General features: G+C 37.4%; 1 protein-coding gene and 1 pseudogene across 2 annotated transcripts; both read right to left on the minus strand.

Annotated features, from left to right (window-relative positions):
- Positions 1-5,058: 5,058 nt before the first annotated feature.
- Positions 5,059-38,835, minus strand: LOC149848632 (PH, RCC1 and FYVE domains-containing protein 1-like). Its single transcript, XM_090004915.1, has 9 exons — positions 38,788-38,835; positions 32,510-32,596; positions 18,262-18,351; positions 18,002-18,088; positions 17,764-17,883; positions 7,961-10,036; positions 7,735-7,881; positions 5,376-5,896; positions 5,059-5,185 (listed from the first exon to the last, which is right to left on the minus strand). The coding sequence occupies exons 1-9, from the start codon at positions 38,833-38,835 to the stop codon at positions 5,059-5,061; spliced, it is 3,303 nt and encodes a 1,100-aa protein (XP_089861041.1).
- A 12,655-nt stretch (positions 38,836-51,490) lies between these two features.
- Positions 51,491-53,470, minus strand: LOC149848633 (U-box domain-containing protein 27 pseudogene; annotated as a pseudogene). The gene has a single exon (XR_016432988.1). The product of XR_016432988.1 is annotated as a U-box domain-containing protein 27 pseudogene (transcript).
- Between the last annotated feature and the right edge of the window lie 18,619 nt (positions 53,471-72,089).

A 72,089-nucleotide genomic window follows, 5' to 3' on the forward strand; every position in this document is an offset into this window, starting at 1 on the left:
GTAGAACCGTCCAGACTGGGTCTCGAGTCTGGACCTTTTGGACCAAACCAAAAAGGTCCCAACAAGGGTTCTGGTCTGAACCCAAGGTCCAGACCAGACTACCAGTCCGGTGGCCAACCCGAGTGCCCTTGGCTTCAGGTGACCCGATGCGCCAACACAAAGACGAATAAAAAAAAATCAAAGGGCCATGGGCCCCTTTACCAGGTGGGACCTGGTCACACCGTGACCCAGGTTAGGCTGGCAAGGGTAGATATGCCAGCCCCAGACCCCCTTGAGACTGGGTCTGGGCATGGCTCCCCGAAGTCACCCGCAGGCCTTAGCACCAAAAAAAAAGGAAAAGAAACTAACCCTATCGGCGGGGCTTGAGAATTTGGGTCTGGTCGGTTGGACCATACCACTCGACCATCTAGTACCAAGGATCTGAGCTCATGGGCTCTGACCAACCTGCCAAAAGGGTCATGTGCTTGCTACAGGCCTGCCCCTTCGGCTAGTACCCGGTGGTCAACGATACTCTAGAAAAAAAATACAAAACAAAAGTTAGTTACTAGCCGAACCCATTTGGTGGGTGAGAGCATGTGTGCCTGCTGCGAAAAGGAGTAGACGACCAGCAGAATTTGTTAAGGCTACCACGACAAACCAATTAGATAAAGAAGCTTAACATTGTGGGCATGGCACAAACAAATTAGATAAAGAAGTTTAACATTGTGCACATGGCCAAACAAATTAGATAAATAAGCTTAACATTGTGGACATGGCCGTCAGCCCACGGTTTAAAGGGGCACCCTCGACGTCCATGGGCTAGAACGAGGGATGCTTCACAAAAACAAAAGGGAATGCAATAATAATAAAAAAAAAGAAAACAAAACAAAGGTAAGGAATGAGTTATCTAACTCCACCAAGGGATGTGCATACATGGATGCCAACAACCCCTTGGTTTAATGCATCCACCATACGCACAAGCATACATATAAATATTCATTTTCCAACGAGAACAAAGTATAAGACATGTTGTTGAGACTTCACCTCGCAAGTTCGGAAGAAGAATGGAGGTCACGGCTGCAAGGTCTCTCCAAACGATGGATAAGTCACACCACATGGCTAGAAGAAGCTGGAGAGTGAGAGAAAAGAGAGAATGGGAGAGAGAGAGGGAGCATCAACTCGTTAACTCCAAAGGGATGCTCTTTCTCTCTCTCACTAAAAGTTTTTATGTCTTAAAGCATAAAAACCAAGGGCTAGGATTTAGGCTGCAGAAGATGGGTCGCTGGGGTCAAACACGCCCCACCAAGTTCTAAAGAAGCAATGAATGGTCACCCCTTTCAGCCAATGCATGTCCTCTTTTCAAAAGGGTCTAACATTTTTTTTCAAAAATGCCCCTCAAGGGCCTACACACAAGCCATCAAAGTTCTAAGAAAATTACATGGGGAACCCTTATGTTGCCGCCCACTCTAGCCAAACGTTGAGCACCTTTCCAGCTACAAAAGAGGATTTACAAAAGTGCCATGGGCTGCCGCTCACTTGGCCAACCCATGGCCGACACCTCAAACCGAAATGGAGTAATACCTCCATGCCACCGCCCAGACCTGGTCAGCCCTTGACCAGCTGGTCCTCATGGCCACAACCGTCTCTAAGGGAATCCCAAGTGGTCGACCATGGGCTTGGTCGACCCTTGACCAACGAAAAAAAACATCTTATAATTCTCTTTTATTAAATGAATTTTTTAAATTGTTCTACATTATGTATATTATTTTTATTTTATATTTTTAATGTTACTAGTTTTTCAAAGCTTAACCAAGAGAAAAATCTCCTCTACAAACGAAATGGTTCTTGTTTGGGCCCTCGCTAAATTACTAAGCGATCCCCCGTAATTCACATGCACTGACGGGATTTTTTCGTCGTTCGGGCCTCAAATTTGGAGTCAACCCAAATATACGTATCATAAACTTGCCCTAAAAGTTTTGGAGGTTAATTCGTCATAGATTCTCTCAATTGCTATTTATTGTAAACTTACGCGATTTTCGATTCGTATATTCACAGAGGTATAAATATGAAAGATTGTAAATTAAACAAGAAATTTGCAATCACAACACAATTCGCGTAATATTATCTCAAAATTCTTATGGACCTTACAAGTGGGGCGTTGAGCACCATCATCATCCTCTGCTTCCTTCCCCCACAGCACCTCCGACGGCAATGGCCCCACAGAGCAGGTACATCCCCCTACCTCTCATGACCTCCTCTGTCTCCTTCTTCGGTGCCCGCTTCCCACCTGAGAAGAGCTCCATGCCACTACTGCTGCAGACATCGATATCACCTGTTGTTGCTGCCTTAGGGAATCACTCCTAATTTTGAGCATGATGATGTTGCCTCTCAACCGAGCCATAACCAGGGTTTCAGCATCCTTGTCGACAGGATGGATGCGATCTACATCACAATCCTCTGTGTGTGCGTGTGTGTGTGCGCGCGCGCACGCAAAAGTGAGACCGCTACTCTTGATCATCCCTCTCCTCCTCTTCTCAGCCCCGACATTGGCAGCGACATCTTCCTTTTGGTGCTCAACACGCTTTCGAATGCATTGCATATCTTAGGGGTACTAGAGAGATGGGTCTGATCGAGAAAAAGTGCTACAACGAGGACGACGACGATAAGGGGTTCTCACTGAAGAAGGGATCGTCACCAGCGACGACGAAGGGGTGAATCTCGTCGGGCCCGATGCAGGCATTGGCGAGCATGTAGCTTGAGTTCAATGAGCACGGAGGGGTGAACATGTCGATCGAGGCGTTGGCGACATTCACAGTGATGGAGCTGAAGATGATGCGAAGAACGTTCATCGGGACAAGGAGGGCATTCCCTCGAACCAAAAACGACTTATTTTTTTTTTCAGATTCAGCTGCCTCTTGACTCTGTCACTGCCTTTATTCGGGCTACGCCTCCTCTGCACCTTGTAACATCTACAACAAGGGCCTTTCTCCTCTCTATGAAGCGGCCTCACACCTGAGGCTCCGCCGATCAGTGGGGGTATGACAGAGGGGCAATCCATTGCTTCTCTTGCTCCTTCCTTCGGTGTGAAGGTCAGGGAGGTCATCGAGCCCAATCAACTGACTGAGTAAGGCTTTGGCCCCTTCTCTACAAACCCTTATGCCAACAGCAGGAGGGCCCACCATGCTTCCGCTACAAGCAGGAGGGCCACTAGGCTAAGATGATTGACGAGACTCATCCACCAAGATGGTCTTACGATGAGGGATCGGTCCACCCTGAGTCGCTGCTCAGTTGGATAAGATCTCCCGCAACTAGAGAATCAGGGTTTTTCCTTCTTCTTTTTCTTTGATGAGGGTTGACATGTTTTCGGCTATACTCATTTTTTTTCTTTACATCGAAGCAATCTCTATTCGATAGTTGTGTCGAGTACATCTTTCTCATGGAGGAACGATATCAACATATAGTTGCCTCACTCTACTACTTAACAGGGTTGTTCAAAGAAGGTACATTGTCGCCTGATAAAATGGACACGACTTCCTGCACTAGCACACCCATAACTTGGCTCTGATACCACCTCAATCTGAATCAAGGTGTGCACAGTAAACTTTAAGAAAGAAAAGAAGAATGGTTGATATTAATGGCATGCTCCTCGATATGAGTATTGAGTGCTCTAAGTGTTTTGCAAAAGCAAGGGTTGAGGTATTTAACATCTTCTAAGTAATCGTTGCCCAGGACCCACCAATATCCTGGTGGTGCATATCTCAATGACCCACTGCTCAAGCGGGTCATTAGATTTCATGTAAAACCTATTTGATTTATCTCTTTTTTTTTGGTATCCATTGTCACCGGTCAAAAATATCGCTGAGATTTTGAAAATCTTGTGATAAATTATTTTTCTCGATATTCTTACAAAATTTTAAAAATCTTTGTATTTTTTAATATCCTACAATATTATCATGATATTAAATGCAAAAAAGAAATTATGAAAAGGTAGTTTCATACTTTGCCCTTATTAAATCTCTTATTCAAATCTCTTCAACCCATAAAAAGACTTAGTAACCTTTTCTTTTGCATCAAACTTGGGTATTCCCCAGGCAAAAAAAGACAAACAAACAAAAAAGGTGCCTATGTGGCAACCCCAGCATTCATCCCCAACGCAAAAAAGTAAACGGTGGGAGTATCTTAAATAACCCAAGGAGGGGTCCTTCTCTCTGCACATCGATATGGAACCAACACCCTTTACCCTACTATTGAACTTATGATCTTGACTATGTCTGGACTACCTTAGTTATTAAATGGCAGATATACATGAAACTTTTAACATATAATATTTTGTATAATGTCTTTATTTCTCTTGTTACCAATAAATTTACTTTACTTCCCCCAAAAAAATATATAATATTTTCATTTTATTATTATATATGTGCTTATAATATATTATAATAAACCAAGAATTTTTCAAGATTTTTTCGAAAAATATAATTTTTTTAAAATATCTCAAGATATTCACTTGCCGAGAAATTCTATTTGTGACTATGTTAAAAAGCTACTTTTTGGCAAACCACGTTCTCCCAAAACTTAGTTTTTAAGCAAAACCTGGTTTGCCAAAATCATCCAACCAGGGACTATATCTGCAGAGCATTTCAATTCAAGAAATTGAGTGGAATTGGAATCCAGTTCCATAAATTCCTCCTTGTGGCTAGAAAAGCACAAACGGGCTCAGAGATTTTTTTTTTCTATCTGCAAATTTATAACTGCTCCCTGAGGAATTTACTATTAACACATTTTGACAAATATGGATGGCACAATGGACTAATTTTCTGCCCGCACATTAGAGAGTAAAGATATATACACATACAATAGCAAAGGGCAGAACCAAAAAATGAGATGGCAACAAGAAAAAGATGACCAGGGAAAAAAATTTCTGGGAGAAAAGAAAAAGATATCCTGACTCTTTGTACTCCTCTGTCTGCTTAGAACAGGACTCCCAATCTTATCCCAGCACCAAAACTCCAGGGCCATCATCGTGGCCACTGCATGCTTTTGTGAATGATGATGTTAGCAATGTGGTTCAATTTTTCGTTAGCTTCCCACATGCACCGAGGTCGCAACCACAGCTTTCTCCCCCTGCACACTGTACTTCTCAAACACCTTTTCCCGATTTTCTGACCACCAAGTTTCAGCTTGACGTTCAGCAAACCTTTTCCGACTGGGCATGCATAATGGCCATTCCAACAGTAAATACAGATGTATGAATAAAAACCGAAAAACAGAAACAAGTTAACCTAAAATCACCTTGTTCTGGATTAAAGATAGTCAAAGCAAGGATACCAGCCTTACTATCCTGAAGTTGATATTCAAAGTAAAGATTTAGAAGGAAATAATCACTAGAGGAATACCTGAATCTCACCCTCTTGATATCTTTAGCTCCATCATGAAGTGCCAATAGAGTTATATATACACCTGGTTCATACTGTTCAATCCATTCTGCTTCCACTTGGTCACCACTGGCCAATATGGGGCCCGAGTCATTTGGTCCATTCCGAACAGGCACTGCTTCAGTTCCGGAAATTTTCGCTGGACTGTTGGTTGATGGTAGAACTTTTTCACCATTTTGCATTATTTTCTCTGGCTCCCTCTGGCTTTCACTTGGATAATGCAACTTCTGATCTTGAAAGTGGGAATTTGCTAAGCTGGTAGCCAGGCAGTCAGCTCCTGACAAGAGTGTCAGGCCGGGGAAGCCAGTTAACAATGGAGATATTACACGTGAATCGTGGTTCACAAGGTCTACATGTTGGTTCTCTTCATTGACATCAGAATGGCGAATGGAATTTGGCTCAACACCATTAGGCAGGTATATTGGTCTTACATTATCGATATCATAAACCCCAGATGGAAGCCTCTCAGCCATATCCTTTAGCTAAAATTTCACCAAATAGAGAAAATCAGAGAAATATAAGAGGTTAGCAAAATCAGAAATACAACATTTAAGAGTTGAGAGGAAGCAGATCAGGTCATGCTGAAAATGAGCATTTTTGCTCATGCGGACATAGTGGCCGTCTGTTTGCATTTTGGATGAATGCCACGTGGTTTTGTTGACTTTTGAGCTTTTTAAAATGCAAATCGGATGGCCACGATGTCAGCATGAGCAAAAACGCTCATTTTCAGCATGACCTGATCTGCTTCCGTAAAGTAAACAATGAGAGTTCAGTGATTTGTAAAATTAAATTGATCTTACATACATGATAATGCATGCTAATATAGTATGAAACATAACTGGAAAGCATAAATCATGTCTAAAGTTATTTGATCAAGAAAATGACTCGATATGGTATAAAGATACTTCCAACATGTGTTGTGGTATACGGTTGCTAAGGCCACATGAAAGAGTTCTCACACAACCTTCAATGACACCCACAATCCCTAAACACCTACGCCATGCAGATATCAGATATTTGTTAATCTGTAATAAGATAGGTCCTACAGTCCTATCATAAACCCCAAGACCGCAGACAGCCCAGCAAAATTTTCATCCATGCAACAGTGATGAATACAACGAAACTAGTCAAGGTTTATACTCTAGAGTGCTCCAGTGGGAACCATAGCAACAGTACACAAAGGTCACAAATCTGTGAGCACATAAAAGAACAGCAAACCATATTCAATGCATATAAAATAAAAGTTTAACACAGTTGCAGCTGGTGATGAAAGTAGAAATTTCAGGAAACTGGAAGTGAGAAGCAAGAAATTTTTATATCCATGTGAAATAAGAAGCTAGATTAAACTGAAAAACTAGGAATAAGGAGAGAACCAATAATGGGACTTTTAAAAAGACAGGAAACTTTCAGTCCTCTGAGATGGTGGTTACAATAATTGGATTTGGTCAGATCCAACTACTATCTATAATTAATGGTTTTACTTGTTTCTGAACAGAAAAAAAATTCTTTTAATAAGGAAACAATACCAATCATTCCAAAAGTGTATGCCAATCAGACTCATTTATGTGTGTGAAATTGATTACATGCTCCACATCCCTGGTGGATGGAGCATTTATCCCAGTTTCAGATATCCAAGATAATGCACCCAAACTGATCACTCTCACACCAGCAAAAGAAAAAAATAAACCTACAGCATTCTCTTTACTATTCTGAGATGATCAAAGCCCAACTGAAAAGAGAGCCAAGCTCAAACTTGTAAGTGAATTTCTATTAGTCAAGAGGCAAGTCATACCTCAAATATGCCATGAAAATTATACATCTTTTATCTATCATAAGCAGCTTGTCACAATGAAACAGTTGGTTCCTCTAATAAATATTCATGCTCGCGGGAGTCTCAGCCGCACAGGCTTCCTTTGCTTTAAATCATCAGTCTGCTGATGGTAATGATATATAATCATGCACTGATCTCTCCAATAACATATTTGATACACATTTTTGTTTCTGGGTTTTGTGCTTCTTTTTAAAGTCTTACACGGAATGTGCCTCCATTGTGAAGAAGAGTGAGGTCTAGGACTGAAGAATATGCTACTTTGTAAGTATAGGTCATAGAAAGAAGAAAGGTTTGTTTCCTACAAATACCACAGTGCTTCCACAATGTGTTCTCTTATGCAGTTTTTTTAATGAGGGAATTTGTTGTCATTGATTGCAGACAAGCACATTGTATAACTAACATTTATCCAAAGCAAATCATTGAGAATGTTTCTACATCAAGCAAAATTGCTCTGCAACTAAAGCTTGGCAAAGACAACCAACAATTTACCTGTGCAGTTAGGGATTTAATGACTTCCTTAGCTGCTTTGCACTTAACAGATTCCTCAGCAGCCAGTGACATAGCTTCCTGGGTCATCTTTGCTGAATTCTGCAGCTCATATTCTTGGAATTCACATTGTTGTCTCAGACTATTAACCTAGAACATGAGTACAAATTCATAAGATGATGATTCCCGTGACAGAAAAGAAATTTCCATGTGGAATTAATTCATTTACCTGGACCTGTAACTTCTGCACTTCCTGGGTTAAAAGTTCATTTGTTTTCTCAAGTCCATCAGTGATGCTTTTTGAAAAAGAAAGCCCTCCCATTGTAGGAACAGGTGTTACAGAACGACAAGGACTGGACTTCCTTGAGAATGGCAAAACGGATCCGGAATTCATTCCAGATTGCAGAGCTGGGTTGTTGTCTGGTTTGGGAACATCATTTGCCACCATGCTTGGTAAAGAAATGTCTTTCAACTGTAACAGAGTAGCCATCTGGGAAGGTGGATTAAGGGACAATGAATTAGGTTGCTTGCCATGCTTGGCTGTCTTGGCATCCATATGTTCAACAAGGTCTGACTTTGAAGTTTTAGTCTCAAGCCTGTCTAACCTATCTTTATTTTCACCTGATAGACGAGGTATAATAGTGTTCTTGTTATTTGAATGACCACCAGCTAATGATATTTTGTCAAGTTTGAAATAACAAGAATCACAAACACGATATGCCTTTCCTGGATTAGGAGATAAAGCTGCCCTTAAGGCTTTTCTGGAGCTGCAGGAATGACAATGTGCAAGTCCACAATTATAGCAATGGTGTCTCTTTCTAGTAAAACCAAATGCCTGCCTGCATGCTGAGCACTGTGACTGGTCCACGCCAGATACCCATCTATGAAGACATATAGCTGCAGTAAAAGTTGAGCCACAAGAAATATGTTTAACGTGCCTATCTTTCAGATCTTCAACGAGTGTGGGAGTTTTCCGATCTTCAACATCTCCATGGCCCAATCTTCCATTGGCTCCTTTTCCCCAAGTATAAACTTCATTTCTTGACGTTAGCACAGCAATATGATAGGAGCCACAAGAGACATCTTCGATTGATTCACTAGAAAGTTTATCTTCTACTAAGCAAGGTATCTTTCCATCTGACTGAGGGTTGCCAAGTTGACCATAAACAGTGCTTCCCATGGTAAAAACATGCCCTGACGTAGTCAATCCAATTGTAAGGCTGTGTCCACATGCCACCTTGTGGAAATTATACTCGATAAGAGAAGGTACACAAGTAGGAACTGTGCATGTCTCTTTATCTCCATGACCAAGACGGTTCTTGTCTCCATCACCCCAGGTGAACAACTTCCCTGATGAAGTACTGACACTAGACTGCGTCACAATTACCTCTACCACAGCAGCTATATGCCACACTCCACATGCAACTGCAATTGTCTTCAGCCCCTTCAAAGATTCTACTTCCCTGGGGAATGGAACACTTGCTTGGTCGCCATGACCGAGGACACCAAATGTCCCATCACCAAATGTAAATAATTGCCCAGTTGAAGAAATCAAAGCAGTATGCCATGGACCACAAGAGACAGCTGCAACCTTAATTCCTTCTAAAGGTCCACAAACTCTTTTCGGTATCCAATGGCTAACAACACTGCCATGGCCAAGAAGTCCGGCATTATTTGTGCCATCCCCCCAAGTGAAAAGTTCACCAGCCATAGTAACTGCACATGTATGGAACTCACCACATACAACAAAATCAGTGTTGCAGGCTGTAAACGACTCAACAAGTCGAGGTTGATTAGCATCAATTCCAACGCCGTGCCCAAGACAACCACCAGATTCCTCACCCCAGGTAAAAACTTCTCCCTGTCTGGTAACCAGTGCAGCATGTCTACCCCCACAAGAAATACTATGAACATCTAAAACTATATTTGATTCAAGAGGCCTAGGAAGCAGCAAGTCAATTTTAGGAGTTCTACCATTTCCATTAATTAGAGAGTCATCACAGAGAACTTGTCCCCAGACATAAACATCCCTTAAAGCATCACAATCATCCTGAGCAGAACCCTGACTGGAAGAGCTAGGGGCACTTGAAATACTAACTCGAAAAGCATCTGAACTTGGCCCCTTAATTTGCATATTTGTATTATCTATCCCTACATCTGATATAACCGAGTTTGTGGAACTCTCGAAAGAGTAAGCTTCCAATTTTTTTGTATTCAGGTTGTTGGCACTCTTCTGAGAGCCAATCTCTAGTGTGTTACCGAGGGAGCTTTCACTTGGACTGCTGGATGTGAGATCACCACTAGCCTGAAAATTTTCCATAAAAGCTATAAATTCTTTGGACCGACATACCTTTTTTTTCATTAATACATGCCAAGCAGATACTTATCTAATGTAGGCTAATTTCAAAAATAGAATCAAGAGGTACCATCAAAGAATAGTAATCTATCAAAGCAACTGTTTGGCCATAAAGCCTTGATGAAGGCAAAAAAGAATGAATCACTTTTAATTTTCTCAATAGAAAATAATAACATATCCCCACCATCTATATCACATGGATACATCTATATCACATGGATACCATTGCAGATATGAGGATGCGGCAATTTTTGTGAAGTTTCAATATGACTAGTATATAAGGGGACACAATATGAGGGCCAAAATCGAGTATCCGTGTTACATAGCCCACCATGGCCACCATGGCCATCATCCAGAGAAAAAGAGAAAAGCTGGTTCTGTATGCCCATCCAAACACTGCAGCCAGCCTAAATAGGATTTCAAGAATGGCATGGCTATCCTGCAGGGCCTTCACTCACCTATACTTCTCAACAAGATATACTTTCATCACTAACTTGTATGATTGAAGCAGGATATATAGCTTATTTATAATTGTCCTTTACGGCAAAAGAAACTATATATCACCTTTTTTCAGCTACGAGAACTGGTTCATTGAGTCCATTTGACAGCATCACTCTACACCATTGTCACAGATATCTATGTTATTTTGAAAATATCACGATATTATGGCTATATAATGGAATAATGGTTTTAAAGGAAAAATATTGCGATTCAATATATTATAAATTAATATGATAATTCTTATTCTTTATTTTTATACCTTAAAACAACTTTCTACCTTTTCATATTCTTGCAAGATAGAACCTATTGTTTTTTTTATTTTTCATATATTTTAAATTTTTAGATTTTTTGAGATTTACCATAAAACCTATAATATCCCAAGATTTTGCCTTGCTAAGATAATTCTGAGACCAATGTATGTGACCAGGCTCTATATTTGCAAAAGGGATTAATTTGATTCACCAATCACTAGTCCTATTTCTCCCTTTCCATTAGATGACCTTGGAATCTAATTCCCACCGTCAGGAAGCTGATTCTTGTAGAGAACATGCTAATAACAAGAGGGAGATTTCTCCTCACAAGAAGGGAACATGACCTCATGATGTAAAAAGAATTAAATTTTTCAAACCAATAAATCAGCACCAGTGAAAAGGAAATTAACACAAACCCAAGATTAAGCTTGCAACTAAAAGTAATTTGTAATCTATCAAGGCTTATTATGCACATTATATTCCTGTCTCAATAGTTCTATCAAGGATTTATCAATGAATAGTATCTAAGAGGACCTTACATATTTTGGTGTCTTCCACCTCTTCTATCATTCTTAGATAATAATAGAGTTGCTAATCATATTATCATATGCAACCTCCAAGGATGGCTCCAACAATTGGTACATCCACATAGAGACCTCACATGCATCTTGATAAGAGTGAATAATTTGTTCTAGAGCTGTCAAACATATGACCTCAAACCTAAAAAATGTGATATAATGTTGAAGATTCTCTCTAAAAATCGTGTTATCAAAATGCAACCAATAGATAAAAGATCCATCTGCAACTTGATAGACATAACAAGGATCTACTATTCAAGAAATTCGAGAATGGTCATTCAGAAAATAATTGGAAAATAAAGAACACGTGTATGCAAACACAATGAGGCATTTTCTTTTTATACATTAATTTTTTTCCTCAATTTTTATAATGAAAAAACTCTTCTATTTTTTGACTTTTACTCAAAAAATATTGCTAGTCTTTTCTCCTTATCTTTTATAGTATATATTGTTAAAATGTATCTCATTTATATATATATATATATATATATATATATATATATATATATATATATATATATATATATATATAAATACCCGATAAGGCTAAATCTGTCTTTTCCTTCTTCTATTTTACACATATTCTTATTATTGAATATGTATGTAATTTTTCCTTTTTTCTATTCTTTATTTTGCTTTTTCTTTTTTCTTTTTTAGTTCTTTTGGCTTTTAGCCATGGAGGAGCCCACCTCATGTGAACGTTGGGCCCCTCCAACGGTCAATAAGATGACCGTTGGAAAGGCTCCAACGTTCACATGTGGGATATTGTGCCTTTGTGCACAGTCTCATTGTAGACATTTTCACATGGTATCAGAGCAAGGTCGATGAAAGAATAGCTCGTGTTTTCGCCATACTCGAGTGGTTGCCTCGAAAAGCATGCACTTTTCTCAATCCTTCCTTTTTGGCTTGGAGAGCTCTTGCGATCCAGTTCTAAGTGCAATACATCTCTTCAAGTGAGCTTAAAAGACCCTTTGTGGTAAGAGTCTCTATTCTTCAAGTTTTCTCTCTCTCTCATAAACTTATCCGAGGCGGAAAAAGATTCCCACTTTTTTTTTGGCTTTAAGCTCAATGGGTCAAACTATCATGTTTGGGCCAAAAATATGGAATCTCGTATTAAAGGGAAAGGCCTTTGGAGCTATGTCAAATGCACTATCCCCGAACCCGAACCTAAAATCACCACTATTGAAAAATGTGATATTAAGGTTCTTGACGGGGAAGAAAGAGAAAAAGATTTTGAAAAGTATAACAAGAAACATGAAGAATGGGAAATGAAGAATTATAAAATCCTTTTATGGATTTTCATTTTGATTAAAACCCGAATCATTGCAAATATTTTGAAGTTTAAGAAGGCATCTCAAGTATGGGAATACCTTGAAAGGATGTACACTTCAAGAGATTTGTCCCACAAATATTATCTTCAAAAAAGGGCTTTGACCATTTAACAAGGCGAATTGACTATTAGGAAATATTTCACCGAATTATCCTCTATTTGGGATGAGCTTGATATGCTTGAACTAAAACGAAGTGGGGAAGCCATTGAGCTCCGACAAAAGCAACTAGAAGAGATCAGTTTTTTAACTATTTTTAATAGGCTCAGACCCGAGTTTGAACAAATACGATTTTCACTTCTATCCTCCTTCACTTCTCCACCACTTGAAGATGTTCTTACTTAATTAAGTGGAGAAGAAACTCGTATGGGTATGAGCAAGACCAATCTGAGTGTTCTTGCAACACCTTCAAACCAAGAAGAAAATGAAGGAGCTTATGTCGTTTCTAGATCGGGGAACAACTTGAAAGCATGCAAACCTCCTCATTTTAAAAATCAAAATCAATGAGCAATAGAAAATGGTGGTCAAAATGGAAGATATCAAGGAAGACTAGCAAAATTATATGTCATTTTTGTAAAGAACCCGAACATATCAAACCGGTGTGTCCAAAATGAAAGAAGATGGTGGCTATGTCCACCACATTTCAACCGCATAAGAAAGAATGTCCATCCACCTCCGGCAATGGAGTTCTTTCTCTAAGTCAAATCGTGGAAGTTTTACAACCTCTTCTCAAGAGATCTATCTCTGGTGACGCCATGTCAACATTCTCTCCTCCCGGTAAGACTTTTTGGATTTTAGATTCAAGTGTCTCCAAATATTTTCTCTTTCCGAATATTCAAATAATGTATCTCCATCTTTTGTTTCAACCATGGATGGCTCCTCTTGAAATTAAAGGAATTGAAAACTTTGAAAAATAAGGTTTTTTTATTTTCAAAATTAGATTTATACCAAAATTAAATTTAAATTTGCTTTCGGTCTCTCAACTCTCGGACCATGAATGAGACATAAAATTTTCACCTAATAAATGTTGGTTACAGGATCGCCGGTCCGAAAAGTTGATTGAGGAAGGCTCTAGGAAGAGAGATCTATACTACGTGGATTCTCTTCAAATACCAAAGAACTCTTTTTGTAATGTTGCCCAACATAAGGATATAAATGTTTGGCACAAAAGACTTGGGCATCCCAATGTCACCAAACTTTCTTATTTATATTTTGTCAAAAATCTTTATAAAAGCAATCTCACTTGTAATGATTGTATCCTTGAAAAAATGAAAAGTTTGCCTTTTGAACAAAGATCTACGTTTACAACCAAATCTTTTGAACTTATTCATTCGGACGTATGAGGACAGACACCCATTGTATCAAAAGGAAGGTTTGCATATTATGTTATTTTTGTTGATGATTACTCTAGATATTGTTGGATATACTTTATTAAACACAAACATGAGGTTTTTGCATCATTTAAAGCATATCACATGATAATTAAAAATCAATTTAATGAAAACCTAAAGATTCTTAGGACCGATTCCGGAGGTGAATATCTTTCAAATGAATTCAAAAATCTTGAAAATTATAGAATTGTTCATAAAAGATCTTGTACTACAACACCTCAACAAAATGAGTTAGCCGAAAGAAAACATAGGCACATTATTGAAACCGGTAGAACATTACTTATCTCTCAAAATGTTCCAAAAAGATTTTGGGCCGAGGGGGCTCTTGCATCCGTTTATCTCATAAATCGACTTCCATCTAAACATTTAAATAAAATTTCACCTTTTGAATGTTATACCAAAAGGAACTCGACTATAATAGGTCGAGAATTTTTGGATGCAAATGTTTCGTTCTAACCATGGTTGCCAGTTGAAGAAGCGAGAGCGAAAAGCGATACGGGAAGCAGGAGCGGGAAGCGAGGCACTTTCAAAATTTTAGGAAGCGGGAAGCGTGGGACCACTTAGGAGCGATTCGGGAAGCGTCTCGAAAGCGACCTAGGAAGCGTCTCGGAAGCGAGGGGGAAGCGAAAAAAAATAAAAAAAATAAAAAAAAATAAAAAATACAAAAAAATTGAAAAAATAAGGGAAGCGAGGGGGAAGCGTGATGGGAAGCGCGCTTCCCATTAAAGGGAAACATGTTTCCCATTAAAGGGAAGTGTGCTTCCCAAAAAAAGAGGACGCTTTCCCTCACGCTTCGGAAGCACGACGTTTCGCACTTCCGAAGCGCGCTTCGGGGAAGCGCGCTTCCCCTTTTAGCTAGGCGCTTCCGGTAACCCTGGTTCTAACGGATAAAAATGATAAACTTTCACTAAAAGTCATTTCTTGTGCATTTTTTAGATATTCCGAAACCCCAAAAAGGGTTTCGATGCTAATGATATTAAAAATGACAAATTATATGTTTCTAGAAATGTGACTTTTTTGGAAAACGTTAGTGGTTTCGAAAAATGTGAATCTCATTAAGAAAATGTGGACTACTCTTTCTTGTTTGACTTATTATCTAGGAATGATGATATTTCTAGTGATGATGAATTTGCATATAATAGTGATAATGAAGTAGAAGAAAATGACAACTCTTCTCATCCATCTACCAATCATCATATTGAAGAAAGGACATCTAGTGATCTTATCACTTATACTCCTAGAGATAAAAGCATTTTTAGAAGTGCAATTGAGAAATATAGTGAACCCAGTGAATCTACTTTTTCAGATGATGAAAACCCTCAAATAACACAAAGAACTAAAAGAGTTCAGTTTAGGTTTATATCCTATGATTTTTTTTCTCCTAAATATAGAGCTTGTCTTATTGCCATTCACTCATACGTGAAACCTAAATTTTTTGAAGAAGCCAAGAAGAGTGTCGAATGAAAATAAGTCATGGATAATGAACTTAGAGCTCCTAGGAAAGCTAAAACATGGAAACTTCAAAATCTTCCTAGTGGTAAGAAAACTATAGGATGTAGATGGGCTTTCAAGGTCAAGACCAAAAGTGATGGATCTCTTGAAAGGTATAAAGTCTGTCTAGTTGTCAAAGGATATAGTTAAGAATATGGAATCGACTATGATGAGACATTTGCTCTCGTTGCGTGTACGGTTACTGTTAGATGTCTTATTACCATTGTGTCTTTTTGAATGGTGATCTTAACGAAGAAGTCGATATGGATGCTCCTCCAGGTATGGAGATTCCTAAAGATAAAGTTCTTTGTCTAAGAAAAGCTTTTTATGGTTTGAAACAAGCCCCCAAGGCTTGGTATGATAGATTTAATAATGTAATGTTGGAAACTGGTTTTTCATCATGTAATGTAGTAATTGTATTGTTGTATGTTGATGATATGCTAATAACAAGTGAAGATACTAAGGGAATTAAGAGAATAAAATCTATATTAAAAAATAAATTTGAAATGTCCAACTTGGGATTCCTAACGTATTTTTTAGGCATTGAAGTTGCCTATTCTTATAGAAGTTATTTTTTATCTCAAACTAAACTTGTATTTCAGATTATTGGCAGGTCAGGAATTACAGATGGCAAAATTTGTGAAAATCCTGAGGTAGTTGATACAAAGATGAAAATCGATGATGGAATTCTTCTAAAAGATCCCACTCCTTACAGGCAACTTGTTGGATCTCTAATGTATCTTAGTATCGCTAGACCTGATATTTTACAAGTTTAAATTGCAAGTCAATTTCAACATCACCTACGTCAATTCATATGGGTGCAATTCTTCGGATCATCAGATATACAAAGGGATCATTGAATAAGGGAGTATCTATATCTTCTTCTTCTTAATTAAATTTAATAGCTTATACTGACTCTGAGTGGAGAGGTGACCCAAATAACCGTCACTTCACCACTGTTTTTTGTGTGTTTTTAGGAAACTCATTAATTTCTTAGAGATGCAAGAAGCAACAAACGGTATCATTATTGTCTACTGAAGCAGAATATCGAGTCATGTCAACTACTACCATGAAAATTGTTTGGATTCGACGGTTGTTGGAAGATATAGGAGTACATGTTCAAGGGCTCACGAAGCTGCGTTGTGATAATAAAAGTGCAATCTATATTGCCAAAAATCACACATTTTATGAGCGCACAAAGCATATTGAGATGGACTGCTATTATGTTAGAGAAGAATATCTGAAAAGAGTTATAGATCTTCCTTATGTAACACCAAAATATCAATTGGCGAACTTCTTCACCAAAGCGCTATGTTCTCCCAGATTCAACTTCCTCCTTGGCAAATTTCGGTCATTACGCCCTAAGTTTGAGGGGAGGTGTTAAAATGTATCTCATATATATATATATATATATATATATATATATATATATATATATATATATATATATATTAATACCCGATAAGGGTAAATCTGTCTTTTCCTTCTATTTTATGCATATTCTTATTATTGAATATGTATGTAATTTTTTCTTTTTACTTTTCTTTATTTTGTTTTTTATTTTTTATTTTTTAGTTCTTTTGGCTTTTAGCCATGGAGGGGCCCACCTCACATGAACGTTGGGCCCCTCTAACGGTCAATAAGATGACCGTTAGAGGGGCTCCAACGTTCACATGTGGGAGCCCCTCCAATGGCTCTCTCTAATATCTTATAAATTGGGGACTTCCCCTTCATTGTAAAATAAGCTTTTGTAAAGCTCTCCTTTGTGGTTCAATAAGAGATTCCATTTTTATTTTTGTGCATTTGTATCCGTGCCTTTGTGCACTTGTGTGAGTGTTCATTTGTGCCTTTGTGCACAACTATCACATCAAGGATATTGTTCCTTTGTGCACATAGTCTCATTGTAGACATTTTCACATATATGATGGAAAGATTTTTTTGAGATCTATAGCAAAAACCTATAGCATCCACAGAAATTCCTTCACTAACATAACAAGAAAATCTACCATGAAAAGGCCCACATATGAATAGAATGTGAAGCATATCAACAGTATAGATTAGCAGGGAAGGAAAAAAAAAACTTAATATAATCCAAGTGGAGCCCCTAGAACACAATTCAGAGAAAACAAGAATTACATCAAAATATAGGCCTCCATCACTCCTTCCATCAATTTTTGACCTTCCCTGTTGTCCAGAAGAAATCAATGCCTTCAGTCCAGCAAACCATACCTCAGTCTCGATCTTATCCTTGCAGATCTATGGCAGCCAAATGAAAGATACTTTCATCAGCATATCGAAAAGAAAATATACTTAGAACATGCTTGCATGCACGCACACACGAACACACACATGCACCCATGCAAGATGAACTTACCAGATCAAGAGACCGTTCACCATTATCATATATCAGTGAAAAGGACAAGTAATCCTTCTTGGGGCACAAATATCGTTTGAAAATTGGCTGGCAAACACAGATAAAATTTGATTAATAGAGACCAAAGATCTTGTCCAACAAGCACATGGTAATTTTGATTTTTTTTTTCTTTGGAAGGTAAAGATAATTTTAATGGCAATTTACTAATGAAGTGCACCAGTAAATATTCATGCATTTCGATGAACAAATGCGTAACTAACCGTTCTTTGTCCAGGAATAATTTTGGAGATGGAAGAAATCTTCAATTTTCTTTCTTCATCACCCGAAAACCAGATCAAAGTTGATTCATCCTGGGCAGATAGATAAACATATACTACTGAATTGGGAATATGAAGGAGAGTAAGAAGACATGCAGAGAACATCAATTTACAAGCTGCTGACTCCTACAACATATTATAAAACAGATAGAGCACGCATTTAAAGATTTTATAAAACCAAAAGATAAATAAATGCTTATAATATCATACTATGGCGATCTAGAATAAGTACACTACAACCAAGATGCAAGCTCACTAGTGTGCCCCTCCCCTTCAAATTTTTCCACACAGGACCTTGTAAAGGGAAAACAAGAGGACATAGAAATGAAACATGGACATAGAAAACAAACTCTCTTTCACTCTCTCTCACTACTACATATTTATATATATTTAAATATGTATACAAACATATATGCATACATATATACATACATATATATGTATGTATGTTTAAAGTGAAGAGCGGTGCATTTGCATGGGAAGGAGACAGATAGAATAGAGGTAGATCAGATTGGTTTATATTGAACCATTGTTAATTTAAGGCCAAAGTATTAAAATTTCAAAATTTGTTAAAATATTCAAATTAAAATAAGTTAATTTTTGTGCAAGCATAGATTCATGAGTGCTTAAAGCAAATATCCAAATAGCAGGAATTTGACCATATCTAGATTTACAAAGAAGCTTAATCATTTTCATACAAATCATAACCATCTTATGGTCCCAAACTCGGTAGAAATTCAACTAAATTACCCAAATTCAAATTTTCTTGTCCCACTCTTCAAGTCCAACTCAAATGTTGGGTCAAGGTTGACCTGATCCATACACAACCCATTTGCAACATCACTGTTAAAATGTAATCTATATATCTACATATATATAAGGGCAAAGTAGTCTTTTTCAATTTCATGCATATTCTTTTTTGAATGTGCACTTTTTCTTTTTCTTTTTTCTTTTGTCTTTAGCCATTGAGGGGCCCACATCATATAGACGTTGGACCCCTCCAATGGTCAATAATATGACCGTTGGAGGGGCTCCAACATCTATATGTGGAGCCCCTCCATGGGTTCTATTGTGTATAAACAAGGGTCTCACCCCCTTTGTAATTTTTAAGCTTCTCTAAAAGCTCTTTCAAGGATTCAATAAAGATTCTTTTTATTTCATGCCTTTGTGCATTTGTATTCTTTTGTAAGTGTTCATCTTGTGCCTTTGTGCACACATTTCAAGTGTTCATTTTGTGCATTGGGGCACACATTTCACGTTAAGAACTTAGTGCCTTTGTGCAAATAGTCTCTTTGAAGACATTTTCAAATGGTATGAGAGCTTGGTCTCTAGAAGAATAGTTCGTGCAAGGTGGTCACCTCGAAGAACATGCCTATTCCTCGTTCTTCTTTTGACATGGAAAGCTCTTACAACTTATTTCAAGTGAGACGCACTACATCAAGTAAGCTCAAAGAAGACCCGTTGTGGTAAGCTTTCAAATTAAGAAGACTTTTTCTCATAAAAGCCTCTCCATGGGGAAAAGGATTCTCATTTTTTCCTCGGATTCAAACTCAGTGGGTCAAACTATCATGTTTGGGCCGGTAACATGGAAGCTCATATCAAGGGAAAAGAGCTTTGGGGCTATGTCAAAGGTACGATTCCCGAACCCGAACAAAAAATTACTATAGTTGAAAAAGGTAAAATTAAGGTTCTTGATGGAGAAGAAAGAGAGAAAACCTTTGAAGAATATAACAAAAAACATGAAGAATGAGAAATGAAGAATTATAAAATACTTTCATGGATTTTTTCTACGGTGAAGACGAGGATTAATGCCAATATTTTGAAATTTAAAAAGACATTTCAAGTTTGAGAATACCTTGATAGGATGTATACCTCAAGAGATCTATCCCATAAATATTATCTTCAAAAAAGGGCAATGACTCTTCAACAAGGAGAAATATTTATTAGAGAATACTTTGTAGAGTTATCATCCATTTGAGATGAACTTGCACTCCTTGAACCAAAATGGAGTGAAGAAACTATTAAGCTACGGCACAAGCAATTAGAAAAATATCACTTTTTCAATTTTTTGAATGGGCTTGAACCCGAATTCAAGCAAACTAATCCTCTCTTCTATCTTCTTTTATCTCTCCACCTCTAGAAGATGTTCTTACTAAACTAAGTGGAGAAAAAATTAGTTTGGGAATGAACAAATCCAATCAAAATGTGTTGGTCGTTCATTCAACAAAAGATGAAAATAAAAGAACTTATGTTGTTTCTAGACTGGGGAATAATTTGAAAACATATAAACCCCCTCATTTTAATAAATTCCAAAATCAAAATCAAGGAGCGAGAGAAGATGGCGGTCAAAATGGTGACTAAAATGGAAGGTACCAAGGAAGAGATTATGGTAAAATCATTTATCATTTTTGCAAAAAACCGGGACACATTAAACCAGTTTGTCCAAAATGAAGGAAGAAGGTGACCATGTCTACAATATTTTAACCACACAAGGAAGAGAGTTCATCTACTTCCAACAATGGAGCACTATCACTAAGTCAAATTATGAAAACTTTTCAACCTCTTCTTAGGGGATTCATTTTCGAGGCCGCAATGTCAACCCTCTCTCCTCTCGGTAAGCTTGGCTTTTAGATTCGGGTGCCTCCTTTCATATGACACCAAATTTTTTTTGCTCTTTCTGAATACACAAAAACTATATCTCCTTGTGTCTCAACCGCGAATGGTGCTTCTCTTGAAATCGAAGGGATTGAAAATTTTGAAAATCAAGAATTTTTTATTCCCAAAATTAGATTTATACCTAAACTAAATTTAAATTTGCTTTCAGTCTCTCAACTATCGAACCATAGGTGTGATATCAAGTTCTCATCAAATAAATATTGGATACAGGATCGCCGGTCTGGAAAGTTGATTGGAGAAGGCGCTAGGAAATGCGATCAATACTACATGAAATTTATTCAAATTCCAAAACACTCTTTTTGTAACATTGTCCAACATAAAGATATAAATGTTTGGCATAAACATCTTGTGCATCCCAATATTGTCAAGCTTTCTTATTTGCATTTTGTTAAAGATCTTTATAAAAAAGACTTCAGTTGTAATGACTGTATTCTTGAAAAAAATGAAAAGTTTGCTTTTTGCACAAAGATCTATGTTTATAACCAAACCATTTGAATTTGTGCACTCGGATGTATGGGGACTGGCACCCGTTATATCTAAAGAAGGATTCTCTTATTATGTCATTGTTGTTTATGATTATTCTAGATATTGTTGGATATATTTTCTTAAACATAAACATGAGGTATTTACGTCTTTTAAGACCTATCACATGACGATCAAAAATCAATTTAATGGCAAGTTAAAGATTCTTAGGACCAATTTCAGAGGAGAATCACTCAAATGAATTTAAAAATTATCTTGAGATTAATGGAATTGTCCATCAAAAATCATGTCTCAAAATACCTCAACAAAATGGCTTAGCCGAAAGAAAACATAAACATATAGTTGAAACCAAGGTTTTAAAACCCATGACTCGGAACTCGACTCGTTCCTTATTGACTCATGACTCGGCAGGTCAACTCGGTGACTCGGACTGGGTTTTGTTAACTTTTGATTTTAAAAGAAAAACAATATATAATTTGTCTGAAACCATGTTTTTGAGTAAACATAGTTTCCAAACGTCTGTAAGAATATAAAAACAACTGCAAAGAGCTATAGAGGTTTGCTTGAATAATTGAATTTGATATCTATACAAGCACTTTGACTAATTCATGACTTGAATTAGAGGATTTGGTCACCATGAGTTCAGTCTGCTACTACCTAAGGTTCCTAAAATGGCCAATCATATATGCTAGCTTGTTTTAAAAGTTTTAATTCCCTCTCTAACAAATCCATAAATGTAAAACAGGGATATATGTGCATATTGAAAGTTTACAGAATGCCCAATATCAACATAAATAAGCAATTTTCTCATGTATAAAACTATGCAGGAAATATATTAATGGCACAACTATAAAAAGACTACTAATACTTGAATATGTACAATGCTTGTTCACATAACAAATGGATGATGAAACCTAAATGTGACTTCCCATAGGCACAGTTGACCCGCCATATATAGTGAGAATCATTTCTTTAAAATATTTTGCTAGAATAAGTTGATAACACTGGGTGAACAATAGTTCGAACAACATGGCGATTTTATTCTATGGATTTAAATGCTTTTTTATCTTTAAATGATTTTTATTTTCTTTTTTATACAAAATCTGGGGGTAACCCTTCTTAAAATATATGTACTTATATATTTCGAAACTGTAATTTGAAACTCAAAAAACAAATTTCAAACATCCCAAAACTCGCCCGAGTCAGGCCGAGTCAAGCAGAGTCAGGCCGAGTCAAGCCCGAGTTTTGGCAAACCGAGTTTGCCTTGCCGGGTTGACTCGCTGGAGGGGCGAGCCGAGCCGAGTCAACGAGTTGACTCAGCGAGTTTTAAAACACTGGTTGAAACCACTAGAACCTTGCTTATTTCTCAAAAAATTCCTAAAAGATTTTGGGTCGAGACGGCTCTTGCATCCGTTTATCTTATAAATCATCTTCCCTTAAAAAATTTAAATAAAATATCACCTTTTCAAATTACATATCAAAAGGAACCCGATTATAATAGACTAACAATTTTTTGATGCAAATGTTTTGTTTTTATAAACTTTTACCAAAAGTTATTCCTTGTGCACTTCTTGGATATTCGGAATCACAAAAAGGATTTAGGTGTTATGATATTAAAAATGATAAATTATATGTTTTTAGAAATGTAACATTTTTAGAAAATGTCAGTGGTTTTGAAGATTATGAACCTTATGGAGATAATGTGGATTATTCCTTCTTGTTTGAATTATTATCTAGAAATGATGATATTTCTGGTGATGATGAAATGATATTTGATGCTCCTTGTAATGATACACAAGAAAGTAATAATTCTCAATTTCTTAAGCAACCTATCGAAGAAGAAATATCTTGTGAACCAATCACTTATACCCATGGAGATAGAAATACTTTTAGAAGTGCAATTGAAAAATATATTGAATTAAGTCAACCTACCTTAATAAATAATCTTCATAGGACCGAAAGAACTAGGAGAAATCCTTCTAGATTTATATCATATGAATCCTTCTCACCTAAATATAGAGCATGTTTTAGTACCATTTATTCATATGTGAAACGTAAGAATTTTGAAGAAGCCAAGAAATTGGTAGAATAGAGGGATACAATGAATAATGAACTTAAAGCTCTTAGAAAAGCTAAAACTTGAGAATTTCAATATTTACCTAGAGGAAAGAAAATAATAGGATGTAGGTGGGTCTTCAAAGTCAAAACTAAGATTGATGGGTCTCTTGAAAGGTATAAAGCCCATCTAGTTGCCAAAGGGTATAGTTAAGAATATGGAATAGATTACGATAAAACTTTTGCCCTCGTTAAGCGAATGGTCATTGTTAGATGCCTAATTACAATTGCCTCTATTAAAAAATACAACATATATCAAATGGATGTTAAAAATGCATTTTTAAATGGAGACCTAAATGAAAAAGTTTATATGGATGCTCCTCCGAGTATGGAGGTTCCTAAAGGTAAAGTTTTTCGTCTACGAAAAGCTTTTTATGGTTTAAAACAGACTCCCAAGGCTTGGTATGATCGGTTTAATAATTTAATGGTAGAAAATTGTTTTATTTCATGTCATACTGACACTGAATTGTTTGTAAAGAAATCTGACACAAGAATTCTGATTTTATTATTATATGTAGATGATATGTTAATCACAGGTGATGATGCCAAAGAAATTAAGAGTATCAAGTCTACATTAACAGAAAATTTTAAAATGTCAAACTTAGGGTTTCAAACATTTTTTAGGCATAGAAGTTGCCTACTCTCACGGGAGTTATTTTTTGTCTCAAATTAAACTTGCTTGTGAGATTATTGACATGTCAGAAATTACAGATGGCAAAATTTGCGAAACTCTTGAAGTAGTAGGAACAAAGCTGAACATTGATGATGGGGTTCCTCTAGAAAATCCCACTCCTTACAAGCAACTCGTTTGATCTTTGATATATCTTAGCATCACTAGACTAAATATCTCTCATGTTGTGCATGTTGCGAGTCAATTTCAGCATGCCCCTACATCAGTTCATATGAGTGTCATTCTTTGAATTATCCGATATATAAAGGGATTCATAAATAAGGAAGTATTTCTATCACCATCTTACTCTGATTGGGGAGGTGATCCAAATAACCGTCACTCCACACCACTGGTTTTTGTGTCTTCTTAGGTGAATCATTAATTTCTTAGATATGCAAGAAACAACAGAAGATGTCTCTGTCATCTACTAAGGCTAAGTACCGAGCCATGACAACTTCAACCATGAAAATTGTGTGGATTCGGCAGTTGCTGAAAGATATAGGGGTTCATGTTCAAGGACCTACAAAGTTGTGTTGTGACAACAAGAGTGCAATATATATTGTCAAGAATCACACATTTCATAAACGCACGAAGCATATCGAGATGGACTGACACTATGTTAGAAAAGAATATCTGAAGAAAGTCATTGATCTAACTTATGTAACATCAGAATATCAACTGGTTGACTTCTTTACTAAGGCACTCTGTTCTCCAAAATTCAATTTTCTTCTTAGCAAACTTTCGGTCATTACACCATAAGTTGAGGGGGGATCTTAAAATGTAATATATATATATATATATATATATTTAATACCTTATAAGGGCAAAATAATCTTTTTCATTTTCACGCATATTCTTTTTTGAATATGCTCTTTTTCTTTTTGTATCTTTTTTTTCTTATTTTTTTCTTTTTTGTTTTTTTGTCTTTAGCCATTGAGGGGCCCACATCATATAGACATTGGGTCCCTCCAACGGTCAATAACATGACTGTTGGAGGGGCTCCAACGTCTATATGTGGAGCCCCTCCATGGGTTCTATTGTGTATAAATAGGGGTCTCACCCCCTTTGTAATTGTTAAGCTTTTGTAAAAACTCTTTCAAGGATTCAATAAAGATTCTTTTTATTTCATGCCTTTGTGCATTTGTATTCTTTTGTAAGTGTTCATCTTATGCCTTTGTGCACACATTTCAAGTGTTCATCTTGTGCATTTGTGCACATAGTCTCTTTGAAGACATTTTCACAATCGTTAAATGACGGAAGGATAAGAGACGGGGTTTGAGAGAGAGAGAGACCCGATGCACAAGCAACAACAAATGCATTTTTTTGTGTACTAGTGTAAGAGAGAGACTTAGTGGTAAGGAATAAAAGACAGTAAATGCAATAAAAGTCCATTATAAACACAATAGCATAAATTAGTCAAGATAATAAAACACGAAAAATAAATAAGAAAAAAAACTTCATAGATCAAGGCATGTGAATGGCAAATGGGTGGTGGATCATTAAAAAAGTAATTAACGAAAAAAACTTAGTTGGTGAAAAAATGGTGGGTAGGCTTAAAAGTAAGATATGGGTGCATGTAAGCTTAATTACAAAGTGAAACTATATGACCAATTCCATCACAGAGCAAAATCAATAAATTTGGATTGAATTTATGCTTTTACATGCATAAACTAATTTTACGAAGATTCTATTGACCAGAAACAAGAAGCTCAGATGCCTATAGTTTAGATCCCTTCCAAAAGATTTGGTTATATATTATATGGGTTAATATTTGGTGCCTTTGAAGGCACCAAATTATATGAAACCATTGAGGTAGAAATCATTGGTTCAAGCTTTATCAACTCAATCTGACCATATAGATGTGTTCAGGAAGGTTTGTTTGCTAAGGATCAAGCCTTGGATCGTGTCATTTCAGTCCAAAAATATGATTTTTTGAGTCATGAAATTTTAGTGCATTGTAAACCGTTCATTTTTTAAGCCCTTAAAAAACCTGCTTATGTGTCACAATCATATGATTCAAAACTCATTTCCCACTAAACAAACATTGTAGATTAGATTCATAAGATTTAATTTACAAAAAACAAAGAAAAACCTAAAACGTATGATTTTCAGCTCAATAGTTTCATATAATTTGGTTCCATCAAAGGCACCAAATATTAATCCTATATAATAGCATCAGGTTGCTGTCCTATAAATTTGGGGAAAGTTTTGAATGGGCATAGCAATTCTTTTTTGCATTTCCATGGAGTACTTAAAAAATCCAAACATCAACAAGAGACGGACACAGAGGTAGGAATTCATCAAATTAACCATACTCCTTTGCATATGTCAAAGAGTCCATTGATGAAAAGGTGGGGAAACTTGAACTAATTAGTTACTGTGGTGGAATAAGTGCAAGCAAAATTCCTGAGTTATAAATTTTTAATAATAGCATTCATGATTTAAGCATGACTCAAATGGAGATCTATCAGTAAGCATTTGCATGAACAAGCCACTTCCCTGTTTCTTTTTGTGTTTACATTTATGTTCCTTATCATTAACTCTGCAATAAGTAGTTGCATAGGACCTGTTTGGTACATTGTTGGCAAACTCGGCAAGTCAACTCGTGACTTGGCCGAGTTGACTCGTATTGATCCCTGAGCAAGTCAGAAAAATAGTAAAACTCAGTTGGGACAAAACTCGCCAAGTCAATGTTTTGACTCGACTGAGTTAGCTGAAATTCGGCCGAGTTGGCCAAGTTATTTTAGACTCAGGCGAGTCAGCCTGAGTCTCATTTACCTTTTTTGTTCTTCAACAATAAATTTATCCACTTTTTTAATGCTAACCCGGGTGAGTTGGCCAAGTTTTTAAAGGACTCGGCCAAGTCAAACCAAGTCATATAACCATTTTTAAAGGACTCGGCCAATAAATTTAGCCACTTTTCTTAATGCATTACCCCTTCACCCAATCAAACATACAATGACTTTACTTATTTGGTTACATGCAGTTCACATTTTTTAGAATGTTTCATTTTTTAATTAAGTCTAATTAAGTCATCTCCTTTTAAAACGTTAAGCACTGCCCCTGCACCCAATTAGGCATGACATTTAACCTTCTTTAATGGCTTTCCTTTGCATGTAGTTTAAGTTTTTTTAAGTAGTTTTACTCAGTATTGTAAGTATCACACCGTATACATATCGTTACTTTTGGGTTTTGCGATACGATATCCACTCGTATCTCGTATCTGTATCGGGTTTATCATACAATACACCCCTATAGCGTGCCATATCATACAACACACCTTAAAAATGCCGAAAGTTACTTTTTTTCATTTTGGGTTTTAAATACCTTTGGAGGGCCAACTTCTCCATTTGTCCATTAGAAGTGCATTTCCACTATTTTTTCACCCAAAGAAGTGGGTTAAGGTAAAAAAAAAGTGCATTTTCACCATTTTTTCACTCAAGAATATGGGTTAAGGTAAACAAATCTTTATTATGAAATCAGGCTCCACACTCCTCCAATAAAGATGGCATAAGATGATCCGGCATGGCAATGGAACACTCGAGTAATGAATGAAAACCAATTAAAAATCCAGTGCAACTATTGCCATAATATTTTTGTTTATGTAATATGAAAGTATTGAGTCTTGTAGCATGTTTTTAATTGCAAGATATTTAATATCTGATGATGTCTTAAGCAGCTCATAAAGACATAAATGCTTTATATGTGATTTTATGGTTGTATTTTGTGCAATTCATCATTATTTCATGTGATATTTTTTTTAGAATTTTTGCTAATTTTTTCTGGGTTTTTTTATTAAAAAATTATGATACATTTACAATACGATACAATACGGTATTACTTAGGGCCCCACCGATACGGGTAATGATACAGTACTTACAAACTTACTAATTATATTTTGTTTTGAATAAGCTTAGGCACCATTATCCACACCCAATTAAGCATGTCCTTTTTTTCTTCTTTAACTATCAACCACTCCATTTGCCAACCACAAGCCTAACCAATACTCTTTTTCATTTTTATTTTTTACTCATGATTTTTTCTCTTCTTATCATATTTATACCTATAAATATAGGTTGCTCTTTTTTTCGATAGGCAAGCTGGGGTTAGGCAGACCCCCACCAGTTATACATCATACCATTGGGATTTGAACTTGCAACGCCCCAACACAAGGTGACGTGCACTAACAGCTCCTACCAAACAAATGGAGCCCCCGTTGGTATAAGTTGCTCTTTTTCTGTAACTAAGAAACATTAAAAGTTTGAAATTACATGTGCTTGTCCTATTTTATATATATGTATATGAGAAATCCATATTTAAAATTAATAACAACAACAACAACAACTACGCCTTCATCCCAAAACAATTGGGGTCAGCGATATGAACCAAAAAAGAAATTCATTTTGGGTCTTCCACATGAATCCTTTTCCTCCAATCATTTCTATCCAACGCCATGTCCTCGGTGAGGTTCAAAGCATTCATATCCTTTCCTATCATCTCCATCCAAGTCTTCCTAGGCCTACCCCGACCTCTTTTAACTAATATATTTTCCCATTTCTCCAACCTTCTAACTGGAGCATCATTAGGCCTTCGCCGAATATGTCCAAACCACCGTAAACGATTCTCTCGCATCTTATTTTCAATGGGTGCAACACCAACCTTCTTACGTATCTCTTCGTTCCGAATCTTATCTTTTATTGTATTTCCACACATCCATCTAAGCATCCGCATCTCAGCTACACTCATTTTTTGAATATGATGTCTCTTGGCAGCCCAACATTCCGTCCATATAGTAAAGCGGGTCTAATAGTCGTCCTATAAAACTTTCCCTTCAACCGCAATGGCATTCTACGATCGCACAACACTCCAGTAGCACTTTTCCATTTCATCCACCCAACCTTTATCCTATGATTTACATCTCCATCAATTTCTCCATACTTTTGAATGATGGATCCCAAATATTTGAAATAATCATTCACCGGTATATCTTGCTCACCAAGCTTCACTACACTCCCATCACTACTTCGTTGCTTACTAAACCGACATTCCATATATTCAGTCTTACTCTCACTCAACTTAAAACCTCTAGCTTCCAATGTCTGTCTCCATAATTCTAACTTAGCATTAACCCCAGCTCTAGACTCATCAATCAAAACAATATCATCAGCAAACAACATACACCACGGTACATTTTCTTGAATTGATCTCGTAAGCTCATCCATCACTATCGCAAATAAGAAAGGGCTTAAAGCAGATCCTTGATGTAACCCAACCGTTATCGGAAAATTGGTTGTCACCCCTCCACAAGTGCGGACATTGGTTACTACTCCTTCATACATATCTTTAATTATACTAATGTACTTGAGAGAAACACCTTTCTTCATCATTGTCCACCAGAGAACGTCCCTAGGTACTCTATCGTATGCCTTCTCTAAATCAATAAAAACCATATGTAAATCTTTGTTCTTCTCTCTATATCTTTCAATAAGTTGTCTAAGAAGATGTATAGCTTCCATGGTTGATCTTCCAGGCATAAAACCAAATTGATTCTCCGATATCATGACAACCTTCCTCAACCTAGACTCAATCACCCTCTCCCAAAGTTTCATAGTATGACTCATGAGTTTTATACCACGATAGTTTGTGCAATCTTGTATATCACCCTTATTCTTATATAAAGGCACCAAAGTACTCTTCCTCCACTCATTAGGCATCTTATTTGTTCGCCAAATCAAGTTAAAAAGATTTGTCAACCATTCTAAACCTTTCTCTCCCAAGCATTTCCAAGCCTCGATAGGTATACCATCTGGGCCAACTGCCCTTCTTGATTTCATTTTCATCAAAGCCTCTGCAATTTCTTTCTTTTGAATCTTGCGCATGAAGTCACGATTTATCTCATGAAAAGGAATGGAGAAGTCTCCAAGATCTTGAGCATGACTATCATTAAATAGCTTATCAAAATAATCTTTCCATCTCTCCTTAATCTCCTCATCTTTGACTAAAACCCTTTGCGTTTCATCTTTGATACATCTAACCATACCCAAATCCTTCGATTTCCTATCTCTCATCTTTGCAAGCCTATAAATATCCTTCTCGCCTTCTTTGGTATCCAACTTGTCATAAACCTCCTTATATACCTTAGCCCTCGCGTTTCGAATAACTTTTTTAGCTTCCTTCTTTGCTATCATATACTTCTCCAAATTCTCATTATCACGACTCTTACTTAGATTTCTATAACACTCTCTTTTAACCTTAATAGCTAATTTGACATCCTCGTTCCACCATGATGTATCCTTACCTAGTGGTGCACCGCCTTTAGACTCACCCAATACCTCCTTAGCTACTTTTCTCATACCACCCGCTATCTTATTCCACATTGATTCTGAATCCTCCTCGAGACACCAATCAACTTCCTTAACTACCTGCTCTACAAACATTCCTTGTTTAGCTCCTTTCAGTGCCCACCACTTAATTCTAGGATCTATCCTATGTCTATCCCTTTTGCGGCATTGTCTAATTCTAAGATCTAAAATTAAGACTCTATGTTGTGTAGCTACACTTTCTCCTGGTATAACCTTACAATCGATGCAACAACCCCTATCTCTCTTTCTAAAAATATATATTTATATAAATTAATATACTGAGTTTTTGTACTTATAAAATATATATTTATATAAATTAACAAAGATATGTATATGGGTTAGTGTTAACACAGGGACAACTTAGGGCATGGTTTATGATTGGGCACGTTTGATTAAACAATAACAAACTTTTGGGTCCAATTCATATGCACACCAAAACTTTGGGAGTTTGCAATTTCCCCCAAAGTTTTGTTATTGTTTAATCAAATGTGCCCAATCATAAACTGACGCTAAGTTGTCTGTGTTAACACTAACCCATATTTTGAAGTTACCATTTTACCCTTGCAATAGTTGAGGCGCATGTAGAACTAGAAGTCCAAATACAGCTGTGCAAAACATCCTTTTGCCATTATAACTTGCATTGAAAAGAAAGCAATGGGACTTGAACCCGGACCTTTGTTTTGAAAGGCAAAACACACCACCAATAAGCAAACAACAGCTTGCATTAGCTAAATGAAGTCTGTTTGAATAAATATGATGGAGTTTGAGAATTGCAAAAATGAAATTGATTTGTGTATGGGATATTTATTTTTAAAACCAATGACTAACCAAACCCGAACCCACACGGTTATTGTTTATCTGAATGGATCAAGGTCGACCTCAACTTCACCTTAATCCGATCCGTTGACAGCCCTATCATTGGTATTCTTAAAAAAAAGAGTACGGATTTGGATTCAAATCCAACTCATATATCATAAAAAGTTATGGATTTATATAAGATCTAATTATTTAGTTGTTTGGGATTGATCAAGAAATTGGTGAAAACTAATGTTTCATATGGAAATGTGTGTTTTTGGATCTAAATTAGAGAGAGAGGATTAGGATGGTGAGAAGTAATGAGAGGTGCATTAAATGAAGGTTAAAAAGGTTTTCTAAAATCTAAGCCCTCTCATTTGAGAAAGGTGTAGCATGGTCATTTTAATAAATAATCAGCAAAATTTATTAGAGTAAGTAAACTTGGTGCTATTTGATTAACCCTGGTAGAAACTTTGGTGGGAAATTGCAAACTCCCAAACTTTTGGTGCACATGAGTAAGACAGAAAGGTTTGGTGGTTTTTTGAAAATTTCCCTTATATATAATAAAAACATACTTATATGACAATTTTATAAATAATAATATAAGTTTGTATTACAAATTGCATATTTATCATTTATTTTTAATAAATTAAAGAAAAACCATGGCTCGCAAGAGTCACCAAGTTGCATATGCCGATACTGAGTTCCAAAAATGCCAACCATGGTTTGGTATATTGCAAACCAACTCATTTTCTTGTTCATGATAATGTTCCTTAATATTAGCTCTACATTTGATTCAAAATAAAAGAACCCTTTAGCTGATAAAACGGCTCAATAATGCAACTTAATTTTCTATTTATATCATGAACATTATATCTCAAGCCAACTATATGCACACAAAAAATGTCAATTACAGTGAGCTGCATTAAGAAATTATGGATTTTTCAAAGAACTAAGAGAGTTGACTATTTCATGTGTTTATCTGAAGACCAGTTTTTATTTTATTTATTTGAATAGCAATACGCTGAATAAGAAAATACACCAGTTGAAAAGTATTTGAAAAGATAAAGAAGAAGGTGAGCAAACCTACATAAGAAAGTCTAAATGGGCAAAACTTAGGCTTCCCTTTGCATCCATACTTCAGCAATTGAGTGCCTTTCTTCAACGCAACAAGGGCCTTAAAATGAAAAAAAAAAGCATCAGTTGAAATAAAACCATAAAATAAATGCATGAAACCATCTCAATATCTACAACTTTCAAATTACGCACAACAATCACAATCAGCTCGAAAAGTCAAAGAGAATTTTACTAAATAACACAATCAATAAACTAAAACAAGTTCACAATCCATATGAGACCCCATGAGGTGTGCAATTGTTTTTTTGCACGATTTTAAGAGTAGCAGTGCATCGTATCATGTTGTCATACACGGAACCCAAACTTTCAATACAATACACTGCAGAAATTTTCAGCCTTCCAGGAATGTGATATATGTATTATATGATACATGACCATACATTAAGTTACACCTGTTTCATGGATAATGTAATTATCTTTTTGCCTTTTTCTAGACTATGCCTACTTTTGGTAAGAACCATTATAGTCTCATTCACACGACAATCTTTAATTATTATCATGTTACGAAGATTTGCCCATTTCTTAATCTTTTACAATTTATGAAACAGGTCTTATGTTTTATGATACAATATGGAACAATACAAATTTTGACATTTTTTTATACCAATTGTGTTTATGCACTTCTAGACCTTCATTTTGATGGCTTTAATAATGGAGAGCAGCAGCCTACGCGCGCAAGCACACCCAAGCATAAAGGAAATGAAAATATTGGATTAGCCTGCAAACATGCACATGCATGAATACACACAATAGATAGGTAAAGACATACAAAAGAATTAGTCTAAAGGAACTGAAATCAAGCCACAGACATCAAGAAGTCTACACGCTTTAATCATGTTGAAGGTATAGCAGTTTTCTTGAGAAAAAAAATGCTATAGAACTAATTTTGATATATCTTCTCGAAACATAAGATAAAGTCATCCTCTCATAGAAGAGAAAAGCTTTGTTGATAAACCAATAACACACAGAATCACAATCTCATTGTACCTAGATCACACATGACAAACAGGGCTCTGCACATATTTACAGCAATCCTAGCTGTACCTCTTGAGCAATTTTCTCTATGAATTCTTTCATTATAATAAGAATTTCAGCAGGAAGCTATACGAAAATGAAAACAATGATCCTTTCTTTCTCTGTAAAACTAAGTTCCCTGTCTTAATTTCAACGGTTCTGTTACGAAAAAAAAGAAAGATGGAACACAAGAAGTTTACGTGGTTCGGCTGATGTAGCCTACATCCACGCTAAAAAGGAGTCAACCTCCATTGAGTTTATTTCCCCCCTTGTTATAATCTTCTTACCTCTCGATTAATATATACAAAGGAAGAAAAGGTAATTACGGAAGTACAGACTCAATCCCACTAAGGTAACAATATCCCAACCATAACAATATGATAAGGATAAACATAAGAAAACAAATTCTTTGATATGAAGGAAGATTCCAAATCACAAATCTAACTTAACACTCCCCCTCAAGCTGGGGGCGATATATGTCCAAAGCTCCCAGCTTGTTTAAGATATATTTGAGACGTGATCCAGAGACAGCCTGTGTAAAAATATCTGCAGCTTGATCTTCACTTTTAGTATATACTGTTACTATTTCACCACTTTGCACCTTTTCACGAACATAACGACAATCGACTTCGATATGTTTTGTTCGTTCATGAAAAAACGAATTAGCTGATATATGTATGGCTGCCTGATTATCACAATGAAGATTTACGGGTTGCTTTAGTTCAAATCCCATAACAGCTTCAATCCATATAATCTCTAAGGTAACTGCGGCCATAGCCTGATATTCGGCTTCTGCACTAGAACGAGATACAACCTTTTGTTTCTTGCTTCGCCAAGAAACCAAGTTACCACCCACAGTCACACAGAAAACCGTTGTAGATCTTCGATCTGTACTATCCCCTGCCCAGTCAGCATTTGCAAAAGCTTCAATATCACAGTGATTATTCCTTCTCATACAAATCCCCTGACCAGGAGATTGTTTGATATATTTAAGTATGTGATTTATCGCATTTAGATGTGACATCCTTGGTGCCTGCATATGCTTGCTAACTTCACTCACAACATAGGTAAGATTTGGACGAGTGACTGTTAGATAAATTAACTTTCCAACAAGCCGTTGATATTGCTCAACATCTTCTATCAATTCGTCGGTAACTTTGTCCAAGTTGTGATTTATCTCTATCGGTAAATTGACTGGCTTGGCTCCAAGTTTTCCTGTTTCACGCAGTAAGTCAAGGGCATATTTTCTTTGTGAAAGGTATACCCCTTTTTCTGAGTGCCCAACTTTGATTCCTAAAAAATATCGAAGAATACCCAAATCTTTAATGTCAAACGTTGTTTTAAGGTATTTCTTGAGTTCCAATATTTTTTGTGTGTCATTGTCAGTGACAATAATATCATCTACATATACCAATATAAGAACAATCTTGTTGTCTTCTTTCCTTGAGAATAACGAATTGTCAGATAGACTTCTACAAAAATCAAAACTCAAAAGAGCTGCACTTAGTTTTTCATACCATGCACGTGGTGACTGCTTCAATCCATAAATAGCCTTTTTGAGTTTGCATACTAATGTTGAATCTCCTTTATTGTCCATGCCTTGTGGGAGTTGCATATATACTTCTTCGGTAAGGTCACCCTGCAAAAAAACATTCTTCACATCTAATTGAAACATGTCCCAATTGAAATTGCTAGCCATAGATAAGAGAATTCGTAGAGTATTCATCTTAGCCACAAGAGCAAACATTTATGTGTAATCTATCCCGTGAGTTTGAGTGAACCCTCTTGCGACCAAATTTTCCGGTGGTAATGGCACTAGGGTCCATGTTTTATTCTTTTCAAGAGCTTGAAGCTCTTCTTCCATGGCTTTTCTCCATTCAAGGGAGTCATTTGCTTCTTCAAATGACTTTGGTTCTTTATCTTGGGATATACTTGAGAGAAAAAGCCACATATTTCGGAGAAAGATGTGTGTAAGCAACATGAGCCTAAATCGGATATTGAGTTGCTTGGAATAACATATAATCTTGGAGCCGTCGTGGAGGATGAATTTCACGATTTGATCTTCTCTGAATAACATTTACTTCCTGAGAATTATCTTCTTCCCGAAGTTGTGACTGTGACTCATCATGATGTGAAGCAACACCATTTCTACCATTCCCCATGAAATTGATCCTCCTCGATGGATCAAGAACGTGTAGAAGGTGAATCAAACCACGCAATAGGTAAAGCATTATTGTTAGTGGTCATAGAGGACGAGTGAGTATCATGTTTATCAAAGTATGGTTGATTCTTAATAAATTTAACATCCCAAGAAATATACATCCTCCTGTTGGTATGATCATAACACTTGTACCCCTTTTGGAAGGGAGAATATCCAAAAAGGACACACTTGATGGCTCGATGGTCAAGTTTGTGGCGATTATGAGGATGTTGCCAAACATATGCAGTGCTTCCAAAAACTCGCAAATGGTGAAGAGAATACTTGGTTCCTTTAAGAACTTCTATTGGGGACTTGTAACTTAGGGTGCTGGTAAGAAGTCGATTAATGAGGTAGTTGGCCGTACAGATAGCCTCACTCCAAAACTCAATTGAAACATGAGTCTGAAACAGGAGAGCACAAGTGACATCAAGAAGATGACGATTCTTACATTCAGTTAACCCATTTTGTTGTGAGGTATTAATATGTTTCATGCTTAAGCCCATGAGCATCACGGAAAGCAGAAATTTTTTTATTCACATATTCTTTTCCATTATCCGTCCTTAAAATTTTAATATGAATCGCAAACTGAGTTAAAACCAGATTATAGAATTTTTGAAATTGAGAAAATACCTCCTCCTTAGACTTAAGAAGATATACCCAAGTAGCCTTAGAATAATCATCAATAAATGTCACAAAATATCTAAACCCATTATACGAGAGGATAGGTGCCAGTCCCCAAACATCAGAGTGGACTAAATCAAAGACATGAAGCGACTGTGTTTCAGAGGATTAAAAAGGTAACCTTGCAAACTTAGAAAAATGGCAGACTTCACATCGGCCACAATCAAAGCTTAAGTCAAAAAATAATTTTGATAATGTTCGGCTTGACGAATGACCCATCCGAGCATGCCATCGTTCTCCAACAGCCGTCGATGATGCTTTAAGAGCCATTGGGTGTGCATTAAGCACGTATAAACCGTTGCGTTCAACTCCTTCACCAATCGTTCTCCCGATTGTTCGATCCTGAAAAATCACCTTAGATGGAGAAAAAATAACATCACAGTTGTGAGTTCTGGTGATCTTACTAACTGATAAGAGATTAGAAGCAAGTTGAGGCATAAACAAAGCTTGGCCCTCGTTTTCATAATCAAAGAAAGAAACTAAACCTTCTCCTTCAACATATATTTTTTCACTGTTGGCAATGGTCACTGATTTGTGAGCAATGGGTTGCATATTGGTGATGTCGTTTTTCAAACCAGACATATGATTAGAGGCTCCTGTATCTACTATCCAACTTGACGGATTGGTAAAAGAAAGAAAAGCCAAAGAAGTACCTGAATCATCATCCTTAAGAGCGGTTGCAGCAACAATCTTCTTTGAGAAATCACTCAAGAATTGGGTTAACTGATCAATCGTAAATGTTGACTCACTGCCTCTGACAGCCATATGAGCACCCTTAGATTTCACATTCTGATACTGATTTTTCTTATTTAACTTTCAGCACTTGTCTTTAGTATGATTCTCCTTTTTGCAATAAGTACAAAACAATCGGGTAGCTGAATTGGTATGACTGGTCTTATGTTGGTCACGAGAGTTATCGATATTGGTTTTAACCAATAGAGCTGATTGATTTTCGTCGACTTTGGAGGACGTCTACAAAACCTTTCTACGACATTCTTCACGCATGACAATAGAACAAGCGGTATTTAGAGAGGGTAATTTCAGCGTCATCAATATTTGGCAACGCATTGTTCATAGTCATTGCCCAAACCGGCAAGCATTTGAAAGAGTTTCTCTTGTTCGCGCCACTTATTCATGGTAGCTAGATCGGTGACGGTGGGAGTATAAGAATCTAACTCATCCCACATTGCCCAGAGAGCCGAAATGTATTCGCTAAAGGATTGATTATTCTTTTTGTGATCTTTTATTTACATAGCTAACTGATATCGACAAGCAGCATTGAACTGTTCACCATACAACTCTCGAGCTGCATCCCAAACAGCCTTCGCCGAGTCTAGAAGCAGAAAACCTTCAGAGATTTTGGGTTCCATTGAATTCAAGAGCTATGCCATGATCATGTGATCAGCAGAAATCCATTCATCGAGTTTAGGGTCATCATCGGACGGTTTCGGTGTCTTGCCCGTAATATGACCCAACTTCGATTTACCACTCAAAAATAACATTGCAGATTTCGACCATGACAGGTAATTTAATCAGTTCAAAGGAACAGTGGTAATCTTCATAGTATGGCTAGATGAGTCATGCGATTGAGGTATACATGTAGCCATTGGATTTGAAGAAATACCCGTGGTCTGCGAAGCAGATCCATGATCGTTGGCCATCAATGCTTAACACGAGAAGGAATAATCCGTTGACAGGAAACCTAGCTCTGATACCATGTTACAAAGAAAAAGAAAGATGGAACACACGAAGTTTACGCGGTTCGGCTGATGTAGCCTACATCCACGATAAAAAGGAGTCAATCTCCATTGAGTTTATTTCCCCCCTTGTTATAATCTTCTTACCTCTCGATTAATATATATAGAGGAAGAAAAGGTAATTACGGAAGTACAGACTCAATCCCACTAAGGTAACAATATCCCAACCGTAGCAATATGATAAGGATAAACATAAGGAAACAAATTCTCTGAGATGAAGGAAGATTCCAAATCACGAATCTAACTTAACAGGTTCTTCCATTTTAGTTTCTCTTCCAAATCAATAACTTAGCAGAAACTAAGAAATCAGCAATATAAAGCAATCAAAATACTAAAAAAAATCACAAAAAATCACAAAAAATCGCCAAAAATCCATCAAAATGAACGCAACGCCTCTTGCAGATCGAATTCGCTAATGACTCTACAGCATCAACACAGACGAGCGAACGAACATGCTAAACACAACACACACACACACACACACACACACACACACACACACACACACACACACACACACACACACACACACACACACACACACACACACACACACACACACACATAGGATCAAATCACCTGCTCGACGTTTCGCTCAGCATTCCCATAGCTAGCAAGATCTGCCATTCCATGTGAGACACTTCTCCGCCTGCCGCCCCCCGAGAACGCGTCCGAGAACCGGCATCAGATTCCGCCGCTCGGCGACAACGCTCTTCATAGATTCCGCAACCTCCCCCGGCGGACTAACATCAATGATCGATCTCCGGTCTCAGAAGCCCTAGTTTTTCACCGGACAGCGACAAAACTTAGAAAACCCGTATTCTTCCACAGCACGCTTCAACGGAACTTCTCTTTTATCAGACAAAACCGCCAGCTTCCGAGTTAGGAAATACCACTACGGCGGGGGAGAGAAATACCGCTTCACGGGTCCACCAAAGGAAAGACAAGAGTAGCGACAGAGGATTGCGTGCACCGAGGGTCCAGAGCGGCCGTTATTCGTCGCATCGACGGGCGGGAAGCGGCCAAGTCAGAGTCTTCCGTCGGAAAACAGAGGAGAGGCCAGGCGAGTCGGAGGAGTGAGATTCCCGCCGGAACGGAGGGCGGAGCTCGCTGGAGAAGTTATATTCCGGTCGGAGTGCATAGTAGACATAAGAAGGAAAAAAATAAAATAATTTAAAATAAATAAAAAATGGAGGGAGTGGTACAGTAAACGCTCGCACGGAAAAGGAAGCAACTCTCTTCCCGAGATGATCTAACTCAGAATAGATTTACTGAAGTACCCCTAAAAATAATTTTTATCACTTCTGTGTTCTCCTGTATTTTTTTCCCCTTGTTTCCTGCTGCGGGCTGTGGACCTTCGGTGCTTGGATTAAAGATCCACGGATATAAACGGGTCAGATTCGGTTCAAATGTATGCTTTACTGAATCCGGCCAAATCGGATATGGCACAATAGGATTTTGAATGGGATGATTCAAGTTTTGGTGTTAATTAGATTTTTTTTTATATTTATACGATAAAAAATGCCCCAAAGATGAGAGACTTAGTTGTGCTGGCTCACTTACTTACGATCGCAGTCTTGACAACATAAAACTTAGTGGACTTACCCCTTGACTCTTGGTACCATAATATTTAAAAAAATCTATAGAATAAAAATAAATATGTTAAAATGAATTAATATTAAAAAAAGCCACATAATGTCGCAATAAAATCATGAAATATAGTGATATTTAAATCTAGCAATATTGTTAAGATTTTCACGAGTTTAAAAATCTTATGATAATATATAATCGCAGTGATACGGTGATAACTATAATTCATGCCTATCAAATGGCTAGCAGTCAAGCGGATCGGACCGAAAAAACAGTTCCATTGGATTGTAAACACAATGGATCATGTCCAACTTTGCTTATCTCAAAGAAAATTTAATTACCTCAATAGAAGCTGATATGTTTCTTAAGCACACTTATTAGAAAAACAACCATTGGCATTATTAAGGTGTGAGCCCATTAAAAAATTTCACAATTTATATTTTTATTGGTGTTTAAAAACATTTGAGCAAAAATAGGCTATGATTAATTTAGCTTGCAAATAAACAATGCAAGCTTACAGTCCAAACTCCAAACAATGGTTTCAATTTTGATGTCTCTACAGATTTAGAACTCAACTTGGTCAGTGACCTAATGAAGTCATAACACTTGTTTGAATTTTAAATTAGGGATCACAGGTTGGAAAATGACATAATGAAGTCATACCACTTGTTTGAATTTTAACTTAGGGGTCACAGGTTGGAAAATCATGCGTTTGTTATTTCTATGAAATATGATCAGAAAGATGGAAATGTTATCAACAAGTTTACTGTATTATTTTGCTAAGGGTGTGTTTGGATAGGTAGAAGGTATTTCCAATTGAAACACCCTGTTCCTTGGTGATGGCACACTTTCTTTTCCATTTCCCAAACTGTGGAGCCCTACATGGCAGGGAAAGGCAATATTTGGCATCTTATAACCAACATTTATTTGATCTAAACAAAGTGCAGAGCATGGTTTTAAGCATCCTAAAATAAAATGGCACGTTTTACAATTTCACCAACCTTTTTGCCAACGTTAGGAATTTTTACCCAGTTCATCATTTTATTCGTAATTTTTGTATTTTTTTCATTTTCATTTTTACAGGGGACAAGACCTTTCATAGGAAGGGTTACACATTTTTAAAAATTCCTGTCAACTCAGCCTTTCTATTAATTAGGAGGTGAGAGGGAGATGTATGTAAAGATTTACACATAAAAGTGGTATTCGGTTGGAAGGACTGAGGTTATGGCACATTTTCACAGAAAGGAAAAGAAAATACGGTCGAGTGAGTACTTTCTTGTGAAAGTTGAACGAAACAAACAAACCACTTTCCTTTTTCTTTAAAAAGGATGCTTTGGAAGGAAAGTGCTTCCGCCGGGTGGAGGGGGGAGGGGATAAGAGGAGAGGAAAGTTGCTTTTAACATTTATTATGCGAGTCCCACCATATATTTCCAACTTGCATGTTTGTTTCACACTTTATATTAAAGATGCCTCATTTCTTATGAAAGAAGGCCTCTTTTTCATAGAAAAGGCCACAAAACAAACACCCTGAGCAAAAACGCCAAAGTGTCCTGTTTTCACTTACACGTTTCACAAAAGCCCCTCTAAAAAAATATTTTTCAGTTTAGAGGTGGGCAATGGGTCGAGTGGCTCGATGGGCCAAGGTTTTAGGCTCAGGCCCATTAGGTACCAGGGCGAAACCCCGTTGTATACGTGTGGGTCGAGCCTAGGCTGGCCCGCAAGGTATCAGCCCGGCCCGATGAGCCTTAATTATTTATTAATATTATAAAAATAAAAAATTAACTATTACAAACTTTATAACTATTATTATTTACCTAATTAGTTACATTAACTTTATCAAAACTAGAAAGATAATCAATTGGGTGCATGGAAAGTTAAAAACTTGTTAATCGTTACTATTTACAAATAAATTTGGGCCGGGTCAGGCTTGACCTGGCCTGCTTCACATTGACTCGTTGGACCAATGGGCCAGGACATGGGCTGCTCATTAAGAATCCGGCTAAAACCCGACCCATTAGTAAACGAGATGAGCCGCACTTAAAGCTGGGGAGGCCGATCTCTAGACGGGGCCGGGCTGGCCAGATGCCCACCCATATTTTCGTTGCGTCTTTCTGGAAAAAGTTAAGGCTATTTATGTAATTTGAGTTAAAGGCTATGGGCAGTAGGAAGGAAGTAGGCAAAGACCGTACCATGATGCATCCTTTACCTTCCCCTCGTAGACTTTTTGTCAGTTCTTCGCCGTACTTTAACTTCCGATACTACCCTTCAATATTTTACCATTTTCAGTTCTCCCTAACTCTCAAGTTTTGCCTTTTTGGGATTTTGGGTTTATGCAGAGACCTTTGGTTACCCCGGCTTATCCAGATATCCAAGATAATCTAGAATTTTGCATTGTGGTGAAGTGTGGACCCACTTTTGTCAATAATCAGGCGAGACAAGTGCCTCACTGTTAACTAGACAAACCCATGTTTTTTTTATTTTTAGTTTTTTTTTTTCTCTGTATCCGTGATCCCAATTTGGATTTAGACCTGTTAAGGACTGGATACTAACTTGCACTTGGCTGTCAATGGGTCGGTGTATCCAAACCATTAAGGTGCACCCAAGCCACCCAAATAATAACCGGTTAGAATGCAGGTTATGCTTGGGTTGAAAAAACCTAAGCCCAAACGTGATTGCTTAGAGCACGGATCAGGTGCAATGTGATTGCAAAAAAAAAAATGTTGGCATCTCCATTCTTGTCTCCCTCTCAACTCCTGCTCTCAAACAGAGCCTAACTTGTATGACAACCAAAGCATTTTTTCACTTAATAACTTTTTATTGTTGACCATTTAGGGTCCGTTTGCATTTTAGGGAAGAAGGTGGCCACGGAACAAAAATTGGATCACCCTCTCTTGGAAACTGAATCCGTGGAAAGGAGTCCACCATGTAAAATGGGAACTGCTTTCTGCGCAAAAAGCAACTCCCATGTTTGTGTTGCATTGCGGGCCTGCAGAAATGGCCTTGGGGGGCTATGCATTTTCGCAAAAATTCACCATTTTCCGTGATATGCAAAAGAGCCCTTAGAAGAACATTAGGCTGTTTTCCATGCCAATGGCCATTTAAAGGAAGACAGGAGTCTCTCTCTCTCTCTCTCTCTCTCTCAAACGAGTGAGAGGGAAAAAGACTTGGAGGAGGCGAGGGAAATGGATCGAATATAAGATGAATCATGCTAAATCAGTAATTTCGATGTGCATGATATCAGATGAAGTAGGGTTGAATCCAGACTAAAAAGCACATATGGTATCACTAGATCCAATGAGAAACACTGAAAAAGGCTTTTTACGTGCAAAAACTGAAAAGAGACCCAGATTGAATCCAAATCTAAATGTAGACATGACATAAAATACTCTTACTAATCCTGTCAAAATCTAAAATAATCCAATTCAGCAAATCGAACCGATCCAAATAGACGTTCATATGTAAGGAAATGCTCCTGAAAACAGTGTGCCCAGATGCGGACAGAAATCTCCAACCAAACCCGATCCATTTGCACCCTAGCGGAAAGCATTTGAATTTTGAGCGCCCAACAAAAAAAGTTGTTATTATTTTAATATATAACAATTTAGAAAAGGCAGGCCTAACTTTTGACATTTTCACAAAACCTGAAATGGACCATAGCAAACTAGGGGTGGCAACGGGTTGGCGGGTCAGACGAACACGACCTGTTTATAAAACGGGTCGGATGTGGCAAACATGAACACTACCCATTTATTAAACGGATAACCCAACATGACACGGTTAACCCCTTTAATAAACGGGTCAGGTCGACACGACACAATTACACAACACAACGACCCATTTATTAAACGGGTTGACCTGATAACATGGACACGATAACCGACCCCAGTAACCCAAATAACCTGTCTAACCCGAATAACAGTGAGTAAAACAGAGAAGAAAACAAGAATAAGTACTTATTACTTATTCCAACCCCTTCTTCAAGATCAAAAAATGAGGTGACTTCAGCAGGAAAGACGAAGCGTTGGGTTTGCTTTGCTTGGGTGCCAAACCAAGAGGAGGAACAAGAGGGAGGAGAGAAGAGGGTGGTGGTGTGCGCATGTGCGGTGATGACAACGAAGTTGAGAAGAGAGGTCTCGGGTTCTCGGTTGCGGCTCGGTAGAAAGGAGTTAGGTGGGTGACTAAAGTGTAAAGTTAAGAGTTAGGGTTGGATAAATTAATATATATATATATAAACCGGTTGATGGGTTCATGTAAACGGGATGACCCGCCCGCCTAACCTGTTTATTAAACGGGTTGGCGGGTTGGCATACCCCTAACACGAACACGACCCGTTTAATAAACGGGTTAGGAGGGTCGACCCATTTACGACACCAACCTGTTTAATCCAAACCCTAATCCGGCTAAGAAGCGGGTTGGCGGGTCGGGTCAGATTTTGCCACCCTATAGCAAACCAGTCCTCCAACTTAAGACCACCTACCTTTGGACCACAAAGGTTTCACTCATCTGGTAGGGGCAACTTGTGAATGTCATCAAGTTGATGAGACATCACAGGTTCGAAACCCACGGTGGTGTCCCTCACCTTAAGGTTGAAGCTGAGTGTTCGAGTGGGTAAAGGGGAGCTCAAGGGTTTTAACAACCGAGGCTAACCAATGTGCGATTTGTGATTGGGAATTTTTCTCTTGGATTATCCCAAAATAAAAATAAAAATTGAAGGCTATCTTTCTTATCAAAAACTTTTTGCTTGTAAGCTTTGTTGGATGATTCAACTAGTCAAGGAAACAAAGCCCGGTTTGGTCAGGACGAATGGCTTAAAATCTAGCCTAGGCCTTGCCCATAGGGGACCAGCTGCCCATGGACCATGGGTTGATCGAACCAGGTCAATGCCTGACAGGGGTGTAGCTAGGATTCATGTGAGGGGGGGGGGGGGGGGGGCAAAGAGGGGTGTATAAAAAAAAAATGTATTTGTGTGATAGTCGGGGGTTCGGGGGAAATTTTTTTTTAGATAAAATAAAAAATGGCTACAATTATTAATAAAAATCTATTTCATATGGACAAATCAAACTATTTGCTGCAGTCAGGGCTGGGCTAGGACTGGGCTGGGCTACAAAAATGGATAAAAATCTATTTCATATGGAATCAGGGCTGGGCTAGGACTGGGCTTTTAAAAAAAAAAAAAAATTACTGTTTCGGCCCAGTCCTGCCTCCCCCTAGCTACGCCTTTGATGCCTGACCAATGAGCTGGGACACACCAGGCCTGTCCATATCCAAGTTGGGCATAAGCCAGTGAGGGCTAGTGGAGCAAATGGATCACATTAGTTTCAATCCCTGATCCAAATCTCATAAATTATTCTAGTATTTGGATCTTAAAATATGATACTAACATAGTTACATATCTGATTGAGACATATGTTCAAACTTTTTCTTTGGATCCAGATTGACATTCAAAATCAGCATTTTTTGTAAAATTAGCATTCAGATCTGGCTGAGGTCTATCTTCTGAAAATGTCCTAAAATCTTTGGCAACAACAATACATAATGTAAACAAGCATGCTGCCATAAAACCAACAGTAACTTATGTTTAAGTCCACAATTCATGCATATTGGTGCCTATGCTTGCATATGCATAATTGCCAAACATCGTCTTATAACAAGTGCAATGACATTTACTTAACTGCTTCATTATTGAGATTTTCAGTTATCAGAAGAGTGTATACAATGACCCTGGCAGCTGAGGAAGCGAGAGATCAAGATAATTATACCATTTGGAATAAAAAAGAATTCAAACATCTTCTTTTGTGTAATCTTCATCTCAGCCAAGTATTTGGATGTCATTTTTTTATATTTACACGGAGAAACCACCCCAATGATTATAAACCTAGCCATGTTGGCTTTGCCTGCCGTACTTATGGTCGCTATCTTGGCAGCTTAAAACTCCCTGTGTTTATCTCTTGCCACCATGTTCCCAAAGAGTCACCATGTTTCGGCTTACGCAAGGGGTGACACCTATGGGATTTGAACCTAGACCACCTGCCTAGCAGCCTAGGTCTCATCCCACTTCGCCAAACCTCTTTGGGGCTATTTAGATAGCATTTGGGATGCCTAGTTAAAGGAGGAGACAAAAAACCTCATATAAGTGCATACTCATAGAACAAAATAATTAATACCAACAATTATTCATATATAAGTGTTGATTAACAGTGCACTGAAAAAATGTACATAATTTCTTATTACATGAAAAGTAATGCCAACAAGTAAATAAAAGTCATGACTCCATCAAGGTTGAGAATAGGATCCTTGAACCCCAGAGAATGTGGAAAACCAAATCACGTAGTTCTAATCACACTACCGTGGTGATTTATATAGTGAGAGGATTTGGGGAGGTTTCCATGCATGGACAATTATGAGATCTCTTCACCTTCACATAAGTGTTCTATAACTGAAACCTCTAAAACAGAAAACCTTTGATGTCTTCGTGCCAATAGGGTCATATCAAATTGGATCCAATCTATAGTCCAACATTCTCCCACTTGATCCATTGACACAAAAAAACTTATTATCGAGGTTATTTACTGTTATCTCGATTTAAGTTTCATGTGGTTTCACATGCTATACTAAATCACATGAATGAATTATATGAGTCAGGGAGATGAACATCGTTATATGAGATATTATATTTTCATGTATTACAATATCACTCATTTTAAGTGTTTAGCATGCTAAGAGTACTTTTATGAAAGGTTGGTCCCTAACCCATTCTTTTTGGGTCTTTTAATATTGTTATATTGCTATTCTCTCTTTAAAACAAGAGACACTTTACACAGAATTCAATAATGCACAAAACATAAAGAATCAATTTAGTTTTAGAAATGTGATCACATAGCACTATAATATAATGTCATATATAAAAAAGAATCAAATAAAAAAATCCTCATCACATGTTGAGAATACAATTCCAGTGCTATCCCTTTAATAAGAGTATTTACGATAAATTTTTTTGTGTCAATTACAACAATACACACTAAATGATTCACAGTTATTTCTTTAACAATAAGGTATTTTAACTTCATGTGCCCATACGAAGTAGAGCTTTTGTTGTTATTAGAGAAAGACACAATAACTTCATTCTCACAAAAGATCTTCACTGACCTCTCAATAGAGTTCACAATACCAAGACTCAAAATGAAATTTCAAATTCATATGGTTTGAGACAAAGTCTCATATAAAACAAAACAATTTGCTTTCATGGTGTGAGCTGCAGTTGTAAATTGTTTTTTGCTTCTCCATGAGACGACACCAACTGTTAACAGGAAGATGTATCATATAGTATTCTTTTTACTATACATCCTTATAAATTCGCATATGAGTATTCAACGACCTTTAGGTGGTCTGTCTTTCTTTAGGTCAACAAATATTCTTTTGTTTCTTACAAATAGTACATGTTTTTTTTTGTAGTCTTCTAGTGTGCAACTCCTAGATTAGACTGATATATACCAAGTATCCCAACAACAAATGTGATATCAGGTCACGTGCAGATCTGTGCATATTATAAACTCTCAACCACATGATGCTTGCCATCTAAATCTTTTCATTATTATTTTAAGGAGAATCCTTTAAACTATATTTATCCTCTTTTACTATGGGTGCCAAACTTGAAAAGCAATTCTCTATCTATTATATTTTAAGTATTTTAAGAATATAAGATTTCTAAGAGAGACCGATAGCAACAAGAAGGAGAAGTCATCCATACACTTAAACCAAAAAATTAACAAAAATATGCACTAAGCAGTGAAGCATCCGCAAACTATCAATATGGTAGAAGGTCCAAGTGTTAATTACTAATTGTTGAATCCGAGAAACAAAGAAAATAACAAAAAGTGCACTAATATGAAAGTCATCAATATTGTGTAAGGTCCTGGTGTTACTGATGATTGATTCTAAAAAGGCAAAATTACCAAGGAAATAGCAAAATACAATGCAGATTTCAACATTTCTAGCTCATATTTGTGTTGTTTATAACCAAAAAGCATACTTCATCAATCATGAATAAACTTAGGACACCATTAAATCAAACCAAGTTTGATTATCCAACCTAACTTGTGAGAATTGAATATTTTGGTGGTTGCTACATTTATAAGCATATATATTCTACATGTCCATATTAATGGGAATGGCATTTATTCGTGCATATATACATGTAAGGGTGTGTTTGATGACCCTAGACCTCAGATCTGAGGATCTAGTGTGGCCCTTTTTACCCCATTACTGTCATGGTTCTTTCACTCCACCGGTGGGGGTGGAGGTGCCATACCAGAGAGGTGTTGATACAAGGATCTAAAAACCATCCCTCCAATTTGAGAACCGAGGCTATCAAACATGGCTTAAGTGTATACCTAAAGCCGAGCAAAATAAAACCTTGCTGTGAAAAGCAATGGTCGATAGTCCTATTTTGAACTTGACACTATAAAATAAAATATTTAACAACTTGCTTCATCAGCATAATATTCAATCCCTTTGGCTGACATGATGTGGCCAGGATTTTCATAGGGCCCCCAAAAGTATAAAAATATGCAACAACCAATCAGAACAAGCAAATATGTGTAGAATTATTTTAGAGATCTTTGAACGAATTACACTTTGGCCCTTTAATTGCCAGTCTCTGGCCTAGGATCTCATCGTGAAAGTTGTTTTGTTTCAATCTAACCATGTAGATAAGTTTACTATGGTTGCATGTTAGGGATCCTTGGATTGTGTTTTCTGAACAAAGAAAATATATTGTTTGCATATGTATTTAGAAGTTTAGACAAACATGTTAGCATATTGCTTTTCATACCTGTGCAGATGTAGCTAATGCCACAGTGATCCCTTTAATATGGTCCTTAAAATATCTCCCCTTGAATTCAAATAATGTTGGATATTTATCTAAAAGCTAAAGGCTTGAGATCTGGATATCTATAATATCTCAAAGCAGGTGAACAATTGATAGCATAGGCCCTCGGGCAGGGTTCCTAGCCTCGGAGTTTTACGCTGCTGGCACAATGACCATAGGTATGGCAGGCTGAGCCAACGTGACCAGGTCTTCCGGGTGCGGTTTATTGGGGTTACAACAACAACAACAACAACTACGCCTTCATCCCAAACCAATTGGGGTCGGCGATATGAACCAAAAAAGAAAATCATGGGTCTTCCACATGAATCCTTCTCCTCCAATCATTTCTATTCAATGCCATGTCCTCGGTGAGGTTCAAAGCATTCATATCCTTTCCTATCACCTTCATCCATGTCTTCCTAGGCCTACCCCGACCTCTTTTAACTAATATATTGGGGTTATAAATTAAAAAAAAAGGGTAAACAGTTGATTGCAGAACATGGTACACCTAAAATACTAGCTTATACCAAAACTCCTTCTCTCTCTCTCTCCCTCTCTCTCTGACAAGAATCGATGAGGGAGTATGAGAACCACTTTGTACTAAAATCAATCCTGATTGTGATTATGAAAGTTATTAACCATGTGAAAGCTAAAGCTAAATTCTATGAAAATTATGTAGGTTAGAATTGTTAAATACTTATTCCACTTTAATGCTTTCAATATATACAGAAAAAACCTATAACGCAGATGCAAGACAAAATATTAGATACCAAGTGAGAGAGGAAGAAGAAGAAGATGAATACTTGTTAAAAAAAAAATAGGGTGGTGACAGACCTTTAAAAGGGGCGGGTGACTAAGAATGAATTCAATACCTAGTTGGTGGTGTCATGCTGCCTTGTAGAGTCGAGATGCTTTGTTTATTAATAAAAAATAAAAAAGTTGATATTAGGAGAATACCATCCAAATTTCAAATGTGATTTCTTTTTTTCAAACACAATATGCTAGCAACTATCAATAAAATCCAAAGTGCAGGGAGAAGATATATCCTTTTTTAGATCCTGCAACAATTCAGAATTGGCATTTTCTTTAGCATTCAGTTGCTCTGAATTTCCATCTAGCTGTTTCTTTAGGCTATCTAACAATTCCAAATTTCTCTTAAAAGATTTACTTGAATATTCAACAGTAGAGAGCTGCACAGGCTTGATGGCTACATAGTTAATCCCCATCATCTCAACGACACTTGACCCCTTGATATTCTGCTCAAAGTACAAGCCATTTCCAGCATCAAACCTAGGAACACAATCACACCGATAAAAAACAAAGCACCAACTATATAAATATTCTCTAATTTTTGTCATAGAAATAACACAGAAGAATGCAAGTGCATGAATTCTTGAACTGGTGCTCATGCATTCAAGGAGTTGTTATCTGGCTTGGGCGATTCAATCATTTTATTATACAACTCCAATGTTCTCATGAGCAGCCTTTGCAGCTTGAGAATTCGAACTTCGATAGGAAAAAGCAAATATCAAGGCTACACTAATCGCAAAAGTATTACCATAGAAAAGCCACTTTCTCAAACTTTTAATGGACTCTTGGAGCAAGTTTTTTTTTATGGGTAAATAGGATTTTACATGGGTCCAAAAATCATGTTTATGAAATTTATGATTTTTTTTGTATGTTATAGAATCTTACTTATACATAAAAAAAAAAAACTATAATCCAAGAGTCTATTCACATGCCGGTCAGATTTACCAAAAAAACATAGGTAACGTACAGTTTTTGAAGATAAAGACTCTCTCTCTCTCTCTCTCTCTCTCTCTCTCTCTATATATATATATATATATATATATATATATATATATATATATATATATATATATATATACACGCGCGCGAGGGCACTGTGCTAAATGAAACCTGGTAGTAGATTTTTGTTGTTTTTTTCAAAATTTCGACCCCCCAAGATGTGTTCAGCATGATTGATTGACTAGAAATCGATGCTTGGATCATGCATTTCTGATGAAAAATGGTATTTGTAGACTAAAAAATTTATGAATATTGTAGGCCATTGATTTTCTGATTTTCGAAACCTGGTAAAAAGATATCCATACATTGGAATCAAATTCTCCAAAAAATGATTCCTTTAGAAACATCACTTCCGTATGGTCAGAATATCGGACAAACACTGAAAATCCATTATCTTGTTTCATTTAGCATTGTGCCTATTTTGTAGGTTTGATGAAAAATCTACCAGGTGTTATATCGGATGACTGGTTCACGGCAGATCTGCTCGGGCATGGCCTCTAGTGGACCTCAACTGCCACCAATTCCCTGTTTGGCAGCAAACCCTGGGTGCACAACCCAACCCTAAAAGGTAGGCTCTGGGGACAGGGTCCTAGCCATGGTGACCAGGTGCTGGGTGTGGTTTCTTTACTAAAGATAAACTTTGAAAAGATTTTTTTTCCCATATAATTGACCAAAATGGATTTTTAAGCGACCAGATCATCATAGCCGAAGATCTGATATAGGAATTGCGTGGCTTAGATAGCCCAGAAATTCGTTCTGAAAGATAAGATCACAATCTGTCTAGCACTCTCGATTTCCGGAACTCGTTCTCCAAAATCGTAAAGATCTCACTTAAACCCCTCATTTTTAAGGATCACCAGCTCCATTCCTTATCAAATCAGCTCAAAATCGCTGGTGTTGTCGTCGCCCTGCTAGGATCAATCAATTTCCGGAAATTGTATGTCGAAGATCTTGAGAAATCAATTTCCTTGAACTAACGGCCAAATTCTTGAACTAATTCCTCGCATTAGTTACTTATGAACGTGAATATCATCATCTCGGGTCAATCTAATTTTCCTGAATCTAAACTCTAGGAAGTCTAAATCCCGAAAAATCTCCATCATTCATTATCATATTCATGATCCAGGTAGATGAAAAGAGAGCCAAAAGGATAGTGCTCAGAACGGACTTGTACGCCCATTTTTCACTAATTCCCGAGAATTCACGATTTTCTCATTTCCAGATCTCCTCCCAGATTTACAAGTTCTCATATACAAAATCAGGAATTAGGAGAGAAAGGGGGAAAAGAAACAGAGAGAGGAAAAATCTCGGGAGGTTCAGAAGGGCATTATGTGCGTCGTCTTGCTATCGTAGATGGAGAGGAGGTTCCCGGAATTCGGACGGAAGATTTTGAGGAGGTCTCCCGCCATTCGCCGGACGTCCGGCGAGCAGTTGCTCTGCATTACCAGCAGGAACTTCGCCGGCGCGTTGCTACCCGCCACCGCCTCCGTCGCCCTCCGGTCCCGGAAGGCGCGGCACACCCTCCACAGCACCACCACCCCGCTCTCCGTCGCCGCCGCGCGCACTTTCAGCAGCCTCCGGACGATCGCCGCGACGCATTCCGGCGACTCGCAGATCGCCGTCCGTCCCTCAGCGGACGACGATGCGAGTTCCAGCACCCTCATCGCCATCTCCACCGCGTCTCCGCTGGAATCCGGCCGGAGGAGGACCCTCCCGACGGCCGTAACCGCACCGAGCCGGACGATCCGCTCGCGAGCGCGTCTCGGCTCCGCGATCGCCGCCAGGCAGGACACAGCAGCAGCGATCGCGATCTTACCGCTGCTGGAGTCCGTCAAGAGGACCCTGAGGAGGCCTGAAAGAACGGCGTCGCTAGCCAAGACGGCGGAGCACGAGCCCGGTCCGGCGGAGGCCACGGACTCGACCGCCCTAGCACACTCTGCCACCGCCTCTGGGTCGTCGCCATCGGAGAGGACGGCCGCGAAGGAGGCGAGCGCGTCCGGGGTCGAGAGAACCTCCGCCGCCTGTTGATCGGATCGGGTGGCCAGGATCGGTGCGAGCGCCTTGACGGCCTTCCGCAGAACCTGGATCCCCTTCTCCACGCGGAGTGCGCACGCGAGAGCGGCGGCGCCTCCGGCGCTCGCTACGGCGTCTCGGCTCCTCTCGCCGGAGCGGACGACGGCGGAGAGCCTCCCGATCGAGCCGAGGTCTCCATCCCGGACGCCGCGGAGGAGGTCCGGCAGGTGATCGTTGTGGTCGGGGGTGGTGGCGGATGACCAGGACTGGATGAGGCGGTGGAGGGTGAGGTTGGGGAGGAGGTCCTTGGAGGGGAGAGGCTGCATGGTGGCGGGGCAGGTGTTGTGGCCGGCATCGAGCCAGTGCTGGATGCTGGAGCGGTCGTAGGTGACGCCGGTGCAGAGGCTCACCGGCGACTTCATCACGTCCAGCGATATGGGGCACCTGAAGAAGGTCGGCACCGTGATGCAGAGATCGTTCTTCACCATTTTTCTTTATTTACAGAAATGTGGGAGTGAAGATGGAATCACTGATTGATGAAATATGTAAGAGAGAATGGGGTTGGTGGGGGAGAAGGGGAAGAAAGAGACGGTCAAAGTAGAGGAAGAATAGAAGAAAGGCGATGACGTTTGTCTTTAATTTCTTTTTTCGGAAGGAAGGAACAGGACTACCGCCTCTGACATATGATAACAAAACGATCCTGTTTTGATCTTAGCCGTGCAACTTTTACATCTGGCGGTTAGAATTAGTCCACATCCAAGTAAGAATCTTCACGGTTGGTTGGACAACTGTAGATGGATATCAAGTTATGTCAGACGATGCGCCCGGGCAGAACATAACTCTCTTTTGTGAGTATCTCTTTTTGGTTTACTGTTCATTATTAGATTTTCTGGTATTTTTTTGAAAAAATAAATCAAAGAGCCCAAACTGACCCAAGACCAATGTCATAGTATTTTGACAAACATTTTGGTGGAATGCTTTCTACTCACTCTTGCTGTGCTTGGTTGATTTTATGGGAATTATTTTGATTTTTTACCACATCTTGCTTGATCGTCAAAGTCATCAATGAGGACAGCCGGGTCCTTACTCGTTAGTCCTGTGGAAGAAGACACCTCTTTTGATTTTTTCTTCTTTATTAAGAGCCCCACCCCCACCAATGACAGGTTTAGCTTAGCTGTTTCTATTGCACTGACCAATTATTTATATCTGCCGTTGAGTTCAATCAATGCTCTGGTAGAAACCTTTGAAATCCTTCATTTTTTTTTTTGTTTTGGTGACGGACCCATCCTGGAATCACAAAAAGATGTATGAAATAAATTATTTCCACTCCCCCCCCCCCCCCCCCCCCCCCACACACACACACACACACACACACACACATTTGTTTTAACTCTTTTTTACCACGTGTAAATCAAAATTGCCAAGCACCAAACGGGGGTTTAGCATAGTTGGATGGGGCCTAGGCCGCTAGGCAAGCACCCCTTGCACAAGCTGAAGCTTGGCAACATCACTGCATAAAAATAAAAATAAAAATAAAAATAAAATCCTTCTTTTTAGTTTTTCTTTGCTGTGTCAATATTTTTCTAACTATTATAAAAAGTGGAAGCAAGGGCAGTAAGTGCAAAGAATTGGATGTTTTATAAGTTTTTTAATTCATATTTTGTCATGTAAGTTGAGAATGTAATTACATTTTTACAGAGTTTTTATAAAAAAAAGGTATTACTTACTCCTCTCAAAAAAACATAAGTGTTACATGGGTAAATTTTTTTTTAAGAAAAAAAAAGGTATTCACCTCCCACGTCTCTTTGAGGAAAAACTCTCTCCCCCTTTCTCTAGAAACCAAAGAGTTCCCATTTAAGGCCCGTTTGCATGTCATTGAAAATGAGAGCTTTCTGTAAAAACATAGGCAACCCTTTAGATTTCCGAATCCGGATTGGGTGCAATCACATGACACAAAATTTGTGCATTAAGCACCTGATTGCACTCTATTTGGGCCTTGGGCCTCACAACTCATAGGCCTGTCCCCAAGATGGAAGGTGGTCAGGTGCTTAATACACAAATATTTGTGCAATCATATTGCACCTGATCTTTTCACAAGATTTTCTCAGGTGCCACTTTTCCTGTGGAAAGAGGATCTTGTTTTTAATGTTTCACCCTCTTTTTGTGGTAATGGTCTCTCTTTCTCTCTCTCCAACTTTCACCTACCTTCCATCCCCGGTACAATGCATGCTTGGAATCTCGGCGACAGGATGGGTGTTTATGCATTTGGTGTTTCTGAGGCAAAATCTTGGTGAGACGCGCCCATGGTGATCCCGTTTGGAATCTTGGAGCTAGGATGGGCGTTTACGCATTTGGGATGGGAAGAGAGGCCATTTCTCCTTTGTATTTACAAGGGGATTTGGCAGCTTGCACTTATTTGAATGCATAAACTCTATAAACGCCCATCCCAGCTACCGATCCCAAACAGGCCCTAAATGGTTTTGAAACTTATCATTTTTAATAAACCCTGCTTATTTAAGAACTATAAAAATTTTTTGATAGGCAAGCTTGGGGTTAGGCAGACCCCACCAGTTACACAACATACCATTGGGTTTTGAACTTGCAACGTCCAACACATGGTGACGTGCACAAACAACTCCTACCAAACGATGAGCCCCAGTTGGTGTAAGAACTATAACTTATGAATTAAGATATATTGCAGTCTTTAAAACCATTCGTTTTTCAGTTTTCTTCATTTAAGGCCAGCCATTGTGGTATTGTGGTGGTGGTTCACGTTTTATGATTTATTAAAGTTGCTATATAAAAAGCATTAGGGACAAAGTTGAGATCCATCCCCATATGAGAAGATTGCTTGCCTCAAAATTTACATCTCTTTACAATACAATTCATCTTTTTTTTTTTTTACCTTTTTAAGTTTTATTCCTATAGTATATATAACTTTCTTTCTTTTTTTGTTTTTAAAGTGGTAAAAATTTATCTATTTTTTCTTAACCTTTCTTTCATTTCTTGGGTAGTAGGATAAACAATATATCTTTCCTTTTTATCCAATGACTCCTGCTACAAACCCCAATCAATGTGGGCATGCATTGCTGAAGCTGAAATTTGGCAGGAGGGCCGCATTGTTTGCTGGAAAATTGATGGGACCTATCATCCCTATTTTATTTGAAAAATGAACCCTATTTTCCAAGTAACGAATTAAGTGATACCATATAATTGTGGCCGTAGTAGCTCTTTGAAAGTAATAAATGTGCCCTAAAATTGAGGTAAGTTGCATTCCTTTATGCTCTGCTTCACTTTTCCATTGGAAATGTTGAATACCATCCTACTAGTCTGTGCCCAATTTATTTCATTAATTGTACGGACATTGATACATATCGTCACATTAAATGGCTACCTTACAAAGTACCTCTATATATAATGTGAGTCTTCTTTGACTCTTGACCAGACTTGCTTGAGATGACATCTCTATAGTGACAAATATCGCAAGATTTATGAAAATCTTTGAGATAATATCATGAGAAATTGCTTGAAAGTTTAAAACAACAATTTCTCGTGAGAAAATCTCACGAGATTTATGAAAAAAACATAAATACAGCAATTTAAACGTGATATTTACGTTTAGGAAGAGGGAGTCTCACCTAGTAACATTTAAAAGTGGGGTTAATACGAGTCAGATAGATTTTTTCCTACTTAGAAAGAGAGATAGGGGTTGTTGCATCGATTGTAAGGTTATACCAGGAGAAAGTGTAGCTACACAACATAGAGTCTTAATTTTAGATCTTAGAATTAGACAATGCCGCAAAAGGGATAGACATAGGATAGATCCTAGAATTAAGTGGTGGGCACTGAAAGGAGCTAAACAAGGAATGTTTGTAGGGCAGGTAGTTAAGGAAGTTGATTGGTGTCTCGAGGAGGATTCAGAATCAATGTGGAATAAGATAGCGGGTGGTATGAGAAAAGTAGCTAAGGAGGTATTGGGTGAGTCTAAAGGCGGTGCACCACTAGGTAAGGATACATCATGGTGGAACGAGGATGTCAAATTAGCTATTAAGGTTAAAAGAGAGTGTTATAGAAATCTAAGTAAGAGTCGTGATAATGAGAATTTGGAAAAGTATATGATAGCAAAGAAGGAAGCTAAAAAAGTTGTTCGAAACGCGAGGGCTAAGGTATATAAGGAGGTTTATGACAAGTTGGATACCAAAGAAGGCGAGAAGGATATTTATAGGCTTGCAAAGATGAGAGATAGGAAATCGAAGGATTTGGGTATGGTTAGATGTATCAAAGATGAAACACAAAGGGTTTTAGTCAAAGATGAGGAGATTAAGGAGAGATGGAAAGATTATTTTGATAAGCTATTTAATGATAGTCATGCTCAAGATCTTGGAGACTTCTCCATTCATTTTCATGAGATAAATCGTGACTTCATGCGCAAGATTCAAAAGAAAGAAATTGCAGAGGCTTTGAAGAAAATGAAATCAAGAAGGGCAGTTGGCCCAGATGGTATACCTATCGAGGCTTGGAAATGCTTGGGAGAGAAAGGTTTAGAATGGTTGACAAATCTTTTTAACTTGATTTGGCGAACAAATAAGATGCCTAATGAGTGGAGGAAGAGTACTTTGGTGCCTTTATATAAGAATAAGGGTGATATACAAGATTGCACAAACTATCGTGGTATAAAACTCATGAGTCATACTATGAAACTTTGGGAGAGGGTGATTGAGTCTAGGTTGAGGAAGGTTGTCATGATATCGGAGAATCAATTTGGTTTTATGCCTGGAAGATCAACTATGGAAGCTATACATCTTCTTAGACAACTTATTGAAAGATATAGAGAGAGGAACAAAGATTTGCATATGGTTTTTATTGATTTAGAGAAGGCATACGATAGAGTACCTAGGGACGTTCTCTGGTGGACAATGATGAAGAAAGGTGTTTCTCTCAAGTACATTAGTATAATTAAAGATATGTATGAAGGAGTAGTAACCGATGTCCGCACTTGTGGAGGGGTGACAACCAATTTCCCGATAACGGTTGGGTTACATCAAGGATCTGCTTTAAGCCCTTTCCTATTTGCAATAGTGATGGATGAGCTTACGAGATCAATTCAAGAAAATGTACCGTGGTGTATGTTGTTTGCTGATGATATTGTTTTGATTGATGAGTCTAGAGCTGGGGTTAATGCTAAGTTAGAATTATGGAGACAGACATTGGAAGCTAGAGGTTTTAAGTTGAGTAAGAGTAAGACTGAATATATGGAATGTCGGTTTAGTAAGCAACGAAGTAGTGATGGGAGTGTAGTGAAGCTTGGTGAGCAAGATATACCGGTGAATGATTATTTCAAATATTTGGGATCCATCATTCAAAAGTATGGAGAAATTGATGGAGATGTAAATCATAGGATAAAGGTTGGGTGGATGAAATGGAAAAGTGCTACTGGAGTGCTGTGCGATCGTAGAATGCCATTGCGGTTGAACGGAAAGTTTTATAGGACGACTATTAGACCCGCTTTACTATATGGTACAGAATGTTGGGTTGCCAAGAGACATCATATTCAAAAAATGAGTGTAGCTGAGATGCGGATGCTTAGATGGATGTGTGGAAATACAATAAAAGATAAGATTCGGAACGAAGAGATACGTAAGAAGGTAGGTGTTGCACCCATTGAAAATAAGATGCGAGAGAATCGTTTACGGTGGTTTGGACATATTCGGCGAAGGCCTAATGATGCTCCAGTTAGAAGGTTGGAGAAATGGGAAAATATATTAGTTAAAAGAGGTCGGGGTAGGCCTAGGAAGACTTGGATGGAGATGATAGGAAAGGATATGAATGCTTTGAACCTCACCGAGGACATGGCGTTGGATAGAAATGATTGGAGGAAAAGGATTCATGTGGAAGACCCAAAATGAATTTCTTTTTTGGTTCATATCGCTGACCCCAATTGTTTTGGGATGAAGGCGTAGTTGTTGTTGTTGTTGTTGTATTTACGTTTTTAACGGCTATTTATCATGAAAAATATGTATTTTTTATTTTTAAATAACTTTTATTAATATTTTCTTATAAAAAATAAATTATATATTTTTAAATTTATTTTTTTATTGCCAAGATTTTGCCAAAAAAATGCGAGATTTATGAAAAAATTTCAATTTCTCATGAGTTTTTGAAAAATGAGAAATTGCCGTTTAAAACGTTTGTCACTATAGACATCTCTAGGGTACTCTGGTCCACAAGGGTGAGCAATTAAGTTTGGTTGAAGTTGGAGGCAGCAGTTTCCTTTGCCCTTCTGCTCTTTGGTCAAAGTAAAAACGGATCATATCCGTTTGAATTCCAACTTATCATATTATTCTAGGATATGGATCTTGAAGTGAGATCTAAATCCATCTCTAGATTGGTCTTCTACTTGTATGATCAGATGTTTTCAGATTCAGATTTGAATTTAGAATGGTACATTTTGTTTGATCGGGATCAAATCAGGTCAATTTTGGTCTTTTACGCTCAAAATTCATATTGTTAACTTTTTCTTTATTGGGTACAGTATATAATTTAGAACTCAAAAAAAGCCCTTGATCTAAGTTCAACTTCAAGGAGGGTTATCAAAAGGCTTTTAATATGGCTATTGAGCAACCGCAGCATTCGGATTAGATATATTTACTCCACAATTCATCCGATAACTTCATGATTGTTTATGGAGCACAACATATAATGATAGAACTTGGGGAAGGAGGGTGAACTCGAATTGAAGCGCATACACAATTACACAAGAAAATGCCAAGGGCATTGTCTTTCAATCACAACCTCTGGAATTTCATTTTAAGATTTTTATTTTTAGAAATCCTAACTCTATATATATATTTTTTATCATTACCCTTGGGGCTCTTCTTATAATTCTGAAAGGGTGCTGGATTGGGGGTGTGCCCAAAGGAGACATGCCCCTTTTGCAACTTTTAGATTTATGGTTAATTTTTGGGAAACATGTAACCATTAGAGGTGTCCCTTCCCAATGTTTATCTTATGACTACAACCTTGTATCTTCCACTTGGCCATAAGGGATAATTGTACCATCAACTTTACTCTCACTTTTGGGTTTTACTTTGGTACACTTTGTATGTTAGTCATGCATTCTGTGGGTTTTTCATACATACTTTATAATGTGTTTATTATCTATATGCTAGTCACACATTCCAAGAAATTTTCATATGTTTTTCGTAGGACTTTTTTTTATTCATAGATAATTGAGTCTTCTCCGATTCAGGTCTTAAAGTCATTTACTTTCAGTCTTACTCAATCACCTTCCATATTGCATGGAGGTAAACAATCCACTTCCTATATGTTTTCTATTTTCATATCATGCAACATAGGATTAATTTTTTAATTATGAAACATAACTCACATATCATAGAATTATGATATTAGTGATTACACTAATAATCATCAATGTACCTTTCATGGACATGTAACATTGTATACATATTGCAGACTTGTCATACTATACACAAAACAAATTTTTCATAATATCTTGAGAATAACTATCTTTAAGATTTATGAGTTTTCATATTAACATGCATATTAATAATTGAGACTTATTCACATATACTATAAAATTTTTATGTCATCATAAAGTCTTTTTGCTAGTATTTCGTCATCATGATCTAAGTCATATCCATCTCACATAGATATATAAAATTTTCAATCATTCTTTTATCATAACCCTTAGTGCAAATAATGCATCAACTTATTTATTTTAATAGAGCAAACAAGCATATACTTTTCTCTAAAGTACCACCATAGTGAATTTTCAACATGTTTTGCTCATATATCACATATCGACAATGTTATCTTATCTTGTATAAGTACATATATGTAAATTGGTCAACTGAGGTCTCTTATGACTCTTCAATTACCTCCAGATATTTTGTGCCAACATTGCACATAATTTGTACTAAATTAGTATAACATACACAAACTTAAAAATAACAGTTATATGCACATTAGTCAGAAACATTCATCACTTGCATGGATCCATGACAAATATACATATCATTTTTATTGTTAAACCAAACTCCTACTACCCATGTGTATCATTCAAAACAATAAATAAAATCAATATTGGGTGCATTTCTAAACATGTACTTTTATTTATCACATATTTGCAAAATATGTTCTAATTAGGTCTTATCATTTCCTAATAATTTTGGATCGATATATATATATATATATATATATATATATATATCCAGATCCAAATCATCATAAACTGGATTATCCAATTCATATTGCACACAATGCATTAGCCTTATTATATTTAATTAGCTTTCCACGAACCATTTAAGAAGCTTAATCCATGATGATTATTTATCATGGTTATTCACATGGAAAATAAAACTTAATTGTGCTCTCACTTTTCTCATGCATATCATTCTATCAATGCAAAACATCACAAGTCAAACACATGTATTTTTTTTAGGACAAAACACAAGTCCTTTAATCAATTTGATATGAATTGTATCCAAACCTGATAAGGGATTCTTTTTCATCTCATTACAATAATTATGTTAAAGGTTAAGAATCTTGACATATCAAATGAACACATGAACTTTTTTATCAATATATAGATCTAAGAGCAAGTTCATTGGATATAATTCATATCCAAATCTGAGTTGGAGATATTCTCATCAAGCCAAACAAGATAGGTATCAAGTTTATTGCAAAATATAACTATGTTTCATATAGGTTGAAGAGAAAATAAAGCAACTTGGGGCTATTTGACTATCGTCTAAATTCATATGATTATCATATAAAACAAATAGATATAATACCATATCCAGATATAAAACATATCAACTTGATTATGCATTCAATCATGGATCATATAGGATTTGACTATCGTCCAAATTCAAGTAATTGACATACCCATTCAAATGGATTCATATGGGTCGTATATAAAATTTACTTAAGATGTTATCATCAAGTTAAAATTTGAACTTCATGCAAGGTTAGAATGCTCAAGCAAAACCATGAGTTATATAGGATTTACTATAGTTCAAATCCATTATATACATGCATCCAAAATATCCATCACCAAACTATTCAGACCCATCACATAATTTTGTAACAAATTATGAATAATTCATAAAGCATAATTCTTAAGATATTTTTTAATCTCATTATGCTATTATGAATTTTATATATCCACATCATTTTGAGATATTATCACAAAGACATTCAAAATAGGCTGGATACAAGCATAAAGTTAAGAAACTCTACGAATCCGAAGTGATTATATATCAAGTTCATTTATATGCTTAATTTTGAGTCACTATGATTTGACTATAATCCAAATCATAATTTATACATGCTTAGTCACAAAACGTATTCAACTTTACCTTATCCAGATCCATCATAAAGAATTAGACTAAACTGAATTCATGTATCATTGAAATCTAAGCATGCAAGACCAATAAAACATATCCAGCAAAATATGCAGTGTTAACATAAAACAATCTTGGATCTCATATTATTAATATGGATCAACATATAACATGACACTCTTTTGATCCAATATAAAATTTAAATCAAAATTATTCAAAGCATATAGAAAAGTAAAACATTGCATAATTCTATTCAAATCCAGTTCATACAACATTGTAATTGGATTAAACTGCCTCAACTAGGTCTATTCAAATCCTATCCGATTTTATTGTATCTAATCCAGTTCATACAACATTGAGTAATACATTAAGGCTTATCTAATTTGAGTCATTAGAAGATCTAAGTAACTTTGCCGTTTTTCTAATCCAATCACAATAAGCATGACTGAACCTTATTGAGATCGATTTGACATACAATTTATCAGGTTTGAACCAAAATACTGAATCCAAACCGATTCAATACGAGTTGCATAAATAAGATCAGATCTTTTAAGTCCAAACACATCACATAGATCCAACTTGATGTAAATAGATCCAATCAAGGTTCACAAGATCTGATATGATCTAACCTTGAACTTAAACCAACGATAATTGATTTTATCATGTTCGAAACTGAGTCATCAATTTTCTCAGTTTCACATGATAGATCTAATTTGATTACTAATACAATTTGATGAATCTGATTATGTCAAATTTTGGATCAATATAAACAATTAAATCTATAACACATGATATGGTCTAAATTGTCTGAATAAATCCAATCCTAGTATGGTTATACAATTTTAATGGATGGTTATCCAAATTATTCATTAGAACCAACTCAATTTCATATTTGTTATATCCATAGTACATCTCTATCAATCTATTTTTTCAAAATGACATGATAGAAATCATGTCAAGACTAGATTCATATCATAACATGATATAAGCATCAAACTTTCAATACATAATCATGTATAAGCACCCATTCATAAGTACCGAGCTTACCCATGTTGCATCATATACAACATAATATGAATTTGATTATAACGGATCTCAATAACTTTTTCGAGTCTAATTAAACACATATATAAACCCAAATATAATTAGATCCATACACATAACCAATTATATTCTAGTTTGATATTACTTGCCTTGCTAATATCATAATTATTTTATTTGTCACTTGCCTAAACATAGAGAAATACTAGGATTAATAAAGTACTCTAGTAATTCTTATAAAATATTTAATTTATGTATTTTATGTTTCTATTCTAGTTCAAGAATATAACAAGAGTTTCTAAACTTGCTATTATTCTCATAAAATAAAACCCATGCAATTCATAGCAAAACGACACTCTAGGAGGTAATAAGCAAATTAGAGACCCCTTTATGCAATAATAGAAAGTTTAGAACCTTGTTTTTTAAAATCTGACAGCCAATGACCCAATAACAAAAAACTATTTTTTTTTAATTAAACAAAAAAGTGAAACCACCTTTCTGTAATTTCAAAAAAGTCAAACCTCTATTTTAGAAATTTTCAGTGCAAAGGTAGTTTATGAAAAATTCAAAAAAATAAATAATCAGTGGAGAAGAATTTTGAACTTTTATGTTAAAAATTAAAATAATCAAAGAGTGAGTCGGTGACCCTCACACACTTATAATAGAAAAAATAAACAGTGGGTCTCTGTCGAACCCACTCAAGGAATTTTTTCTTTTCTGACGACTAAGCACCAGGGATGAGATTTTCAATGCAATCTTCTGTCAGAAGGCAACATTCCGTTTCTGGTGAGGGAAACAAAGCCTTTGATGCCTTAAGGCCTACAGATGCATTGCCTCTAGCCGATAGCCTAAGGAGGTCCCTTTTGATGATGCTCTGCCAGTGCGATTGCTGGACGGCAGCACCCGAATTGTTGCTTTCAGTGATTCAATCACTCACGAGGAGGCCCTCAATTGATTCCCTTTAAAGCTCCTATTGAAAGGTTTGAGAAAGAGGGGAGCCAATTTTCAAGCAAAACTAGAGTTATTTGACGATGCTCAAGCACGACTACACGGAGAAGGCCCCGTTAAGGGTTTTGAAGCCCTTGACCCACCATTTTCAGATGACCCGCCCCTCTTCTCTTCCTTTATAAACGAGAGTTTTACCCCTCTTTTGGGCAATCATAAACCACCACCCAAGTAGTGATTTCATAGCACCTAGAAGGTTGTTCTTGGAGGGTTTATCTTCATCAACAATTGTTGATGACTTCGATGACACCCAATTTGCTGGCTACACCAATGATGCACATAAAATCCCTTTTTTATTTTTTATTGTCTTTGCAACCCCCCTTTATTTTGTATGCAAGAAACTAAGTCATCGAGCTTCCTTTTTTCACCGAGATTCCAGTGACCATCTCTGGCAGGTGTCAACCATCAAAAAATCCAATCGGGTATTCTCAACTCTCTCACCTAAAAAAGTTTTTTTTTCTGTAATATATATTCCCAATATATATTATGTAAAAGAAAAACTTCTTCAGGTTTTCACAAACATGATTTCTTGTATTTTGGGAGAGCTAAGTAGAGGGCGAGGGGAGAAGCAGTAGCTTCCTCGCTTCCTCAAAGGTGATCCACGGTGGATTCGACAACAATGGAGGAGCGAGGCCCTCGAGATAGAGTCGATCCTTAATCGAGAATCTTCCTAGCCTCTGGATCAATCGATCACCGAATCAGACTGAGAGGGACTTTGCCACATAGGCGAATTGGGAGGACTACCAGAAATTGGGACTCTCGTCGAGATTCGATGCCTCCATCGGATGTCTGGAGACAAAATGATCGTCTAGCACCGGCAAGGATGTCACCAGAATGTTGAACCAAGGGTGGAAGCAGCTGGCCGATGGCCAGTTGACTCCGTCGACAATGTGCTAGAGCACTCTATGAACGATAGAGGTTCCTTGGGGCATTTACGGAGAAGTAAGGAGCGCCTTAACCGTTGATGTTGTATAGGGAGACTGTCTGGACAAGAGACCACACCGCTAAGCTGTTATTGACAGCAAGGGCCTGATCGTAGGACCCATCCAGTGAAGAAGAAACATCGAAACATTGGGACCGTGCATACCGAAAACCATGCTCTGATACCACTGATAGATCTAGGATCAGGGTGTGCGCCAGAAAGACTTGAGTAGAAGAGGAGTGAGAAGTGATTAACGACCTTCTACAGGGGAGATCTTCGATATAAACATCAAGACCTTTTCAATGTATTTTACAGAGGCAAGGGCTTGAGAATTTAACCTCTTCTGTGTAGCCATTATCCAGACCTAACTGATCCATTAGATTCCCAAGCATGTGTAATGGGCTTGCCATTGTGCATATCTCAATGACCCACTTAAGTGGGTCATTGGATTCCATGTAAGACCCGTTTGACCACATTGGATCCGTAATAGGATCCAAGACAATCAAGTTCTAAAAAAATGCATTCAGCCAATAAATATTATAATATTATAAAAAAAAGCAAACTGATTCGACCGATTTTCAAGAAAATCAGTAAAGAAGCAATTCAATTCAAATTTGACAACATTGTAAAAAAAGGATTAGCCTTTGCAAACTAATTATTTTTCCTTCTTATAATTGTCAAACTACCCTTCATCCTTTTGCTAATACCGACTTTTGATATCAGCAACTCAAATCGAGGGAGGTTTCAAGCATGGCCACAAGTTAATATACCGACAACCTATTGTTTGCCACCCGTATCGCATTTTGACCATATATGGCTTATATATCAGGAATTTAGCAATAACCTAACTACTATTAAAATACAAAAAAACAAGTAAATTTGGGGCAGTAATCAATTTTTTAACTGCAACCATCATTTAATCTTACTGTTACCATGATTTTATATAATAAAGTTAAGTTAAGAGGTAAATTAAAAATACACTTAATGAGAATAGAACTTAGGTATTGAGGAACTTATCAGTGGATTAGGAAGACCTATTAAGTAAACCCAGTTTTTACTGGATACTGTAAACCTAGCTTAATGAGAACAACAAAACTTTGTTGAGTAATTGACGAGAAACTGGCCAACTTATAAAATATTTATAAGAAAGAAAATCTTAATCTTATTGTTACCATTATTTCGTTTATTGCATTTAACCGACTAATTTTATCATTTCTATTTCAACGTCACTGTTGGTCCTAAAATCAAGAAAATTGACCTTTGTTTAGCCCCAAAAAATAGCTAAAATGCTTTGATTGTTGATTTATTTAACAAACAACCACAAGAGGACTTGAGTGTACGGAATCTAATACGGTGCCTCTTTATTCTAATGGGTTATGATGGATCAACTATAAGAAATACGAAATACTCGTGCCCTATCTGATCGAGTCAGTGCCATCATGGCACACTTTGAACTGTGCTGCTGCATCTGATGCCCTCCATCTTTGAATGACAGTCTGTCAATTGTGGTAGTCTGGATCGGGTGCAATCACATGATTGCCTTTCATTATGCCTTGGGCAAGACAACCGATAAGCCCTATCCTCAAGATTGAGGGTGATCAAGTGGTTAATGCACAAATATTTGTGCAATCACATTGAACCTGATCGTGGGGCTCAAAAGTAGATTTAGGGCAGCCATGTTCAGAGGCACACTCAAAGTGTGATCCTGGCTCCTTGCTTCTCTGAGAGCTAAATTTGCCTCAATTAGCTGTCTCTTGCTTTTTGCTGTTCTTATATTAGCTTCAGCTATTTCAAGAGTTCGCTGACCTTCTCGCGAATCAATGTTACTACCCTTCTTTGCATCATTACGATGAGATGGTTCATAAAAAAGCATGACAAAATTATCATTTTAAACCTAGGCGGGGTATTCAAAATGCATTTAGATAAAAGTAGGAAGTTGTATGCAATAACCAAAAATGTTGGGTAGTTTTTTATAAATAGTTGATTACTTAGATGGATTTCTGTAAAGTATTCAAACTTTGTTGTATTGGAAAAAAATGATAATAAAACACAGGACAAAATTAACATTTTAAACTCCAGTGGGGCATTCGAAATGCATTCAGATAAAATAGGATGTTGTATGCAATAACCCAAAGTGTTGGGTGTTTTTTTATAAATAATTGATTAGTACGATGGATTTCTGTAATTTATTCAAACTGTCTTGTATTGAAAAAAAATGATAACACTGGAAAATAAGTGTCACAAATCTTGGATTGTTATAGGCAGTTTTGACTTTATCTTGATTTTCAGTGTAGGTTAGATCACTAGTTTTCTCATTATGGTCTCGTGAGGTTGTATGTTGCATGTAATAATTAGGGATGGCAATGGAGCGGGGTGGGGGACAAGGTCTCCACCCTTGCTCCGTCTCAAAATCCTACCCTCCATTCTCACCTCCATACCCGCATGGGTTTTGATTTTAACCGCCATTTCCGTCTTTATCCCTGTTTCATGTCCTCCATCCTCGGTCCAATCCAGGCGAGATGGGGTGGGGCCCCATTTTTTCTTGATCCATTGCCATCCTTAAAGAAGGATTGGGGGAAAGCGTAAGTCCATCCCCACCTCCATTCCCGCACGGGTTTTGATTTTAACCTCCATCCCTGTTTTATGTCCTCCATCCCCGGTTCAATCGAGGCGAGATGGGATGGGGCCACATTTTTCTTTGGTCCATTGCCATCCCTAAAGAAGGATTAGGGACAGGGTGGGATGGGAGAAAGCATAAGTCCATCCCCACCTCTATTCCGGCACGGATTTTGATTTTAACCTCCATCCCTGTTTCATGTCATCCATCCCCGGTCCAAACAGGGCAAGGCGGGGTGGGGCCCATTTCTCCCGGGTCCACTGCCATCCCTAGTAATAATCAATACAATGTTGACAATCATCCTAGACCTGATTGGATGTAGTTCCGTTAAAATAAAAGATTTCATGACAATAAATTGATTTCTTTTCATCGACCAAACCCTATAATGGTGTTTGTGGGAACCTAAGGGGGGAAAAAATAATCCACCAAACAATAAAACGACTTAACCCAACTGATTTGATTTTCTGCATATGATATTAAGCAATAAGCTATGTTTCACTCATCTTAAAGATTTGAGTATCTTATACTTTTATAAAAGGTTGACTCCACAATAAACAACAAGATTAGAGTCCCAAACAAGATCTCATGTAGTCATATGGCAACAACCATCCTGACATTTTGAACCTCATGATTGCTGGAGTTCGAATAATAATAATCACTTTTTCCACTATATGCGGAGTCAGAATAATGTGGGTAATTTTCAAGTACGCCCCAAACTCTTTACTAAAAATGACATGAGACCCTAATATCTTTCATATATTTTGAAAAGCTCTCAAAGTTTGTCTTAATTAAAATACTTCTCCCATTTTCTACCAATATTAGTTTAACATGGAGTACCCCATAAAAAAATGATGTATAATTTTACTTTCTGCTAAATACAAATTTAATTTTTAGCCCTTAATAATATCAAGTGTTAATTATCGTCAAGTGTCGAACATTACAAAAGAAAAGGAGGGTAATTATTTGTCATAGGTTTTATTTTTTGAAAAAAAAGAGAGTATGAAGAATGATAAAGATTTGGAATAAAAGTGGCTAGCTAGCTAGCTATTTTTAGTGAGGATAAAATTTTCATTTCAACAGATTAGTTAGTGGACTCACAGGACTATTTGGTTAACCTAGGACATAAGTCTGGACATAAATAATTGCTCCAAGGATGGCAGTGGACCGAGGCAGATGCGATCGAGACAAGGTCTCCACCCCCGCCCCGTTTCAAAATTCTGCCCTCCATCCCACCCTTCATCTTCGCACGGGTTTTGATTTTAACTTCCATCCCCGTCTCCATCTTCGTTTCATGTCCTCCATCTCTGGTCTACATGTGGCAAGGCGGGGCGGGGCGGGGCGGGGCCTCTTTTTTCCAGATTCACTGCCAACCCAAAAGGAGGTCGAGCCATCGAAAGGTATTTTAATTATTTTACTAACTAGCGAAGAGGATGGGGTGGAAAGGAGCCTGGAGAACACATAAGTTCATCCCTGCCTTAATCCCCGTATGGGTTTTGATTTTAACCTTCACCCCCAATCCAAACGGGCCCGATCCACTGCCATCCCTATTCCAAGCATCCTTCAGTGCAAGTTGTGGATTAATGCCTACTTGCCGAATTGGACGTAACACTTGTTTGTATCCCTTGATACAAGGACACGTGGCACTTCATTCATGCACAAAATTTGGTTAAAATTAATACATAAGAGGACATGACACGAGAGTGATCATTGGAGTATCCCTGTGATATTGAATTTATCTTGAACTTGATCCGACGGTGAACACAGCTAGGAGCCAAGGTATTTAGAAATATCAAGAAATAAACTACAATTATCTAGAAAACAAGAAATAAACTGAAAACAAGTAACTGGAATATTAATTATTTGGGTTGAGTCGAACCAATAAGTATAATATTCAGGCCACTTTTGGCTATGATCTTTTGTTGGATATCAGATCCAATCAGACCCTGAGCAAGTATCTTATATGTACTTTTAAGTACACATGCATATTTTACACATTCTTTCTTGAGGGCATTTTTTATGCAGTAGCACTGCATGATGCAGCGCCGCTGACAGCCACCCATCTCAACATTTCTCGAGATAGAGACCACGCCCACCTCGAAAATGCCAAGATGGGTGGCTGCCAAGAGTCTTGTAACATGCAGCGCCACTGATAGCCGCACCCATCTCGACATTTCTCGAGATAGATACGACACCCACCACGAAAATGCCAAGATGGGTGGCTATCAGAGGTCCTGTAACATGCAGCCGCTGCATACAATGTGAACACTTCAAATTATGCTTGTACCCATCTTGACCCGATGTAATCTGAACCCAAACCAGGCTACACATTATATGGGCAGGTCCGGCGCACCCTAATATGCTAGGCATCCAACCCTTTGACAGCCCTATTTAGGGATGGATCTAAGATCCAAACACAAAGGATCAGGTCAGACCTGGACCAGGATTTGGTCAAGTCCTCCACATGGGTTTGTTACTAACTGACTAAGGTATTCGCTTTAATAAGACTTTCAGCGGATCAGATATTTGGACCAGAGCGTTTAGACTTAACTGATAATTTGAAGTGGACCAGCCATGTGATTATTTTATCCGGTTTGTTTGGCTACGCTCCGAAACCATTTCAATGCAACTGGGTTTCCTGCACATTTGTCGACCCGCATTGAATCCATTTTTCATGTAGAATTCCAAAATTTGGAGAGTTGAAGTATTGGGATCCAACTGATCAGTTTGCATGCGTCTGGTTAAAGCCCCATTGAGTTTGGATGCAGTTAAGGAACCATAGAGGGACATATCTTGGATCCAAGGGTAGGGGTGGCAAAATCTGACACGACCTGTTTATTAAACGGGTTAACCGTGTTGTGTCGGGTTACCCGTTTAATAAACGAGTCGGGTTCGTGTTGAGGTATGCTGACCCGCCAACCTGCCGACACCACCCTCCAACCCGACCCGATTGCCACCCCTATCCAAGGGGACCTAATTTTAAAATTGAGGACCTACTCCTTCTGGTACAAAAACCAGAGCTGCTTTGATACGTATCTAGATTTTATACTAAAAGGCATGACTCCAAAGGAAGAAGATTGTAAAGGGTTTGTTAGCAAAGAGGGAGGTGATACCAACAGGACAGTCAAGGACATCATTACTAAAATGGGAGGAAGAGGGGACAGGTTGTAGTGAGTTGGGGTTACTTAATAATGGGGAGTTGGTAACCTACTTTTTGTGAAGGTGGGTCCCACGAGGAGTGATTAGGTCACCTAATACAGCGTGCCCTAGATCTTATTTGACTCTCTCTCTGTATGTATATATATATATATATATATATATATATATATATATTATATTTATTTATTTATATATACGGAAGAGGTTGTAGAGGCCAACTACTTTTTAGCCTGCTAGTTTTTTAAGGGATTCTTGGTGTTTTCTTTAAATCTGACCGTGCAAATGTGTTCTACATGATTGATTTTATAGAAATAAACTCTTGAATTGTCTAATTGACTTAAACATCCATAGTGTAAGTTTATAAATATTTAAGAATACAAAAAAATCATATTTTTTATTACCAAAAAACATGATTCAAGTGTAGTTTACTAGCAAATCTGTGTATTTATCACAATATTATCCTGTTATTAATGCCATGTTTATATTGTTTATATAAATTTAATATTTCTTAATGTTGTTTTTATATTTTACATATTTTCAAATATGTTTATAGAATTTGGATATATCGACGTTTTCTTGAGATTTTCTCAAAAAATGTAGTCTACGTGTCGCTGGGTCTACATGGATCAAAACTGTATGAAATGATAGACCAAGAAAAAGACACAAAAAAGGGAGGTGGTATTCCATGCGGTAAGCGGGGTCCTGTGTCAAGCTGATGGCCCAGGATCGAATCCCACTGACACATAGGGCGGCTGTTTTCTGCTAGGGGTCCACCTAACCCCATCTTGCCTTTCAAAAACAAAAAGAGGACCAAATGGGTTGGAAATGTGCTCGGTCATGTCCAACCAATTTTGAATTTGACTTCTGAAAAGTGGGTCCAAATGTTAATCTGGACCGGACTCAAATCTTACTGTACAATCACAAATCCAGTTACCGGCAGTGGATCTGTTGAAAATGAGTAAAATCTGTTAATTTCCATATGGAAAAGGTAAGGTTAAACTTGATTTCTAGTTGGATGCCGACATATATTTTTTACCGGATTCTGACCAGACAGAAACCATGAAGTGAACTGAATCAGATCTGGATTCGGGTATACACTACCTGGATCTGACAATGTGGGTTGGATCACCCACAAACTTGCATTCCTACTCTCTCTCTCTCTCTCCATACATGATCAGTTTTTTTGTCATGTCTACCTGCTCATTATTTTGTTCAAGTACAGTTAAGATATTGAACCTTCCACTTGAACTGGTCTGCCGGATCCTTATAAGATCAAAGTAATATAAGAACCAATAGGAACAAAATAAATTATGACATTGGTCTCCCAAGATGATGATTGGTATATGCTAGATTTTTGTTCCCTAGGATCAAGGGTGTAAGAAGCAATGTTGTGATCAGTATCGGCCCTGTATCGTTTGGCCAACCGGTTCAGGTGTAGATACCGATTCTCAAGTGAATTGTTCCCAATCAGCTAAAAAATATTCTGTGTAAATCAGA

This window comes from Nuphar pumila, chromosome 1, assembly GCF_984573655.1.
Source record: "Nuphar pumila chromosome 1, dmNupPumi1.hap1.1, whole genome shotgun sequence".
Classification (NCBI taxonomy): domain Eukaryota; kingdom Viridiplantae; phylum Streptophyta; class Magnoliopsida; order Nymphaeales; family Nymphaeaceae; genus Nuphar; species Nuphar pumila.

Bases quoted from the DNA above. Each gene is read 5' to 3' on its own strand.
- LOC149848632 (XM_090004915.1), bottom strand. From the start codon at position 38,835: ATGGCAGATCTTGCTAGCTATGGGAATGCTGAGCGAAACGTCGAGCAG. The intron at 18,089-18,261 runs GTTAGTTACGCA...TGTGTTTGCCAG, and splicing joins TTATTCCTGGACAAAGAACG to CCAATTTTCAAACGATATTT. The intron at 5,186-5,375 runs GTATTCCTCTAG...ATGCATGCCCAG, and splicing joins ATCAAGAGGGTGAGATTCAG to TCGGAAAAGGTTTGCTGAAC.